At 37.2% G+C, this 60948-nt stretch overlaps 1 long non-coding RNA gene across 5 annotated transcripts; it reads left to right on the top strand.

Moving 5' to 3' along the window:
• The first annotated feature begins 14815 nt into the window (after positions 1–14815).
• Positions 14816–59407, top strand: LOC147543944 (uncharacterized). 5 transcript variants are annotated; one of them, XR_015223136.1, is made up of 12 exons: positions 54730–54947; positions 55187–55220; positions 55494–55687; positions 55860–55901; positions 56026–56076; positions 56547–56763; positions 56863–56917; positions 57024–57070; positions 57971–58070; positions 58589–58679; positions 58800–58923; positions 59169–59407. It is a non-coding gene; the product is annotated as an uncharacterized LOC147543944 (long non-coding RNA). The 5 variants fall into 5 exon arrangements; XR_015223135.1 differs by lacking the exons at positions 54730–54947; positions 55494–55687; positions 56863–56917; ... (2 more) ...; positions 58800–58923; positions 59169–59407 and adding exons at positions 14816–14900; positions 15077–15417; positions 20363–20443; positions 21359–21504; positions 57535–57608 and having other exon boundaries at positions 56547–56622; XR_015223133.1 differs by lacking the exons at positions 55494–55687; positions 56863–56917.
• Positions 59408–60948: the final 1541 nt, after the last annotated feature.

A 60948-nucleotide genomic window follows, 5' to 3' on the forward strand; every position in this document is an offset into this window, starting at 1 on the left:
ACTTAGGATTCATAATCCATTCAAGTTGGGGCGACAAGCTGCTAGCCGTCACCTGAACACAGTAAGGTGCTGACCGTATCACTTGTATAAATTATGATTGGTAATCCATCCAAGATGAGACAATAAGTTACTTGCCGACACCTAAGCGCAATAAGGCGCTAGTCGTCTTTCCTACATAAGCATAACCACTCAATTAAGGAGAAAAACAACAATAGCAAATGTATCCTTGAAGGAAGAGTCTCAAAGAAATCCAGTGGGTTCACTTGAACCATTAAAATACAAATCCAGAAGTCTAGTTAAACCAGAAGTCAACTCTACAAACAACATATATCCGACGCGTGTCGTCCGAACAAAACGGCTGAGCGCCTAACGACACACGACGACGACTACATATAGTTCGTCACTAAGGAAAAGAAATCAACAGCACACATAATATTCTAAACAAGTCAAGACAAAGGAAAACACTAATGAGGCGAACCGCCTCCAGTTGCATCATCGCCCCTCAACACCTCGTCCATATCTATCGTCATCTCTCCCGCCCGTCGCTCCGCCAAGAGCTCCTCGTAACGAACCCGCCAGGCCTCTATGTTATCATCCATATCCCATCTGTCGGGCCCATGCTCGCGGTACTCGACGAACAAGTCTGCACGAGTCCGTAACACCGCGTCAGCCGCAATCTGATCCCTCTCACGGGGAAACTCATCAACCAGTTGTTGGTTGTACGCCGCTTCTCGCTCCAGCACAGTGTACCGCCCCCGAAGATTCTCCAACTCTCTCTCCCGGGCACGCATCCTGTCACCCTGCTCTTGAAAGGAAACCACCTGGCTGTCGTAGCGAGTCTGCAACCTGGAGAATGATCCCGTCAACTCCGCAACTCGGTCAACACTCTCGCTCAACTGACGACGGGAGGAGATCGACGCCATGAGAGCCTGCCAAGACACAAAACAAAGATGAGCATGTAAATATAACAAAAAATAGTTGCAACTTGGATAAGAGGCAAATACCTGGTATTGGTGCGAAACACCATAGTCTGCACCCCCGCAGGGACCATAAGCAAGGAACTTCTGATGATCATCAGAAGAGAGCAACTGGTCCCCTCCAGTAGATAAAAAAGTGGAACCATCAAAGGGAGAAGCGGAAGGATGATGCCTCCACATAGAAGCCCCACCAGAAGGCTCAGATAAGGGTATCGCCGAGTAAACCGGCTCCGTAGCTGGGACCTCCTCGGTAATAGGAGCAGACGAAGAAGAGTGCGGAAGAGAACTCGAACCGGTACCTGCCTTGGACCTCTTCCTCTGGCCACCCTTCCGGATGTCCGCATAAGAACCAGGGATGTAGCCGGAACCCACCATTTCTGACGACGAGAAAGACTCTGTACTCGCTGCGGGAGGTGAGAATAAGATCGGCGCACTGAACACCTCTTGGGAATGACGAAGCGCACTCTGTATCTCGACAGTCGCAGCAGGAGGAGGAACTTGACCAACCAAAGTTCTACCAGGGACGAAATCCCACAGAGGAGTACTTGAAATAAGAGAATGAGACAGAAGGAAAGCGCTACTTCTCTCGGGGTCACGTCGTTCGAGCAGTTGGGAGATCCTCTCTTTCCAGCCACGAAGCTTCGCAACGTTCTGATTATTGAACGTGCAATCTGTCAAGAAGGTGATACAACATTAGGCAACAACATACATGGCATACTCAAAATAAATGGTAACATACTTACGGGCGTCTTGCCAACGGGAAGGAATTTGACCTATCCCCCAGTCACCGAACACCAGGTCACCACGTGCAAGAAAATAATTGGTTTTCCACTTTCGATCGGTATCCGGTAAACCAGTGATCAAAAGAGCACCAGGTTTGCGCGGCTTGATGCCATACCGACCCTTGTCCCTAGAGTGACTCGCCAAGTGGTAGAAGCAGAGAACATCATTCGCTGAGAGACCTACGCTTTGTAGATAGGCCAACACTTCCAGACACAACAAAAGCCTCCACGCGCCAGGCATGAGCTGTGAAGGAGCTATCTCGTAATGATCTAAGACCCCATGAACCAAGCGGGGGATGGGGAATCTAAATCCCATGGAGAAAGGAGTCGTGTACAACGCGGTCCAGCCGCCATGATCTTCGTCAATCAGCTCGTCGGGTTGAGGAAGCCTGAGCTCTATAGAGTCGGGAATGTTATACATGAACCTTACTTGCTGAAGTCCCTCCTCCGTAATAGTGGAGGCCGGGTTTTCAGATAAGCGCTTCAAGGATGCGCGTTTTTGCGCCAACATCCGTCTAAATTCAGAAGGTTCTGGCGCATGAGTCAGATCAGAGGAACTACCGTCCTGACGGTGACTCATCTCAGAAGGCAAGGTCTGTATGGAAAATGGACAAGGTTTCAGATCCTACAACGACTAAGTGAGGCTAAGGAAGTGAGCAATAGTTAGCTTGGTGTGTGCAGTCAGTTAAACGAGCTTAGTGATAACCCACTCAAGGTATCAAACCTAGCAGTAACTCACTCAAGGTATCAAGCCTAGCACTAACTCAGTCAAAGTATCGAACATAGCAACAACTCGGTCAAGGTATCTAACCTAGCAATAACTAACTCAAAGTATGAATTTCAAAAACACATGCCAACAAATAAGGAGCACCCTGGTCGCGCTCCGGGCGCCCCGCGCGCCCCCATTGCGCCCGGCGGCGCCCAAAAACGTACTGCTGGCGTCCGAAATATCTGATTTTTTCTCGTGTCACCCCCTCTTCGCGATCAATTTTCCGTCAAACGAATCTTCCCGCGATTCTGTCAGGCCAAGTATCCGAAACCTACCGGCACCTCAATAATACGAGCGGGACACTCAACCTCGAAACAACCATCGCTACGATGCAAAGTGGCACTCCCACTAGTAAAATATGATCGAGACGCGCACTCCTCCGCTGACACGGTCATACCTCACTACTCTCTAACTCCGCATCCGGACTTAGAGAGTGGGGGGCAAATTGTATGGGCAAATATCCGCCCCACGAGGTGCCCGCAGAATTTATGAACAACCGCTTCGTAAGGATAAAATCCGCGAGGCTTGATAAGGAGGCCCGGTAACGGCCCAAGACGCTAGCATGATCACCAGATCCATACCCGCTTAACACTAAGCATATCTAACACGTGTCGCGCGATAACCACCTCCAAGTACTAAGCTATCGGACGGCTAGAAGGTTATCGCGCAATCCATAACCGCATTAATGGTGAATATTCCGTATCTTCCACTTGAAGATGGACGTTACCGGCCAGTAGCTTATCGCACACGCGGTAACATCCTGACCGTCCCCCAAGAGATTCGAATACTCATCTGACGGTCGATACGTCAGATCCCCTATCTCTTAACGTACTTCCATGAGTAATGTCACAGAATAATTACATCGGTTACGAGCTGACCGTCATCAAGACGACCTTCCTCTACCACTATAAATACAAGAGGCTACAACCAGACCAAGGCATCCAATATTCGACAACAGTACTCGAGTAACCTAATCCATTCTCTCTACTCACTTGCTCTCTCATAAGCATCTCAAAGATCTTCTAATCCTCTCAAAGTCTCTGACTCATTGTCTTAGAAATCGGGAGATAGGGGTCTAATAGTCACAATTCAAACGACAACTAGCTAACCGTATCAACACCCTACGACCACCACCTTGTTGCATAAGAGCCCTCTGGTCTGGAGTATCTCCTATCCAACATTAAGGAGCTGACGGTAACACCCAGCAGTAACTAGCTGGCGGTATCACCATCCTAATACCACCACCTCCTTATCGCATCATTCATCTAGCGATAAGACGCTAGGCGTATCATCCTCATTCATCCTCACCGTCCGATCCACTTACGACCAGCACTCTATTGCGGATCCCTTTACGACCAGCACCTTATTGCAAGTCTCCTTTACGACCAGCGAGTTAACGACAATACTTCATTACCATCACCCTCTTAATTACCGTAAGTAAATCACTACCGTGGGGATCTGTTCCGACAACTTCACGAGCCGCGATACCTAAGCACTCCGACGACGGTTACCCTTCTATTGCTCACTTTGACATTCTTATTTATATTTGACCGAGTATCTGACTTGACCGTCGGAGCCCCCTTAGGCCGGCACCATCCCGGTGTCCCAGAGGCTTCACGATCTCTTCTCTCTTTTTGTGTGCAGGTTCTTTTCGACACGTAGCCGGTCCCCGAAGCATCCGACCCGACCCGACAAGACTTTGACCGTTGACCCGTTGACTGTCAGACTTTCCGACCCGTAGACATTTTACAGTCTACAAACGCTATTAAAGGTCTCAAAAAAGAAGCGGCCCCGGGACCTGACGGTTACCCCCTTTTTTCTTTCAGGCTAACTAGGACACTGTTAGTCCTGATATTCATAATCTTGTTCATCACTTTTTTCTTACCGCTACTTTACCTGAGGAAGCTAATCACACACACATATGCCTTATCCCAAAAACAGCTACTCCTCAGACTCCTGCGGACTATAGACCTATTAGTCTCCTCAATACAACCTACAAAATCATCACGAAAATCTTAGCTGATAGGTTTAAAGATACTCTTCAGGACATTATTACCCCATTTCAAGCGGCTTATATTCTGGGTAGACAAATTTCGGACAATATTATCATAGGGCAGGAGATCATTCACTCCATGAAAAAGATGAAAGGAGCGACGGGTTATTTTGGACTGAAACTAGATATGTCCAAAGCGTTTGACAGGATCGAGTGGAATTTGCTGACTGACATCATGAGGAAACTAGGATACTCTGAGCATTGGATTAAGATGATTGATAGCTGTATCTCTACCTCTTCCATGGCAGTCCTTATTAATGGTCACCCGGGGCCCATATTCCATCCGACTAGGGGTATTAGACAAGGAGATCCTCTCTCGCCTTTTCTTCTCACCTTAGCTATGGAAGGTTTGAGTAGAATGATAGTAGCAGAACGTGACTCTGAGACCTTCCTTGGGTTCCCTACTAATAACCCTGACCTCACCATTTCACACCTTCTGTTTGCTGATGATTGTATTATTTTTTGTCGCAATTCCCTGGATAACATTCACATTCTCAAGAACATTCTTAAAATTTTTTGTGCGTCATCAGGACAGATGATTAACTACAAGAAATCTAATATATTTTACTCCAAGAACTCTCACCCTAAATTCAAGCGTCTTATTATGCGCTCTCTTAAAGTCAAAAATGCGTCCACTTCAGATAAATATCTGGGGGCGCAGCTTTTCATCGGAGCTAATAAAACTAATGCGTTTAAGGATATTCTTGAACAGATCAACAACAAACTAGAGAATTGGAATCACTCATTCCTTTCTCAAGCTGGGCGCACTATCGTTATTTCGACGATAGCTGTTGCCGTACCCCGATACCAAATGCAATGCTTTGCCATTCCTAAAGGTATAAGCAAACGCATTACGACTATGCAAAAGTCGTTCTGGTGGGGTAAGTCCAGAGGTATTTGCACTAAATCTTGGTCGTCTATTTGTCTGCCCAAAGCCATGGGAGGGCTGGGTACTCATCTTCCTGATCTTGATAACAAAGCTATGCTCAGTAAGCTAGCTTGGAGGATTAAGGCAGAGCCCAATGCGATGTGGGTCCGGTTCTTGAAAGCGAAGTAGTTTCCACTTTCAGAAACACCAGGCCCAGCCAAACCTCATCACTCTTGGAACTGGCATACTATTAGGAATCAACTGTATCAAATCGAAGACTTTATGACCTGGGAGGTCCATAATGGTAATAAAATTAACATCTGGAATGATAGCTGGATTCCTGACATTAAATCTCCTCAGAATTATAGTAACGAATCTAGTATGACTACGGTAGCCCAACTTATCAATAACAATGAATGGAATGAGGAGGTTCTTTCTAGAACCTTTGATTACCAGACACAAAACTTAATTAAAGCCATTCCAATCTATGCAGCAGGTGAAGACCAGAGAATGTGGACGTTAACTAAATCGGGTAAATTTGCGGTTAAATCGATGTATAAACACCTGTCCACTAGTATGAATTCCCCTTCTCTCCTCAACCCAAACTGGAAATTCATTTGGAAGCTTCCAACTATCCCCAGAATCTAAACTTTTATCTGGGAAATTTGTACCAAATCCCTTCCAGTTAGGAAAAAAATTGGGAGATTTATTGATAATAACTTGAATTGCCCTAATTGTACGGAAATTGAATCTATAGAGCATGCTCTCCTACACTGTCCACTGGCTAAAAACATCTGGTTCTATTTTAACATCATTTCTGAAAGCATCTTAAATGTGGCTGACTGGATCTTTTCATGGGAACACACTCCTCCTTTTAGCGATCTGGCTTATCAGAATCTTTTAGCTACGATCCTGTGGATCATTTGGAAAACTAGATGTGATCATTGTTTTCAACATGAAATAAATGATCTCTCACATATTATTAATATGATTCAAAACTTCACTAGAAATGATTCCATGAATATAAGCAAGAATAAACCCGTGCATGATAGATGGATGCCTCCGAAACACTCTTGGTTGAAAATTAATGTTGATGCATCGTTTATAAATGTTCATGAAATAACAGGTACGAGTCTCATTATTCATGATTCTGAATCTAAATTCATAGAAGCTCACACATCTATAACTAGAAGCAGAAATAGTGAAGAAGGCGAGGCAATAGCAATTTTAAATGGCCTGATTTGGGCAGCTGAACATAACTACAAACAAATCATAATTGAAAGTGATAATATCAATATCATCCAGAACATCCAAAATAGCAGACATGAAGTTCAATGGCAATCTCGTATTCACATTCGGAAAATTAACGAAGTAAAACATAAGATCGAAAGGGTCAAATTCAATTACTCAAGCAGAAAATCTAATGCTCCGGCGGATAAGCTTGCGAAGAGGGCTCGTAAGAAGAATAAATCGAAAACTTGGTGTAGAATTCCTTATTTTATTCTTCAGTTGTATTGTAATGACATTTTAATTTCTTAATAATATTTATACCTTTAACAAAACAAAAGAACTGTCTGCTCACCTACCATTGATTATTAGGGTGTGCTCCCCTTGGTTTCATATGTTCTAATAACTATGGAAGAATAATATATGACTGCAAATCTATAATAGATTATAAACTTATCTTAGATTGTTTTAAAACGTGATTAGACGCGTCATACTTAGGCATGGCAATTTGGTCCGAACCGGCTGGTTTTCGTCCAAATCCACCCCTATGGGACGGGTTTTATCGACCTATTTATTTAACGATTTGCGTATGGGATGAAATTAAAATATATATAAATAATCGGGTCCGATATTAGATAGTAAACCACACCCTGACCCGACTAGTATGTTATACATTAAATATCTGTTATATTTATACGTCTGCTTCTGAAACCTTAATCCTTTATTATCAATTTAACTACTTCACCTTTTATATTATTTAATTTAGTTATAGTGTTTATGATTGATAAATTTAAATATTCTAAAATTTTGTTAACAATGATATATTACTTCTAGCTAAAATAATTTTTCGAAATAAAATACAAATTTTCTTGTTTGAACCGACCCGACCAATTTCTTATTAAACGAGACGCGTTGGTATTGGTCAAACTATTTTTAATCGGGGCGTGTATGGTAATTAAATGTCCACCCCGATTAATTATTAGAATGGTAATGGTAAAACTCGTTTACTAACAGGACGGAATTGGCAAGGAGGTGAATAACCCCAGACTCGTCTCGTTGACATTCGTAGTCGTACTTGTAATTAAATCAATGAATTTCTTCCTTTGCAGTAAATCAGAGAGTATCTATAAATGTTCATAAATTTGTATATGTAATTAGAAAACAAATGGTAAATTTTTCCTATCATACTTCTGATATGTTGTACTGATGTATTGTCACTTGGTTTGAAACATTCAAACATTAGCTTATATTTAACATTTTTATAATATTGTATAAGTATCTATATAATAAAACACAATGTTTTTTGCTTACTGGGACAAACCAATCATAAATCTCAACCGTTTAATTCGTTTTATCTCAAATCTTGGCTTTTAGATCCATTACCTACCCAAGAAAAAAAAAACGCCAGCGCTTTGGGGAAAGCTAAATAGTTTCCGGGGTGTGAAATTTTACAGGGAATATGCAAAATTTTGAAAATTTTCCGAGGAAACATATTTTATGGGGAATATTTTCTAACTTCTACACCTCATCGTCTTCACCGGCGAAGGTCGCCGACCGTCCAATTTCCGGTCGGCGACCTTCAACCATAAATTTTTTTTTCTTTCTCCTCTCTCTCTAGATCTGATCTAGAGAGAGGAGAAGGAATTTTTTTTTTTTTTTTTTTTATGGTTGAAGGTCGCCGGCCGGAAATTGGGTGAGGTGAAGACGATGAGGTGGCGAATACATGAAGTGGCAGAGAAAGAGAAGTGAGGTGGAGAGAGAGCTGAGGTGGAGAAGCTATTTTGCTTTCCCCCTAAATAAAATTGTCAAACAAAATTGACCAAGTCTTCACACCCAGGAAACTATTTTGCTTTCCCCAAAGCACTGGCCAAAAAAAATATTGTGCACCCACCCAATGCAAGAAAGTAAACGAAAAGATGAATCTGGACGGTCTATTTACACCCTCATTAAATCAAACGGTCCACATTTACACTTTTTTCCTCTTCCATTCGTTAACACCCTCTTCGGTTTTTTTTCTCCATATCCATCTGCCATATCATTCTCGCTATTGCAATTACAATGGTGTTTAACATCCAATCCTACAAATCAATTGTCCACATTTATGATGATGTATCTATCACCCTCTTAATCGTCTGTCTCTGCCATCTTTCTCTCTAACGCATGAGTTTATTAGCCAATAATAATGAAATAATGATGGAATCTGTAACCACACCTCTATTACCATTATTCTTGTTAGAAATTGACCTAAACCAAATTTTAGATTCCATTGGGCCTGGGCCTAAATTGTCTTGGTATTAATATGAAAGGGTTAGATAGAGAAAGCGGATATATATGGAGAAGAGTAGAAGAGTCCAGGTGGTTTTTTCTTTTAAGTTCTTGGTGGCTACTTTGAAGAGTGTATGCAAGTCTAGTGAGAAAAATTAATGGAACTAGTTGGTGATTCCTTTTGTGTATTTAAAGGTTAGTAGTCATTTCTTTGATATTTAACTTTCTTGTGGAAAAGAGATTTGAGTTCATATTTGAATCTAAGTTTGATGAGATTTAGTTGATTGACAATTTTAAGGTTCATTACTTGAGGTTTTTATTTGTGATTAATCTTTTATCATCAAACAACATGGTATCAGAGCCATAATGCTTTAGCATTTTAACACTTTGAGAATCTAGGGTTTGTAAAAAAATTGGGGATCTTGTAAGAAAGATGGAAGATATGGTACAATCTCAAATACCTAGATTAACAAAAGAAAACTATGGACATTGGTCTATCCAAATGAGTGTGTTGTTGGGTTCTCAAGATTTGTGGGATATTGTTCAAAATGGTTATGTAGAACCAAGTTTAGAAGAAGAGGATAGTATGAATGATTTACAAAAAAATGTTCTTAAAGATTCAAGGAAGAATGATAATAAAGCTTTGTTTCTCATATATCAAGGGATAGATAGTCCTACATTTGAAAAAGTATCCGAAGCAAAATCATCGAAAGAGGCTTGGAATATTCTCAAGAATTCTTTTAGAGGAGTTGATAAAGTAGTGAAGGCTCCTCTTCAAATTTTGCGCGGTGAATTTGAAAGGTTGAGTATGAATGAAGGAGAACTTGTTTCCGAATATGTTTCAAGAGTATTGTCTAATGTTAACGAAATGAAAAGGTGTGGTGTAAAATGTGATGATGTTCGGGTGATGGAGAAGATTTTACGGTCTTTGACACCAAAATTTGATAATGTGGTTATTGTTGTTGAAGAATCAAAAGACTTGGAATCTATGACGGTAGATGAATTGATGGAAACATTGCAAATCCATGAACAAAGGGTGAATAGAAATGTTACAAACTCTTCAAATTATTCGGTTGATCAAGTGCTTCAAGCAAAACTAACTTTAGAAGAAAAACAATGTATATCAAAAAAGGAAAAAGACTATAAGAGTTATGGAAGAGGCTATGATAATCATAGAAGGGGCATTGAAAACCAAAGAGGAAGAAATCCTTTTAATAGAGGAAGAACAAATGAATCAAGAGGAAGAGGTAGAGGAAACTTTACTAGACCTTATAATAGTCAAGGTAGAGATAAAAGGGATATTGAATGCTACAATTGTCACAAACTTGGACATTATAGTAATGAATGTTGGTATAAAAATGAAGTGAAGGAAGAATCAAATCTTGTTGAGAACGATGTAGAAATTAATGTGGATCCTACATTGTTATTTTCTTGTGATGGGTTTGATGAATCTCAAATAAATACTTGGTATTTTGATACCGGTGCAAGTAATCATATTTGTGGGAAAAGAGAATTGTTTGTTGAAGTAAATGAAAATGTAAAAAAGGAATATAAAGTTTGGCGACTCTTCAAAGATTCCGGTGCTAGGAAAAGGTAATATCCTCATTCAACTAAAAAATGGCAACCATAGTTATATTTCCGATGTTTATTATGTTCCCGATATGAAAAATAATATTTTGAGTTTGGGACAACTTTTAGAGAAGGGATATGATATTAGATTGAAGGATCTTCATCTCACATTAAGAGATAGAAGTGGAACTCTCATTGCCAAGGTGAAGATGGCGAAAAATAGATTATTCCCTTTGAACATTCAACATGGTGATGTAAAATGCTTAAACTCTATTGTGAAAGATAAATCTTGGTTGTGGCATTTGAGACTTGGGCATCTAAACTTTGATGGGATGAAGACTTTGGCAAGCAAGAATATGGTAAGGGGTTTACCATATATTGATCACCCACATAAAGTGTGTGAAGGATGTATCTTTGGTAAACATCATCAAACAAATTTTTCGAAAGAAGGAAGGTGGAGATCTTATAATCCATTGGAACTTGTGCATACCGATGTTTGTGGTCCATTGAAGCCGATGACAAATGGAGGTAATAACTATTTCTTACTTTCATTGATGATTATAGTAGAAAAACATGGGTATACTTCTTGAAAAATAAATTTGAAGTATTTGAAGCATTTAAAGAATTCAAGAATATGGTTGAAAAACAAAGTGGTTATGTGATCAAGAAATTAAGATCAGATAGAGGTGGAGAATACACTTCAAGAGATTTTGATATGTTTTTTAAAAATTATTGGATTATTCATGAACTTACTCCATCGTACACACAACAACTAAATGGAGTGTCCGAGAGGAAAAACCGCACCATATTAAATATGGCAAGAAGCATGTTAAAAGAGAAAATGTTGCCTAGAAATTTTTGGGGGGAAGCCGTGGCATGTGTCGTATATTTGTTGAATAGATGTCCCACAAAAAGTGTGTATATGAAGACACCGGAAGAGGCATGGGGCTACTACAAGCCAAGTGTGGCTCATTTAAAAGTTTTTGGGTGCATTGCTTATGCAAAGATACCGGAAGCAAGAAGAACAAAACTTGATGACAAAGGTGAAAAATGCATATTCCTTGGTTATAATGAACAAACAAAATGCTACAAGTTATTCAACCCTATTGCCAATAAAGTTCTCTTTAGTAGAGATGTTGTATTTGAAGAAGAAATGGCATGGGAGTGGAAAGGAAAAGAAATTACTCAAGTTGGACTTGAGCTTGAAGGGGAAGAACATGAAAAAGAAGAAGCACCAAGAGAAGTTCAAAGAGAGCCACAAACACCGATGTATAGAGAAGCATCATCATCGTCATCACCTTCATCCTCATCTCCATCATCCTCATCATCGGGGGGAAGTTCTAGTGAAAGACCAATGAAGACAAGAAGTTTGAGAGAAATTTATGAAGTTGTAAATAATGAAGAAGAATTGAATTTGTGTTGTTTTCTCATGGATTGTGATCCTATTAGTTATGAAGAGGCCATCCAAGAAGAAAAATGGGAAAATGCAATGAATGAAGAAATTAATGCAATTGAAAAAATTGATCCGTGGGAGTTGACAAATTTGCCAAAGGGATACTAACCTATTAGCGTGAAGTGGGTGTATAAGACAAAGAAGAATGCAAGTGGAGAAGTTCAAAGATACAAAGCAAGACTTGTAGCTAAAGGTTACAAGCAAAGAGCCGGCATTGATTATAGTGAGGTATTTGCTCCCGTTGCTCGTATGGAAACAATTAGATTGTTAATCTCTATAGCGGCTCAATATCCATAGAAGATTTATCAACTTGATGTCAAGTCGGCATTTTTAAATGGTATCCTAGAGGAAGAGATATATGCTGAACAACCTTTGGGATATGTTAGAAAGGGAAAAGAAGATAAAGTTTATAAGTTGAAGAAAGCCCTTTATGGGTTAAAGCAAGCTCCACGTGCATGGAATGCAAGAATTGATAAGTATTTTCAAGAAAATGGGTTTGAAAAGTGTCCTCATGAGCACACTTTATATATGAAAGTGAAAGAAGATGGAGGTATGTTATTTGTTTGTCTCTATGTTGATGATTTGATATTCACCGGTAATGATTCAAAACTATTTGATGAGTTCAAGAAGAGCATGATTAAGGAATTTGATATGACCGATATTGGGTTGATGGGTCATTTCCTTGGTATTGAAGTGAAGCAAATGGAAAATGACATATTTATTTCTCAAAGTGGATATGCCAAGGAAGTTCTTAAAAGGTTTAAAATGGAGTCATGTAATCCGGTAAACACCCCTCTTGAAAGTGGAGTGGTGTTGAGAAAATGCACAAGTAGAAGTGATGTCGATCCTACATATTTCAAAAGTTTGATTGGAAGTCTACGTTATCTTACATGTACAAGACCGGATATTCTCTATGGAGTTGGGCTAGTGAGTAGGTACATGGAGACCCCGGATGAATCTCACCTTAATGTTGCAAAGAGGCTCCTTCGATATGTTAAAGGTACGGTCAATGATGGTTTATTTTTCTCTTGTGAACAAGATTTTAAGCTTATCGGTTATTCCGATAGTGATTGGGGTAGAGACTTCGATGAAAGAAAGAGTACATCCGGATTTGTATTTTTCATGGGTTACACGGCATTTACTTGGTCTTCTAAGAAACAACTCATTGTGACTTTATCTACTTGTGAAGCGGAATATGTAGCCGCTAGCTCTATGGTTTGTCATGCAATTTGGTTAAGAAATATGTTGAAGCATCTTCAATGACCTCAAGTTGGTCCAACCGAAGTGTTATTTGATAACAAATCGGCTATTGCTTTAGCCAAGAATCCCGTTTGTCATGAAAGAAGCAATCACATTGATACACGCTACCATTTTATTCGTGAACATGTTAAAGAAGGTGATATTGAAGTGATGAATTGCAAGTCTCAAGATCAAATAGCGGATATATTTACGAAGCCTTTAAAGTATGATGTCTTTGAAAGATTGAAGTGGATGTTGGGTACGAGAAGTTATGGAAATTTGGTTTAAGGGGGGATGTTAGAAATTGGCCTAAGCCAAATTTTAGATTCCATTGGGCCTGGGCCTAAATTGTCTTGGTATTAATATGAAAGGGTTAGATAGAGAAAGGGGATATATATGGAGAAGGCTAGAAGAGTCCAGGTGGTTTTTTCTTTTAAGTTCTTTTTTTATTTGTTGAGTGAAAAACTAAACAAAATCCACAGAGCCTAACTAAAATACGAAAGTAAAGATTCAGGAAGATCCGATAGAGCCCGCCATATCCAGGTACCCATATTCCTGCGACTCCATTTAGCTAAAATATCAACTTTCACATTTCCTTCCCTATTGATGTGAGTGTATATAACTTTGATGAAATTTTCTTCTAGCTGACGCACTTTGTCAATGAGCTTGCCTGCTTGCCAACCAATATCTGCCTGTTCCCTGTTGACAGTTAGGACAATATTACTATTGTCACTTTCAATATGAAGATAATCAATATTCTTTGATGTCGACCATTGGAGAGCTTTGACAATTGCCCAGCATTCACATTCTTCTGCATTTTGGCCTCTATAATTACATGCCGAGGCAGCGAGAAAGTTGGCTTGGTCATCGTACATGATACATCCAATGCCAGCTATTTCCTTTCCGTCCATAAAAGAGGCGTCTATGTTGATCTTAATGTAAGGAGCTTTCGGAGGAGACCATCGGATATTTCTTTCAAGTGGTTGAGATGGAAAAGGGTGCTTGAGAAGGTTCGGTGTGCTATTTACTTGATCAATAACCATCATGGGTAGAATCTTAGCATTAGAAAAGCATCTATCACACCTCGCTTTCCAAATCTGCCAAAGTATATTTGCGAAAAGATCGCTTATCTGCTCATCAATATCTTTCCATGAAATAATCCAGTCAATAAGACTTTTAATTTTGCCTGATATAATATTAAAATGAAACCATACCACTGTAGCCAAATCACAATGTAATAGTGCGTGAATCAATGTTTCAGGAGCCCGACAGAAAACACAGTCAAAGTTATGGCCAATAAACTGCCTAATTTTACCGCGGACCGGTAAGCTGTTCGTACAACATTGCCAAAGGAATAGTTTGATTTTTGGTTGAATAGGTAGATTCCAAATGAAGATCCATTCCTTAGTCTCATAGTCATAATGTTCAGTACGTAAATAATAATAATACATGGATTTAATGGTAAATTTACCTGATTTGGTAAGCGTCCATCGTGCAATATCATCCATTTGTTTCTGTAAGTTTATGCTCAAAATAGAGTTACATATATCATCATTAAAGCATTGAGTTATTATAGTCGTATTCCAATGATTATTGATAATAAGTTGAGAAACCTTTGTGGCTACTTTGAAGAGTGTATGCAAGTCTAGTGAGAAAAATTAATGGAACTAGTTGGTGATTCCTTTTGTGTATTTAAAAGTTAGTAGTCATTTCTTTGATATTTAACTTTCTTGTGGAAAAGAGATTTGAGTTCATATTTGAATCTAAGTTTGATGAGATTTAGTTGATTGACAATTTTAGGGTTCATTACTTGAGGTTTTTATTTGTGATTAATCTTTTATCATCAAACAACAATTCTTCCTCTCTCTTTGTAGGGATGAATTATAACTGTTAAGAGCTTGATTTGAGGAAAGGACATGAATGGCAGTAAGTTCTTCTGGAGCGATTAGGGTTTCATATCTTCCTTCTCATATTTCTTCTTCTCTTTAACATAAATTGTTTAATTGTGAATTTGATTTGAAGAAAGAGCATGGTATACAAATTTCATTTTTGTGTAGTTCGGGGATTCGTATATGGCTTCTCAGATCTCTTCTTCTCTTCAACATGAATTGTTTAATTGTGAATAACTTCATTAAAAACACCAAGTAGTTGATTACTTCTTTATGGTTGTCTACCAAGCACATTGGGTGTCAAATTGGCTGATGAAGAATTTAAGGTAAAAGCTACTAATCTTTATTTTATTTTCTTCATGTTCTGATCATTTCAAAATTTCTCATGTTATTTTTGTTGGGTGCTAAGGAAGATTATGGATTTATATAACTTGAGAAAAGATATTTGATTGCTAGATAACTTAATTTTTTTCTGATTTTTCTAACTTGTTTTTTTTGCTTGATCAACAACATTACAAAACACCTCTATTTATAGTAGAGGATTTAGCACATCTAGCAAAGCCTAGAGACTTCCACATTGGAACTTACAAGTCATAGTCTAAGCTTATCTCTAGTCTAAACTTATCTCTAGTCAAACTTCTCTAGACCCATCAATCTTGAAGACCACCACAACTCATTTACTCTCCTCAAGATTTTTCTAACACACTTAGAAATTACAAATTACATTTTTTAACACCCCTTCTTAATTTGTAATTTGCATGTAGTTCTTGAACTTGAGAAATTTTTCCGTTGTAATAGCTTTTGTGAAGATGTCGGCCCATTGCTCATTGGTGTTGACAAATTGAAGTTGAATTTCTTCTTGTTGTACCAAATTGCGAATGAAATGATGACGAAGTTCAATATGCTTTGTGCGGTTGTGAAAAACCGGATTTTTCGTCATTGCTATTGCGGACATATTGTCACAATAGATAGTTGTCGGACCTTGTTCCTTTTGAAATAAATCTTCTAGAATTCTCCTTATCCAAACGACTTCACATGATGCATCGGTAGCGGCAATATACTCAGCCTCCGCTGATGATAAAGCAATAGTCTTTTGCTTTTTTGATGCCCAAGCAATAACTTTAGATCCCAACTTAAAAACATATCCGGACGTACTTTTCCTATCATCAAGAGAACCAGCCCAATCACTGTCAGTAAAACCCACTAATTTGTTTTCATCTTCAGTCACATATTTTATTCCATGGTTTTTTGTTCCTTGAATGTAGCGTAAAATACGCTTGGCAGCGGCAAAGTGAATTTTACTCGGCTCACTCATGAATCTAGAGATGAGACTGACGGGATAAACAATATCTGGCCTTGTATTTGTTAGATAAATAAGAGACCCAATCAAACTTCGATAAATTTTAGGATCGACCTTAGGTGCTCCGTCATTTAATTGCAATTTTTCATTTACACCAATAGGTGTAGCAACAGGCTTGCAATTTGACATTTGAAATCTTTTTAATAGGTCTTCAACATATTTCTCTTGGGAAATAAGGATTTCTCCTTTTGATTGACGAACTTGAATTCCGAGAAAGTATTTCATGAGACCCAAATCTGTCATCTCATATTCCTTCATCATGGATTTCTTGAATTCTTCAACCATCCTTAGATTTGTGCCTGTAAAAATTAGATCATCTACATATAAACAGACAATTAGAAAATTATTTCCTTCTTTCTTCACATATAAAGATGGTTCACTTTTGCTTTTGTGAAAATTATTTTGCTGAAAATATCTGTCAATTTTACTATTCCATGCTTGGGGGGCTTGTTTTAAGCCATATAAGGCTTTCTTTAGTCTGTATACTTTATTTTCTTCTCCTTTTATTTTGTATCCTTCCGGCTGCTCAACATAAACTTCTTCTTCCAATTCTCCATTTAAAAATGCTGATTTAACATCAAGTTGAAAAACTTGTAACTTCATTTGAGCGGCTAATGCAAGAACAATTCTGATTGTCTCCATTCTTACTACCGGAGCAAATGTTTCATTAAAGTCAATACTGGGTTGTTGAGAATAACCCTTTGCAACTAGGCGAGCCTTATGTTTTTTAATTGATCCATCTTCATCAAATTTGGTCTTGTAAATCCATTTTAATCCAACAACATCTTTTTCTTTTGGAGGATCTACAAGTTCCCAAGTTTGATTTTTTTTTTATAGTTGTCAATTCTTCATTCATGGCATTTCTCCATACTTCTTCTTTTTCTGCTTCTTTGAAATTTTGTGGTTCATAAGTGAAGAAAGAAAAACCACATGATTCGTAGATATCATTTAGAGAACGTGTCTTTCTTGGAGGTGATTCGGAATCCGAAGAATCCTCATCAAAATTTGGAGAACTTTCAACTCCTCTATTTTCAGAAATTTGTGGCATCTCAGATAAATTTGATGAAGGAGAACTTTGATCTTCTTGACAATCATTAATTTGGAAAAAATCAAATTTATTTTCAATTTGAGAAGAACTTTCTCCCCATTCCCAAGATTTCATCTCATCAAAAATAACATCTCGAGAAATTACCAATTTATTAGAGATGGGATCAAGAAGACGATAACCTTTGGATTCATTACTATAACAAATGAAGATGAATTTCTCACCCTTCTCATCAAATTTTTCTTTCCTCAAAGGAATGTGAGAATATGCTAGACAACCAAAAATTTTGAAAAAATCTACTTGAGGTTTTTTCCCATGCCAAGCTTCATATGGAGTAATATTTTGAACTGCTTTTGTCGGAGACCGATTTAATAAGAATACCGATGTATTTACTGCCTCAGCCCATAGATTATTTGGAAGCCCTTTTCCCTTCAACATGCTTCGAGCCATTTCTGCAATTGTCCGATTCTTCCTTTCGGCCACACCATTTTGTTGTGGACAATAACGAACTGTGAGCTCTCTTTTAATTCTTTTTCTTTGCAATAATTCATGAAAGGTTTATAAATGAATTCTCCACCTCGGTCAGTTCTGAGAGTCTTCAATTTTTGGCCACTTTGTCTTTCTACAAGAGCCAAAAATTCTAGAAAAAAACCAAATGCTTCTGATTTTTGCTCAAGAAAATAAATCCACATCTTTCTTGTATAATCATCAACAAATAAGAGAAAATATCTCTTATTACTAAGTGAAGGTGTTTTAGTCGGTCCAAAAATATCGGCATGTACCAATTCAAGTGGTGCAAGGGCTCTTGAAGAGACTTTTGGAAAAGGAAGCCTATGCATTTTTCCGTAAATACACCCTTCACAAATTTCATCATTTTTTGAGATGTAAGGAAGACCAACCACCATATCTTTCTCTTTTAATAATTTCAACCCTTTATAATTCAAATGACCATATCTCAAATGCCAAATATGAGCCATATCAACTTCACTTTTGAATGAAACATTCTCACATTTTGGCATAATAAGATAGAAAACATTATTTGAGGTCATTTGGACAGTGACCACAATAAGATTTGTTCTTTTATCAACAATCTCACATTCTCCATTGTCAAAATGTAGAGAGTAATTTCTCCTCATGAGTTGCCCAACACTTAAGAGATTTTGTGTTATACCGGGAACATAAAGAACATCATGAATAAATTTATCACCTTTATTTGTAGCTACTCCAATCACACCTTTTCCTCCGGCAGGTTTTAATTTTCCATCACCAAGCTTTACTTGAGTAGAAACATTTTTTTCAAGTTCTACAAATAATTCTCTATTTCCAGTCATATGATGGCTGCATCCGCTGTCCAAATACCAAATATCCGATGGTGGTGTTTCAACATTCATGCAAGAAAATAACTGTGCTTCTTGTTTTTCTTCTATAAAATTAACTTCACTTTTTCCTTTTTGAAACCAACAATCTCTTTGAGAATGATTGGGAATTTTGCATTTGGTGCATTTAAACCGACATTCCTTAGATTCATGACCAACTTTTTTGCAACAGAAACAATAAGGAGCAGAATTTCCTTGAGAATTTTTTGTGTTGACGAACTTCCCTCGATTGTGTTCTTTTCCTTGAGATTGGAAAGAACCTTGCCCTTCTTGATGCTTTTCAAAATAATTTCTTTTTTGAAAAACCTTACTTCCTTTTTTTTGTTGTTTTGAAATATTAATCTTTGATTGAAATGCTTGCTCCACGGGACTACTTTGATATCTATTGATTCGACTTTCATGAGCTTCAAGAGAACTAATTAGTTCATAAAAAGAGAGAGAAGATAAATCTTTGGATTCTTCAATTGCGGGTACAACATGATCGAATTTTTGCGGTAAACTTCGAAGAATTTTTTGCACGATTTTTTTGTCTTCGATAGTATCTCCAAGACTTCTAATTTTGTTAATAAGTTCAGTGACACGAGATGAAAAATGTTGAATATTTTCACTCTACTTCATTCCCAAATTATCAAATTCTTTCCACAATGATTGAAGCTTAATAACAATAACTTTTTCGGAACCTTGAAATTCCTTTTTCAAAATATCCCATGCAATTTTAGCTTTAGTTGCACCCATAATTCTATGAAAGATCGATTTACTAACCCCTTGTTGGATGTATTGCAATGCTTTTGCATCCTTTTTAATTAGCTCTTTCAATTGAGCTATTGTTTTGCCTTCTTCTTCATAACCTTCATCAACTAATTCCCATAAATCTTGTGATACATAAATTGTCCTCATTTGAATGCTCCAATAATCATAGTGTTCTCCATCAAAAATTGGTATGGAATTAGGTGAAAGATTGAAGGTGGAATTTGAAGATGGTGTTGTCATTTCTTTATGAGATTAAAATAGATAAAGGGGATAATTGGCTCTAGATACCAAATTTGTTGGGTGCTAAGGAAGATTATGGATTTATATAACTTGAGAAAGATATTTGATTGCTAGATAACTTAATTTTTTTCTGATTTTTCTAACTTGTTTTTTTTGCTTGATCAACAACATTACAAAACACCTCTATTTATAGTAGAGGATTTAGCACATCTAGCAAAGCCTAGAGACTTCCACATTGGAACTTACAAGTCATAGTTTAAGCTTATCTCTAGTCTAAACTTATCTCTAGTCAAACTTCTCTAGACCCATCTATCTTGAAGACCACCACAACTCATTTACTCTCCTCTAGATTTTTCTAACACACTTAGAAATTACAAATTACATTTTTTAACAATTTTAACCCTTAAACTTACATTTTGTCATCAATTGAAAAACAATATCTCTTTGTTACTGTGAAATTGAGGGTTGATTAGTTTCATCTTATTCTTGAATTCTTAAAGGTACTTTGGTTCATATTTCTAGAATATGAGAATAAAGAGTTTTTCCAATAGTTTGGCTTCATTGTTGGGATTTGATTATAGGTACAACTATTCAACTGCTGAGATTAATGTTATTTTTATGTTTCGTTCTTCGGATTTTCTAGATTTGTTGGCTAAACCCTACTATTATAATTATGGGAGAATTTGACATACACCCCCACTATTATATGAATATTAGGACTACACCCCCACTTTTTGAAAACTTTTGATATACACCCCCACCTGGACGGAAACCGTCAACTCAGAGTTAAGTTGGGTGTGTGCGAAACACACGCGCCAACCATGACGATTTTACCCTTTTGTAGTTGTTGAAATATTTTGAGCGATTTTGACATACACCCCCACTATTATATGAATTTTTGGACTACACCCCCATTTTTTGAAAAAAACAAAATTTTTCAATTTGCCCTCCAACGATCATCTTTTACCTTTTGTCTTATAAATTTATTTATTTTAGACAAGCTAAAAGGTCAAAGCGAAAGAACTATTTGAAATATCAAACTATAGAAAAGATGGGAGGAACTATTTGGGATATCCCAAATAGTTCCTCCCATCTTTTCTATAGTTTGATATTTCAAATAGTTCTTTCGCTTTGATCTTTTAGCTTGTCTAAGATAAATAAGTTTATAAGAAAAAAGGTAAAAGATGATCGTTGGAGGGCAAATTGAAAAATTTTGTTTTTTCAAAAAATGGGGGTGTAGTCCAAAAATTCATATAATAGTGGGGGTGTATGTCAAAATCGCTCAAAATATTTCAACATCTACAAAAGGGTAAAATCGTCATGGTTGGCGCGTGTGTTTCACATACACCCAACTTAACTCTGAGTTGACGGTTTCCGTCCAGGTGGGGGTGTATATCAAAAGTTTTCAAAAAGTGGGGGTGTAGTCCTAATATTCATATAATAGTGGGGGTGTATGTCAAATTCTCCCTATAATTATTCTTGCCTCATTTGTTTAGGATTTTGAATGAAAATCGAATCAATAGATGATGAAGCTTGGTATCGAAGTACGATGAAGCTTGTTCACTAGAATGTATTTCATTGTGAGGGGTAAGGAATAGATGATGTCGATGATCTATTATTGGCTATCTAAGCAGCCAAGCAGGTATTATCTTAATTGTAAAACCATTGAACACTTAACAACTTATTCATTTTTTTTAAATGTCAAGTATTGATTTTAAAATTGTTCATGTTTTTGCTTGAATCATGATTATCTTAGCTACGCGCTCTATGTACTGATAATACTTACCCATTTATCCACTTCATTTTCTACTTTAAAATTTATCGTCATATTTATTCCAAGTCTTGTTGCTCGACTTCTGTCTAATTTGTTTGTGCTTATGCTGAACCCATCCTTGCATTTACTTTTTAAAACTAAACTTTGGGTATCAAGCAAATCATATTTAATTATTTAGGGATTGTTTTTCGAGAGGATTTGTATCAGTACTCCTGAATTATTGACTCTTACATACAGGGGCGGCCCAGGCCCAAAGCAGCCAAAGCAGCTGCTTTGGGCCCCATTTGGAGAAGGGCCCCCAAAGTATACTTGTTTATAGGCACCCGGTTAAGAAAAAAAAATTGAAGGAGCTGCTCCTTTAAAGTAGTCCGTGAATCAAAGGGAACTACTCGTTTCTCAAAAAAAGGGACTGCACGTGACCTCCCCTCAGTGGACAATTGAATGAAGGGTGCTTCTAAAGGCACCTGACCAAACAGCTGTTAGCATCCAAAAATATTGTTGACTCAAGTCAATGATTTTTGACCCGAGGTCTCTATAAGCACCGGTTTTTAATGTGGGTGACGTTCACCTTCGTTTACTTCTTCCATCTTCTTCTTCCAACAAAAAAGGAATCCTAATCAATTCTTCTTCCAAAACAAAACCCTAGAAAAGAGTGCAACATTCTCCGACAACGGCGACGGCAACGTCTCCGACACCTACCGGCGACTATTCTTTTATTCGAAAAAAATCAATCCGGGTGATTTATTCATCATACAACTGTGTTACATCTAATTTATAGCTTCTTTATATCATCTTTTGAAAAGAAATTAGGAAGTTAACCATGGAAGAAGAGAGTTCTAAAAATTTAACAACTACATCGATTCCAACTCTTTCACCTATTTCCGGGCAAGGAGAAGTTTCTCATGAGGTATACAACCATTCCCCGACCCTATTTTATATGTTTTTGTACGTGTTGTGTGAGTTTTTGAAAAAACCAAAGTGAAACTTCGGTGACGCGGACGGACTGAACCAGTCCGGTACTTTTTAGTCATTAACGGATCGGTCTATCCGTTTATAAATGAAAAGTCACGGACTCAACAGTCCGTGCCCTTGTAGATTTGGACGGATAGACTGATCCGTCCTTAGCTGATAAATCCCGGACTCGTTCAGTCCGTTCCATCCTGAAGATTTTTTTTATCTTTAAGTGATTTTTATGTTTTTTTCACCTTTTGACAGATTCCTGACCTTAATATTGTTCCTATTGAAGAGGAGTACCATGCCGAAGAAGAAAATCGACCTTCAAATGATGGGTGTCAATTTATTAGTATTGATGTTGGTCAGTATTTTGTGACTGAAGATGTTTTTCAAACTAAAGAGGAGTTAATCGGTTGGGCTCAAGAAATTGGGAAAAAACATAAGTTTGTAGTATTGACCTCCAGGTCAGGTAATAGAAGAGGTGGACAGAAACCCCGGTTAGAATTATGTTGCGAAAGAAGTGGAGTATTTCGTTCACATGAGAAGAAGGATTTAGTTCCAAAATCCCATCAACCACCTATAAAGAAAAGGAAATCGAACACCAAAAAATGTCAATATCCGTTCAAGCTCAAAGGAATATCGGGGGTTAATGACACGTGGAAAGTGTCAGTTGTGTCTGGAATCCATAACCACGAGTTAGCTGAAAGTCTTCTAGGTCACGCATATGTGAATAGGTTGAAACCCGATGAAAAAGCTGTTGTGAAACATCTATTAAAAATTGGTTCGAAGCCAGCTCAAATTCTTTCTCAAATTCATGAACAATTCAAGGATAACACATCAACGTTGAAAACCATTTACAATGCACGTGCGAACATACGTATGGAAAACCAAGAAGGAAGGAGTCCGATGCAACAAGTCATTAAGTTTTTGGTGGAACACCATTACGTCTACCATTTTTCAAAGAACGAAGACACTGATGAGGTAACAAATCTATTTTGGGCACATCCTGATTGTATTCGATTATTACAGAGTTTCCATACCGTGTTATTGCTCGATTTTACGTATAAAACCAACCGATTTAACAAGCCATTGCTTGAGATTGTCGGGGTAACTTCTACGTTGAAATCTTTCACCGCGGCCTTTACATTTATGGATGGGGAGACAACTAATTAGTACACATGGGCCCTTAATCGTTTGCGGACGTTGTTTCCTCCCAACTCAATGCTAATGGTGTTTATTACCGATCGTGAACTTGCACTGATTAACGCCATTGGTGAAGTCTTTCCAAATGCTCAAAGGTTGCTATGTACTTTCCACATCGACAAGTGTGTGGTAGCCAAAGTCAAAGGTCATTTCAAACAAGAACAATTCAATGTGTTTATGACAATATTTCGAGCTATCATGTATGCTGAGACTGAAAGTGGTTATAATGAGGCGGTGGAAACTTTTGTGAAGTTTTGGTCAAATACACATCATAAAGATGTTAGTTATGTTCAAGATACCTGGTTGGGATTGAAAGAGAGATTTGTGACTGCATGGACTAACGGGGTTATTCGCATGGGAAATACTACAATAAATCGTGTGGAAGGTGCTCATTCCAAATTGAAGAGATATCTATGTAGCTCCGAAGGTAACTATGTTACGTGCTGGGAATATATGCATATCATGACGGAAACCGAGACATGTGAAATTATAACATCTTTTGAGCACAGTCATATTAAGGTGAAGGAAGGGCATCAAATCAAGTTTTTTAAAGAGCTACGTGGTTATGTCTCGCACGCGGCATTAGATCTTATGGTAGATGAGATCGACCGTGCAAATGGGATTGATATTAACGTTCAAAATTGCGGATGTGTTCTAAGGTATGTCTATGGTCTCCCTTGTGCTCATGAGATGGTATCTTTGATGAATCAAGATAAGGTATGTCCAAAGGACATCATTCACCCTTAGTGGACCAAGCTATCCATTAACCCGACTCCGCCGATTCATAATGATCTTGACGCATCACATGAGATGGAGCACCTTTATTTAATGTGGGATAAATCCAGTGATGCTGAGAGGACCGCAATACTTGAGAAGTTGAGGGAAATTTCTTTTCCGGTCATCACAAACTTGTGTGAGCCATTGCAACAAACAAAGACAAAAGGGGCTCCGAAACAAAGAAGAATTCGCAAAAAAGAAAAAGAAGCTGCAAAATCTACTAAGAGGAACCCATCTGCTTTCGAATATGCAAAGTGTGTTGATGAATGTGTTCCCTCCACTCAGACAGTACGTAAAGTTAACAAAGTAACCAAAGCACCGAAAGCAACCATACCCAATTTTGAAAGATACAAAGGACAGATTCCACCAGTTATGGATCCATTCTTGGATGACATTATAGATGTGCCAGGCGATGGTCATTGTGGGTTTCATGCCGTTGGTAAAGGACTTGGGTTTTCACTAGAAGATGGTTGGAAACAAGTTCGCGAAAATGTCATAAAAGAACTTGAGGATCAATACACACTCTACAAAGAAATGTTTGGAATAAGAGATTACACTCAAACATTAAGTGCCGCGAACAACTTCAATTTTACATGTCCGGAAGATTGGTTCTACATTCACCCGTACACTAGTATAGTTTGAAGGAGTTGAAGGAGATGTCCTTCGACCAAGGTGACAATGCGAAAAATTTGTCGGATAGGACAATTGATGTGGAAGATCATCAAGTCCGATTCATTTAGGGATCGTAGAGTTGTAGCTAGAGACCAACTACGATCGTCGAATTACGAAGTAATTCGCGGCTAACTTCGATCGGATCCTACAACGGGTTACACATAAGAGTGACAAATTGATCTAGGATATGACTAGTGGGAGTGAGATATAATCATGGGAGTGTCCCATAAACATATCTCATAGGCCTAAAAAGGAATTAGGCAAAGATAGTACAAAAAGGCCAAAAACAGGGTTTTTGGGCCTTGGCCGATTCGGGCACTTTTAGGGTTCGGATTGGGCTGAATTTTGGAGGGACGTTTCCTTATGTTATGAACATTAAATCTGCCAATTTTGGCTGGGTTTGGACGTCATCTCCTTAGGGAATTGAGAAAATACCAATAGTTGCTATTTTCGACTATTTCCCTAAATGTTATTCTAAAGGGTGTTTTGGGAAACCTAAAAGGAGGTGGATTCTTATTAGGGTTCTATATAAACACTCTTAGGGCAGAGAATAAGGTGTGGAATTTCTCTCTAAGCTTTCTTACTCTACCACATCAAGTAGAGAGGAGAAAGTGAGCTAATTCCCAAGCTATCTTCTAGTCAAGCAAGAAGAAGGTCTTCTTATTATCCAACCACCATTGGTGTGCTAGATATACAACAAGGTGGGAGATCAAATTGATTGCTCGTGTCCCAAGTAGAGGAGCTACACTTGAAGCTCTTGGTCTTCTTCAATCAATTCAACTAGTTCGAGGGAAAAGCGATTAAGGTAATCTACTATCTCCGTTAGTTTAATTACTAGTTTTGCATGTGATCCTGGGAATACTAGTGTAGACATTAGATGTCTTATTTCCGCTATAAACACTAGTATAAGGGTATAAATCCCTACAGTGGCGTCAGAGCCTCTTGCAATGAACTAGTTTTTGCTAAGAATTGAACTAGTTCATATTGGATATGATTGATAGTTTAATAAATTGAGTTTATAAAAGTATTTTAAAAGTGTTTTAAAATTATTTAAACTCACAATTTGATGTTATTGAATGGGATTCAATGAATTTCAAATTGAGAATCAAATTGATGATTGAAAGTGTTTTAAAAACTCAATTTGATTGAATTTCGGACTAATCCATGCTTGATTAAGTTGATAATTATGTTTAAAAGAGTTTTAAACATAAAAATTTGATTAATTTTGAATTGGATTCAAAGATTTTTCAAATTGATTTCAAAATTGTTATTTGAAAAAATTTCAAAAACCTAGATTTTGATCCAAAATTGGTTTGATTGAGAGTTGTTTTTAAGTTTTGGAAACTTTTGAAAAACAAAAATTTGGAATTTTAGAAGTGTTCTAAAAGGAGTGTTTTGAGTTTAGGAAACTCCCAAAACAAATTTGGAAAATTTTAAAAGTTTCTAAAAGTTTTGAAAAATTTTAGAAGTGTTCTAAAAGGAATTTCAAAATTTTAGAAAAGCTATAAAATTGGAAAATAGCAACTTAGAGTTGCATAAGAAATTTTTTTTTTGGAAACTAGGGTTTTTGGAGAAACCCTAGTGTCCGGCCGGTCAGAAGCTCCTGGATGCGTCCTCTGGACGCGTCCAGAGCAGCTGCTGAGACGCGTCTAGGACGCGACCAGCAGCTGCAACAGAAGCTTCTGGACGCGTCTTGGAGACGCGTCCAGAGCAGCTGTTGGGACGCGTCTTGGAGACGCGTCCAGAGCAGCTGTTGGGACGCGTCTTGGAGACGCGTCCAAGTCGCGTCTAGGACACGACCAGCAGCTGCGGAGGGAGCTTCCTGGACGCGTCTAGGACGCGTCCAGAGCACTCGACCAGACGCGTCTTGGAGACGCGTCTGGGAGGTTCTGGGTGTCTCGGACTAGTCCGAGACACCTAGTGTTGGTCCGGTCCAGCACCAGACACGTCTAGGACGCGTCTGGTACATGGACTAGCGTCCTGGCTCCGGCCCGGACGAGACCAGGCCTTGATAGGCCTCGGCCAGGACATGCCGGCCCTATGGGCCGTGCTATGTCCGGACCTTGTCCGAGCCCTTTTTAGGCTTGGGCTGGGGACTTGTCTAGGACTTGTCCCGGGCTTTTTCGAGGCTTTTCGGACCACGAAAAGGGACCATCATTCGAGTGGGAGTTTTTGCCAAAATTTCTTCCGATTCCAACCAAATAATTCCAAAATCAATCCGGGCCATCCAAGGGCCCAAGACGGATTTCTCTTTAAATTGATTTATGAAATCATTAAGAAGAATCGAACCAATATTTTTTCCGAAATTGACCCGGGCTTTCTCAAGCCCAAAACGGAGTTTTTCTTAAAGTTGATTTTAGAAATCATAAGAGATAAAACGAGAACGCACCATTAGTCGAATTCTTCGAATTTAGACTTAAGGTAGGTCATGTGACATGTGATGTCAACAAAAGTATCTCCCAAGATAATCATGCATATATAATTCTTAGCCTTGATATATTATATGATTGCATGTGTTGTGAATGCGGGAAACTAGTATGGCCATAGATTTATATCTTTATTCTTGTTTTAAGCACGGATGGGTGCATGCTTTGTAATTAATTTTAATTTCAAGTTTATACGATCTGCGAATCGTTAGAGTCTTGTAATTAGAGTTTAGGGTCAATGAGTCCATTGAAGAAAACTCAAGGATGGAATCCAAAGGCGAGTGGGAGAAATCAATGGAGGTTCAAAGATGGAGATCTAGACGAACCAAAAGGCGAAACAAGAAGAAAACCAAAGGAGATTAGATCTTCTAGGTTAGGGGCCATACTAGGATCCATATCTGCCTGATTTACTTTCTCGCGCGCATTTACTTACTTTTTACGCTTTATGTCGTGCGTGTTAGTTAGGCTAAATAGTTCACTATAACAAACGCCAGACTAGCGTAAAAGTCCCCAAAACGTAATCTTGAGTAATCGCCTATCCAGATTAAGACACTCGTTGCGCCCTTGTTCGAGCAAGGTGGGTCGGCCTTCGCAGAGTACCTCCTCTACCTTGGGACAATGCGGGTAGGTCTATAGAAGAGGCCTACACGTCTAAATGGTTCTACTCAACGAGATCAGCAAGAGAGTCTTGGATACTCGAGACAAAAGGATAGATTAATAATTCATTAATGAAATCTATCAACTAAGAGTCATAAGGTATGATCAGTGAAGTAGTTCACTCACCCGGAACGACGGAGTCAAAGGGTAGGGCCTTCGTCCGCTTTACTCCGAAGAACTAGGGTCTTGGAATCACTTATTCAATCGGGGACGATTTTATTGAATAATGTGGGAAAACTAAGTTTTTTCAAAAACGATAACGAGTTTTAAAACTTTGCCATTTCTTTTATGTAGTTCAAAGATGACAAAAGATATTTTCAACTTCCGCTCACTTCTCGACAAGGAGAAGCTAAATGAGCACAACTTCCTTGACTGGGAGAGCAACCTGGGAATAGTTCTCAGGATGGAAGGAAAGCAACATCTACTAGAAACTCCAATTCCTATATTGGATGATAATTCGACTAAAGAAGAGATAGATGAAGAAAGGAGTGTGCGGAAAAAGGCAGAGCCTGTAACTTGCTTAATGCTAGCAACCATGGAACCGACTCTGCAAGAGCAGTTCATAGACATGGATGCTTACTCCATGATGCGACAACTTCGGGAAATGTTCCAGAAACAGTCGAGATTGGAGAGGTTTGAAACCTCCAAAGCAATTATGGACATGCGCCTTGAAAAGGGAAAACCAGTTGGGCCTCATGTTTGTCAAATGATCAGGCTCATGGGCAAGCTGGCTAAACTAGGTTTCCCTTATAGCCAACAGACGGCTACCGACACTATCCTTCACTCCCTCCATAGTGGTTTTAATCAGTTTAAGATGAACTACAACATGAATGGATGGGATAAAACGTTGGAGGAGCTTCATTCTACGCTTCTAACAGCCGAAAAGGACGTCGCTATAAAGGAGACTAAGAAGGACGTTCTTATGGTACAAAAGGACAAAGGGTTCAAGAAAGGTGGAAAACAGAAGAAGAAAACCGCGTCAAAAGGTAAAGGCAAACGAGTTGCCAAACCTAAAGACAAAGGTCCTCCTCCTGACACCATATGTTTCTACTGTGATGGCAAGGGCCACTGGAAAAGAAACTGCCCTAAGTTCTTGGGGGACAAGAAGAATGGAACAGTGGCTTCCAATTCAAGTATAAACAGTTAACTTATCAAATGCTGTAAAATTCCCAAACCTTGGTATATGATACCTAAAATTGCCCTATCATTGTGAATGTACAGGCGCAGCTGGGAACTGAGTATTTGGCTAAGGAAGACAAGATCCAAGAGGGAGCAGAAGCCTCGACTGCTAAGGATGCTGAAAGGGATCGAAGTCTACTTTAGGCACTATTCTAGATTAATCGTTTTTCTACTTTTTTAACATCATCTCTGTACTAAGTATTATGGAGAATCAATAAAGAACTTTATTTCTAGATTGAGATGTTAATAAGTGCTAAATTTAACAAACTATACCAAAAGATTCTAAAACTTGGTCAAAAACCTATAAGATAGGTTCATCCCAATCGGAAAGGGATGAGGACAACAAGTCCACTATAACCAAAACATGAATCAAACTGACAAGAAAGAAAGCCTTGAGTCGGAAACAGAGATTGATCTTCAAACGCACTTCTAACCTATCCATATTTGGAGTGTCCAAATGGATTAAGATGAAGAACACGAATCAAACTCTATCCTCCAAATCCATTAGTCTAGACACAGCTTCTCACAAAACTACCAAAATTCCGTCTAAAGCTAAATCTGTAAAAGCGTTACAAAACTAGCTAATATCTGACGCAATTTCTTTTGAAAGAAATTTGGGCTTCTTCCATAACCAATCAAGAGAACAAAGTGTTTGTTGCTCATGATAGTATTCTTCTAATAATTAGCACTAATTATTACAAGAATAAGTGGGAGAAAAGTACAAGTCAATTTAATTTGGTCATGAGAAGAATCATGAAGAGTCATGAAGAACAACCATGAAACTTGTACAAGACGATTAAATTCGACCAAGAGCAACAAACCGCGGCTCCTCGGAAAAGGAAAGGTTAAAGATATGATCTTATAAACCCACCGCACAAAAGCGAATGTCATTCGCCGGAGAACTCTCAAAACAAGTGAAAGTGTCTCTAAAGGAATATCTCAAAGTAGTTGAAAAAATTCCAAATTGTTGTTCAAAAGCCCTGAAAGGTCAAATCTCAAAGACTCAGAAAATAAAGGTTATTTCTGAAAAGATAAAAGACCTGCGCAGAAACGGATACTGACTCTAGTTTTTGGCCAGAAGCCAAAATCATCATGGAATCCATATCTCGTCAAGACATGAAGCTTGATAATTTAAGTCAACGGAAGACCTAAATTGGTTTTCCAAAGTAGAAAACTGAGAAGGATGGAAACATTCATGTTTCCCGAAACGAGACAAGAAGAATAAAGATTCTTCCAATCAAGTTATGTCCACATGCATGCTTCAAAAATCTATCAACGGATTAAAAGCACGCAAGAGTTAGAATCTTCGATTCAAAAGGTAATCAAAGAAGTTTGATTCCTGAGGAATGAAGAAAATCTTGAATCACGAGTTTCAAGAAGGTAAGTGGGAGAAACAAACCTTCCAGGTCCGTATGCAGAGTACATACAAAAGATTGAGTACGACATAAGGTGTTGTATAACAGTAACGAACTGACTCAATAAAGGACCACACACAAAAGGATAAAATGCCATTTTGGGCATCTGAAGATCTATAAGCATAGATCAAAAGGATGATAGGATTAGAGAGACTCAGTACGCTGAGATGCTTGAGATCCGAAACAGAAAATCTAAGACTCGAAAAGTCTAAAAGATTTCGACCCAAAAACTCATGACAGAAGGCGTTGCAAAACTCGGAGTCTGAAAAGACACTGATGAGCTAGCACGCATGAGAGAGACATTTATGTTCGAAAACATAAAGTCAATCATGTTGGACATGATTAGCATCTAAACATCCGAATTCGGATTGGAAAACCGAAACACTACTTAGTACATCCTAGAAGGCTAAAGGATGAAGTAGTACAACAGTTGAACATGTCATCGAAGCAAACTTCCAGACATGGAAGGAAAGTAGGCTAAAAGTGTTTTAAGCCGGGAACTGTTGTAAATACTACATAAAGAATTAAAAGCCTTAACTCTAGTAAAAGTTACTAGATATTATCAAGGTTGAAGTTAGCAATCTTCAAATTAATTGATAATAAGCAAAGTTTAAAACCGACTACCACGGTAGTCAAACTAAACTGTCACCTAAGACATAGTATGAGATTCATACACAGTCTGAGGCATGAGGTATAATTTTAAACCTCGACAAGTAAAATTGAGTGGGTAAAAGGAGTTTTACGGAAGAGGCTCAGATTTACAACTCTCGTTATCAGAAATAATAGAGTTATTTCACAAGTCGTCTAAATTTGGTTTAGTATTTAAACGACAGTCCATTGATGATAAAACATTCCGAATAGGTTTGTCAGATACGTGATCTGATGAATGAAACCCTATTAAGTGAACTTGGAATATTTATTATCGAATCCCTGGTCCAGGTCATTGCATGGACAACAATGACTCACGAAGACTAGCACGGGAGTCGATGGGATAGCGTAGTTTCATGGGCTATAGGAATAGTATATTCTATTCGACTACGTGGGTGTGTAAAAGGTTTATACACTGGATAACCCTCAAAATGAGAAGTACATCACTCGTGATGAACGTCAATACTTCTCATAAAGACAATTGGAGAGATTCCTCAAAACATGAGTGCTCCACTCATCTTATGTAAGGAATGCCCGACTTTGGTTCCGTTAAACGCCGCGCCGTAAAAGGAGGTTATAAAGGCGGATACTGGGAAGGACAGGATAGACATGAAGTTAAGTGGGAGTGCAAGAATGGATTGTGTCACCCTAATCACATTAGGTACAAAGTGTCTCAAGGCCACTTGATGAGTTATGTCTCGCACGCGGTTATGCCTCGCACTCGGCATTAGATCTTATGGTAGATGAGATCGACCGTGCAAATGGGATTGATATTAACGTTCAAAATTGCGGATGTGTTCTAAGGTATGTCTATGGTCTCCCTTGTGCTCATGAGATGGTATCTTTGATGAATCAAGATAAGGTATGTCCAAAGGACATCATTCACCCTCAGTGGACCAAGCTATCCATTAACCCGACTCCGCCGATTCATAATGATCTTGACGCATCACATGAGATGGAGCACCTTTATTTAATGTGGGATAAATCCAGTGATGCTGAGAGGACCGCAATACTTGAGAAGTTGAGGGACATTTCTTTTCCGGTCATCACAAACTTGTGTGAGCCATTGCAACAAATAAAGACAAAAGGGGCTCCGAAACAAAGAAGAATGAGCAAAAAAGAAAAAGAAGCTGCAAAATCTACTAAGAGGAACCCATCTGCTTTCGAATATGCAAAGTGTGTTGATGAATGTGTTCCCTCCACTCAGACAGTACGTAAAGTTAACAAAGTAACCAAAGCACCGAAAGCAACCATACCCAATTTTGAAAGATACAAAGGACAGATTCCGCCAGTTATGGATCCATTCTTGGATGACATTATAGATGTGCCAGGCGATGGTCATTGTGGGTTTCATGCCGTTGGTAAAGGACTTGGGTTTTCACTAGAAGATGGTTGGAAACAAGTTCGCGAAAATGTCATAAAAGAACTTGAGGATCAATACACACTCTACAAAGAGATGTTTGGAATAAGAGATTACACTCAAACATTAAGTGCCGCGAACAACTTCAATTTTACATGTCCGGAAGATTGGTTCTACATTCACCCGTACACTAGTATAGTTTGAAGGAGTTGAAGGAGATGTCCTTCGACCAAGGTGACAATGCGAAAAATTTGTCGGATAGGACAATTGATGTGGAAGATCATCAAGTCCGATTCATTTAGGGATCGTAGAGTTGTAGCTAGAGACCAACTACGATCGTCGAATTACGAAGTAATTCGCGGCTAACTTCGATCGGATCCTACAACGGGTTACACATAAGAGTGACAAATTGATCTAGGATATGACTAGTGGGAGTGAGATATAATCATGGGAGTGTCCCATAAACATATCTCATAGGCCTAAAAAGGAATTAGGCAAAGATAGTACAAAAAGGCCAAAAACAGGGTTTTTGGGCCTTGGCCGATTCGGGCACTTTTAGGGTTCGGATTGGGCTGAATTTTGGAGGGACGTTTCCTTATGTTATGAACATTAAATCTGCCAATTTTGGCTGGGTTTGGACGTCATCTCCTTAGGGAATTGAGAAAATACCAATAGTTGCTATTTTCGACTATTTCCCTAAATGTTATTCTAAAGGGTGTTTTGGGAAACCTAAAAGGAGGTGGATTCTTATTAGGGTTCTATATAAACACTCTTAGGGCAGAGAATAAGGTGTGGAATTTCTCTCTAAGCTTTCTTACTCTACCACATCAAGTAGAGAGGAGAAAGTGAGCTAATTCCCAAGCTATCTTCTAGTCAAGCAAGAAGAAGGTCTTCTTATTATCCAACCACCATTGGTGTGCTAGCTATACAACAAGGTGGGAGATCAAATTGATTGCTCGTGTCCCAAGTAGAGGAGCTACACTTGAAGCTCTTGGTCTTCTTCAATCAATTCAACTAGTTCGAGGGAAAAGCGATTAAGGTAATCTACTATCTCCGTTAGTTTAATTACTAGTTTTGCATGTGATCCTGGGAATACTAGTGTAGACATTAGATGTCTTATTTCCGCTATAAACACTAGTATAAGGGTATAAATCCCTACATAGTTGTGGCGAGTAGCTTCAATTGCATATTAGTACATTTGTCTATAGGTTGTTCGACAACTTTCTTACCCTTACTTAGTGGTCCACCTTCTGAGGGTTATAAAATTGCATGCATTACATATAGTGGTGGTCACTTTATGAACGTTAAACTCAAAAAAGATTCTATACTCCCTCCCATTGCACCGCAATGGTCTAGGTATGCATCGCTAGAGGCAACGGGTTGGCTTGAACTTGTTAGAGATAGAATCGAGGATGGAAAGAAATTTTATTCTCATGATAATTCGAATGAGCCAAGTAGTAGTGTGATAAATTTAATTGATGATTAAGGTGTACTGAAATATCGAGTTACAAAGTTTTTGATTTAATATTTGAATAAATTTAGATGATTAATTGTCTTCGTTACTTAACTTTTTTTTTCTTTGGGGTTATAATCGAAGCGAAAGAGAAAAACATGAATTTCATACAGGTCATGGATCCCTGAATCCGTTTCTGTTCAAAAAGAGACGGATCCAGAGATCCGTCAACCTCTAACAGGAACCCCTGTTAGAAAGAAACGGATCTATGAATCTGTTTCCTATAACAAAGACACGGATCCAGAGATCCGTTACTTTCTAACAGGGGTACTGTTTTCCTGTTAGAAAGAAACGGATCTATGGTTCCGTTTCTTGTAACAACGTCACGGATCCATAGATCCGTGACATGAGAAGGGAAGGCACGGATTAGCTGATCCGTACGGTTTTTTTTTTCCAAACAATGGTACTTAAGGTGGCGTTTTCTAAACCTTCTGTTCGGTAGATCTTAGAGTCGTTACAGTTTGGTAGATATTAAAACTTGTTAAAAAAACAAGAATAACGATCAAAATGTACGGTAGATATTAAAACTTGTTAAAACAAGAGTAACGATGTTCAAACATAGATCAAATTGTACGATACACATCGTTCACAAAAGAAGTTAAAAAAAAGTAACCGTTGTTCACAAAAGCAATTCAAAATAACGAGACTACCCTTGAGATTCTAAACCATAATATATGGGATAATATATTACTTCATTCTCTTTGTGATTTCCTCGATTTCTTCACCGTAGTTTTTCTAGACGATCTTCTTGGTTCGGGTTCTGGTTGAGGTTGATGAGGACATTCGGGAAGCGGCATTTCAGCCCTCGCATTAGTTAGGATTTCAAGCCCTAACGGAACGTCAGACGCTTGAATCGCTACAATGGCACGATCAATTCCATCTCTCTAAAAAAACAACAATGGATTAATAACAAATTAGGTAACAAATTATAGCTACAAATTCAAAAGTAAAAAAACAAAAGAATGATAAATCGAATACTCACGTAGTACGATACCAAACCTATATACTGTTCTGGTCTATTGGATTTGTACAAAGCTGGGTTTTGTACAAACGGGTGAGATACTCTCTTGAACCAATTGTTATACTGAGCGCTTGCCTCCCACGGAGCCAAAGATACCTCCTTCGGTCTATCACTCATGTTTAGTAGGTGATCTTCCCAACGCCCCCAATAAGAAGCCACATTACCAAAGTTTTTAGAATCTCCATCCTTCGACACCTTTTTTGGTCGAATCGGTTCTTTAGGGATGACTTGAACCAACCCAAGTTGCCTTAACACCCTATCAGGGTGATAGGGCTCGGCAATACCGTTAACCGCGATGCAACCAGTGTAAAAAGAGTATTCAGGAAGTGGTAGTGCATCACCAGACAATAAGGGACGATATGGGTCCCAAATGACCTACATGATACAGACGTTTAACGAGTGATTCCTATAGCATACGTCAGGTATTATAGAACACAGGAAAAAATTAATAAATAAAATACATACATCTCTCTCGGTCAGACCGTCCAATTGCTCACGAGTGCTTCCTAGAGCACATGCCTTGTTGCCTTTCAAAACGTGTTCCTCCCATCTATACATCCGGGGCACGTTAGATGTAGGATCATATTTTGGGTTGGGAACAGACACCCCAAGTTTGAAGTGTTCATCGATCCACGCCTACAAATGTAATGTTAAATACACATTTATTATTCGCTACTCTAACATAATAAAGAAATAATTGAGAGACAAAAATAAATATGAAATTACCTGAAATAAAGTAAGATATATAACCAGCCAATTGATTTCTTCCCCTCGAAGCAAATCCAATCTGCCGATAAAGATAGGCAAGCGCCGCTGTTCCCCACGAGTAACTCGAAATATCATCTAAGTTCTTCAGATAACGTAAATAGACAAAAGGAACCTTAGTTGCACTCTTATGAGCAAAAAGAGTACAACCAAAAAGATGCAAGAGGTATGCCCGTGCAACAGCATCTTTGACAAGGTCGGTGTCATCCTCTTTCGACCCACTGCATTGCTCCCTCAACCACTTAAGCTCCACAGACTTAGATTTACCTAAGTGCAGTTTTACACCTTCGTAATCTAATTGCAAATAACGAGAGACTAGTAATGCATCTGGATCTTTTGTATCATCGTCATCGTCATCGTCATCGTTCAAATCTTCATCATCCGTCTTGGACAGAACAACGGGTTTACCTTCAATTGGAAGACCACATATGCGATACACATCCTCTAACGTGATCGTCATCTCCCCGAACGGCATGTGGAAAGTATTTGTGTCCTCGTACCACCGCTCTGTAAATGTCGAGATTAGAACACGATCTAGCTTGGTGTATGAATATTTGGCGATGTGGGCCGATCCCTTGTTCCGGACTCTCTCTCGAACACTTTGACACTCAGTTTCCAGGTCCCACCCATTCGTCTTCTTCAAAGCAGTACCCACAACTACGGCAGACGCATGGTTGGTAACTTCAGCACCGGCCTCTCCTGAAAATAAAAAAGATATTGTTTTAGATTGATGATTAACAAAATTTTATCATAACTACTAAAATTAGAAAATAATATTTGCTTACTGGTTTGTTCCAAATCGTATAAGCAACATGATTCTTGAAACAAGGTAGAAGCGCACGATCTATCGGACCTCCAGAGTACGGGTCTGAAAATGAAGATGACCCCCCTACTTCTGTTTCTGCTGTCGAAATAGGAGGCTCTGTTTCGTTCTCATCTCCTTGCGTTCGTCGTTGCTTACGTGGTGCCATAATAACTTTTGAATAATACGCGGATATGTGATGCACAAACAATAAATAATCAAAATATGTTTTCCTACTCTAAATTAATGAAGGAAAAATTAGACGTATCGCTACAAAAAAGGTCATTCGAATAATAACTTTTTATAGGCACGTATCGCTACAAAAAAGGTCATTCAAATAATGAAGGAAAAATGATGAGAAAAATAAAGAAAGAAAAATATGAAAGATTAAAAAAAAAAAAAACCCCAGGTCCCGGATCAGGTAATCCGGGCCCTTTAAGTCCGGAACGGATTACCCAGTCCGTCACGGACTGGAAAGGGAGTCTGTTTCTTTGTACTAACCCACGGATTAGCTGATCCGTGACTAGGAAGACACGGACGGACTGGACCAGTCCGTCCGAGTCGTTCCAGCAGCTTCATAGATCTAGGGCAGTTTGTTTGGGCATCAAATATTCACAGAAAATGCTCTAAATATATTCGAAATTGAAGAATACAACATTCTAAACATGTTGCAACACACTATTAACATCCCCAATCAATCAAACAACAAATTTACTCAAAAAAATTATAAAAGTTAGGGTTTTTGAACCAACCTTGAAGGAGCAATTCTAGCTTGATTTCAACTTCGTCTCCACCAAATGATTCTTGATTCTAAGACTTAGAGAGTCGAATGACTTATTCTCAGCAAAATTTGAGGGAGATTAGTGAGATTATGAGCGATTTGATGAGGTTTAAATTCGGTTTTTTAAGAGCTTAGAGAGAGAAAGTTTAAAATTCCCAATTTTGGATGGATTTTGTGAGAGATGGATGGAGGGGTTAGGGTCAACAGATAATAGACCGGTGCCTACATACTTGAGTGGTGCCAACAGAGAATAGAGCGGTTGGGCCTGGTGCTAACAGAGATGGATGCTAACAGCTGTTTGGTCAGGTGCCTTTAGAAGCACCCTTGAATGAAACCCAGTAACTACTAGCCTACCAAATAACTTAAGGCCGCGGCTTTGGGGAATAAAGAAAATTCTCCGGGGAATAAATTCTCGAGGAATCGAAATTTTTTTGAAAACTCTCCGGGGAATAAATTTTTATGTGGAATACAGAATACTACCTCCGTCCCAAATTAAGAGTCCACTATTCCTTTTTTGGATGTCCCAAATTAAGAGTCTCATTCCTAATATATCATATAAAATCCCTTACTTTTCCATGAATACCCTTTCTATGATATCTTTAATATATGGTGCATTAATTAAGTTAATTAAGATATTTGACATTTCCAATACAAAAGTTAGTTTTTCTTTGTAATCTTTCAATTACTTCAAGAAAAAGTTAATTACTTCAAGCAAAGTTACATGTATTTCTTGAATGGAAATTATAGTCCTTAAATTACTTCAAGAAAAGTATTCAAATAAATAAGGGTAAATTTGGAAAAAGAAAAAAAAATGAAAATAAGTTGGATTACCGATATGGGACTCTTAATTTGGGACGGAGGGAGTACATTTTTTTGAAAGTTCTCCTCCATCTCATCTGTTCTCTCTGCCACTTCATCTTCTTGACACCTCATCATCTTTTCCGGTGAAAGTCGCCGGCCGGCCAATTTTCCTACCGGCGACCTTCAAACATAAAAAATAAAAATAAAAATAAATTTATCTATCCTCTCCTCTCCTCTCCTCTCTCTCTCTCTACTTTTTTTTTCTTTTCTCTCTCTCTCTCTAGAACAGATGTAGAGAGAGCACGAACAGTCCATCAATCCCCCCCCCCCTCATAGAGAAATAGAAGGAAGTAAAGAAGAAAGAAAAGAGTACAACAAGACAACCCCATCTAATCTCTGATAGAAAAGAGAAAAAAGGACTTACAATAATTAAACCCAACTTTTACAGTAATGATGAACGATTGAAATATACCCATTGCCCAAATCATCCACCTGATACAGAAATTAATCAAAACCCATCTACCCAACCTCATATTTCAATCAATCACCACATCCAAATGGACCAAATCCTAAACTTAATTAAAAAAAAAACTCATCCATGAGAAGATGAAAAATGTTGTGGAGCAGGAAGAACATGTTGTTGATGTTCAAGTTGTGGGAGATGAAGTTGGTGATGAATTTGATTCAAAACCTGATTCTCATTTTGAACATGACCTTGATTCTTAACTTGATGATTTTGTTGAGTAATAAATGGATGAAGTAATAATTTATCAGAAGTCCATCTTTTAGAAGGTTCTCTCTGTAAACAACAACCTAAAAAACTCTTAAATTCTTTTGAAGAAGAAGAAGGAGCTTCAGGTGGTGGTGAAATACAAATTGCAGTCATTAAACTAGCCCAATCAGCTCCTCTACTAACATTAAATGGAAATCTACCCATATAAAATTCTAAAATACTAACCCCAAAATTCCATATATCTCGTGAGAAAAGACCTTCTCTCTCTCTAGATCTGTTCTAGAGAGAGAGAAAAGGGAAAAAAAATTTAGAGAGAAAGAGAGGAGAGAGAAAATTAAATTTTTTTTTTAATGTTTGAAGGTCGCCGGCCGGAAAATTGGCCGGCCGGCGACGTTCGCCGGAAAAGATGATGAGGTGTCGAGAAGATGAAGTGGCAGAGAGAGGTGATGAGATGGAGGAACCTTTTTTTATAGCATCTTCTAAAATTGGAAGCCCCTTAGCAATAAAAAGAAACATAAAAAGTCAATCTTATTTGACTAGTTTTAAGAAAAGTCTTTATTCCCCGGAGAATTTTCTTTATTCCCCAAAGACGCTTACAAATGAAAAAGGAAACCTAGTTAAAAAAGGAAACCTAATTGAAAAAGGAAACCACATTCACCCAATTTCTATTTAACCTATCTCTAAGCAAACCCTAATCATAATTCATACTCAATTACTCTCTCTCTCTCTCAAGTCTCAAGGTACTCTCTCATCTTTTCTATCACATATTTGTTTAATTACTGGTATGATTAATTTGTTTGTCTTGTTTTCTCTCCTTTTTTCTATTCCTCTCCTTTTCACTTGCTTTATTTTTTATTCTATCTTTCTAAATTTAAAATTTATTGTTCTTATTGGTCTCCACAGTGCACTCCTCCTACATTGGATATATATTAGGATCTTTACTAACTACAAGTCTACAAGGTATGTAATTCTTAATGAGATATTTAATGTTATTTTTTTATGCAATAAATATGTTACGGTAATTTTTTTTACTGTTAGTGTACAAGGGCCCCGAAATTTTACTTCGCTTTAGGCCCCCAAATTACTTGGGCCGCCCCTGCTTACATACTACAAGTATATATATGATAGAGTTGACAAATGGAAGTTATACTTTAAGCCTTTGTGCCTTTTGAGATTCGGGAATAGGGTTTCCTATTTGGAAACTCGACATGTATGTTGTAGTTGGTGCCATCAACCCAAAAAGAGTTGTTTTCCTCTCTCTATATATCCCTCCTCTCTCTCTCTCTCTCTCTCTGAACTATACACAAGTCCTAAAAATGCATAATATGAAGGTAAAAATGTTGGCAATTTGAACCATTGTCTTGGTTGAACAATTGCCTTGGTTGAATTAAAATTAAAAGAGACACATCCCTAAGATCATGTCTCTCCATATAGATGTCTCTCCATATAGTCACAATCATCTCTATATATACATAATCCAGATTTCATCTTAGATATAGAAAAATCAATTAGTTTTCTGAGTTTAGAGTTTGCATTAGAAGTCTAAGAAGTTAAGAGAGTTCTCTACTTATTTGGTTCGAAGTTTCTTGAAGAAAGAAGTGCTGCGCTTCAAGAAGATAAGACTGTTTTATCCTGGGAGACGATTCGTATATACAACCCGGCTTAGCACCATTGCGGGACGAATAACGTCTTAAGGAGAGAGTATCCAATACTCGACTCGGTCATAAAACTATTACTTATTCTTTTTGTTGGTCATAATAGGTTAATTCATACCTTTGTGCGGAAGCGGTTGATCGTCCAATTGCCGCTAATCTGCCCATGATCGTCGCCGACTTGCTACAATGTATGTGTCTGAATCACTACTAGAGCAATCGGAATATCCACCCCTTAAATCCTTGTCTATCGATGGTTAGACCATGTAATACTAGAGTATGTTGAATGAGATTATTAGTGTAGTTTTTGTGTGTCTCTCAAGAACACAAATGAGACCTATTTATATAGTTTCTCATAGCTACAATTAATCACAAAGATTAATAGCCAGCAATTAATCCATTGTAACCGCTATACTAAATAGCGAGTTAATTACGACCGTTTCATTCCCATGAATGTGGCCGTTACAAAACGGTTTCATTCCCATGAATGTGACCGTTACAAAACGGTTTCATTCCCATGAATGTGACCGTTACAACATGATTAATAACTCCCACTCGGCCACACAGGCCATACACATTAACTCGATCACAAAGACCGTACTCATTCATGGTCATACAGACCATACTCATTCAATCTATACAAGAACGTATCACATATTTCATACAGGAAATAAGGCGTGCGACCACAAAGTAACAAGCAATGTTACGTTAAGCAACCATCTAACTAACATAACACTTTCATGCTTTTTGATACCCCGAATTATCCAACTATCACCGATTGCATACACAGTCCCTTTACGCAATATTGTTTCATTTAGTTATACACACAGTATAACCCCTGGCCAGGTCATGGTGGTGATATAGGAATCATTCTCCCTTAGGCACTCATGTTAATCCATCTTAGCTTGACTGCTTTCCTAACATGTGCCGCTGGATCGACACTTCGTAACCCTTTGGAAACATGTTAAAGTAGCATCATCGAACCTTAACTTCAAAACATAGTTCTAAGTCAACGGGCATCGTCCAGTATAGGTTTCACACAGTGACAAAGTAGGGATTCTTTTGTTACTCCCTATTGGTCGTCATAAAGCACATACAGTATGATATGTATGCCATAACATAGCTCCCACTTAGATGGCCATGTCACTCTTCTATGTTATGCGAATATTAAGTCTAGATACTACACAAGTGTCTAACCTGAGCCACTCGATCTACATACACAATGTGCGATCTGACACTCAATTATTCGGCTTTAAGGTTTAATGTGAAAGCGGGAAATTTCACATTCGACTCCCACTGAGTCTCATCTTAGACATACTAAGGCGACTATCAATTCTACAACACATGTATGATGGTAGTCCATATTGCACACATACAATGCCAATATGACTAAGTCTCATCCTGCACACTACACAAGTGTCAGGGCGATCACCTGTGTGAATAGGTCGATCATAAAACCTGGTGACATTTTCAAGTGCCTAATTAAACAATTGAACATTTCCAAGAAACAAACAAATTTATTTCATTGATGCTCAACACATGTCCATTACAAATATATTCCCTTAATAAACAACGACTACAACCTACGCAATCCTAAGTTCTTCACATGGGCTACAAAAGCACTCTTAGGAATTGGCTTAGTCAAGGGATCCGCAACCATCATGCTAGTGGGTATATAATTAATGACAACATCTTTCTTTCTGATAGCCTCTCTAACAAAATGAAAGCGTCTCCTAATATGTTTGGATTTTTTATGAAACTTTGGATCTTTAGCGAACTGTATAGCAGTAGTATTATCACAGTGCATGTCTACAGGTTCATCAACCTTAGGAGTGACGTTGAGATCATGTAGAAAACTCTTCAACCAAATAGCTTCTTGCACAGCTAGGCAACATGCAACGTATTCTGCTTCCATTGTAGATAAAGCAACACAATCTTGCTTCTTACTACACCATGATATAGCACCTCCACCAAGGATAAAAGCATACCCGGAAGTCGATTTAGACTCATCCAAATCGCCGCTGAAATCCGCATCTGAGTATCCTTGTAACCTCATATTTCCACCTTGGAAACATAAAACAAGATCACTTGTACCACGAAGATAACGCAAGATTCTCTTGACTGCTTGCCAATGAGCAGGTCCTGGGTTACTTTGGTAACGACTTACCAAGCCAACCGCAAAACAAATATCTGGCCTTGTACATAACATGGCATACATTAAGCTCCCTATTGCACTAGCATAAGGAACTTTTCTCATTTCTTTTCTTTCTTCATCTGTTTTTGGACACTGATCAAGACTCAAAATTAGACCCTTCTCGACAGGAGTATCAACAGGTTTGGAGTTATGCATTCGAAATCGTTCCAAGACATTCCCAATGTAAGACTTTTGAGATAACCCAAGAAGTCTCTTAGAACGGTTTCTTATAATTTCCACGCCAAGGACATACCTTGCTTCACCCAAGTCCTTCATCTCAAAGACAGAGGACAACCACACTTTAGTGGTGTTGATCATCTCCATGTTATTTCCAGCCAACAGTATGTCATCAACATACAAAGAAAGAAATGTGATTCCTTCTGATGTTTTCTGAACATACACACAATGATCTTCATCAACCATCATGAAACCAAAAGAAGTAATGGCTTCATGGAATCTGAAGTACCATTGCCTGGATGACTGCTTAAGACCATATATAGATCGTTTAAGTCGACACACTTTGTCTTCCTGACCTTTCTAGACAAACCCAATAGGTTGATCCATATATATTTCTTCCTCAAGTGTACCATTAAGGAAAGCAGTTTTTACGTCCATTTGGACCAACTCTAAGTCCAAGTGAGCAACCAAAGCTAGAAGCAGACGAATAGAGGCAAATCTCACCACAGGAGAAAATGTCTCATCAAAGTCTAAACCAGCAATCTGGGTAAAACCTTTCGCCACTAATCGAGCCTTAAACTTATCAACTGATCCATCAGCTTTTCTCTTGATCTTGTAAACCCACTTGCTTCCAATAGATTTACGATGAGTAGGGAGTTGAACTAGTTCCCAGACATGGTTCTTTTCCATCGAGGTCATTTCTTCTCTCATGGCATCCATCCATTCTTTATGATTTGGTGAATCTAAAGCCTCAGTAAAAGAAGTGGGCTCCTCAACATCCAAAGGAGTGCAAACGAATTCTCCCTCTTCGATCTGAAAATATCGACGAGGTACTTTTCCACGTTCACTTCTTCGTACTATAGGATCTTGACTGACTATCTGACTGCTGGACTGATCTCTCCCACTATCACTAAGATTAGTAGGTTCAGGAACTTGAGGACACACCTCTTGTTCTACCTGAGATACGGGGACTACCTCGATCTCTGGTTGATCACCTAAAGCAGACAGACGTCCCTCATCCGAAATTATAGGACTACTCCTAATATTTCGGTCATTTGGTGGAACATCACTATCCTTGGTGCCTTGGTTAGAACCTAATTTCTCCCACTCACCAAGAGATAGTTCCAAGTCATTTTGTAACTCATACAACTCAAGATCCTTTTTAATTTCACCAATACTTGGGAACTCATCCTCAAGAAAATCAACGTTACGGGTGTCAACTTCTGTCAAGCCACTGTTTGGTTGTTCACCGAACATTACATAACCTTTAGAATGCTCAGGATACCTTATGAACACCATCTTAGTCGCTCGTGGACCAAATTTACCAAACTTGTGGTTTTGGTTGTGCACATAGCCAGCTGAACCCCAAGGTCGTAAATGATCCAAGGAAGGCACTCTTCCATTCCATAACTCATATGGAGTGGTAGACACGCTCTTACTTGGCACACGGTTAAGAATATAAGTTGATGTAAGCAAAGCATCTCCCCAAAACCTGATAGGAAGATTGGCTTGCGCCATCATTGACCTAACCATATCCAGTAACGTACGGTTTATCCTCTCCGCTACAACGTTTTGTTGCGGAGTATAAGGAATCATGAGTTGTCTTTGAATACCTTTTTCCTCACAAAACCCTTTGAACATATCAGAAAGGTATTCACGACCACGATCAGTTCGAAGTGTCTTTACTTTTCGATCTAATTTGGTCTCTACTTCCGCTACAAAACGCTTAAACATATTAAGGGCTTCGTGGCGATGCGATAATAGGTACACATACCCATATCGTGAGTAGTCATCTATAAAAGTGAGAAAATAAACAGCGCCATGACGTGCCTTAACATTAACAGGCCCACAAATATCGGAATGAATTAACTCAAGAGGAACCGACACCCTCATTGCCTTGCCAAAAGGTTTCTTAGTAGCTTTACCAGCTAAGCAAGGCTCACACCTAGGTAGCTCAACCTTAGTGAGCTGGTCTAAGAGACCACCTTTTGCAAGTCTACTCATCCTATCTTGCCCAATATGACCAAGTCTAGCATGCCATTTAACAGATTCAGAATGAATATCAAAGTTAGATACAACCGCAAGCATAGAATTATTATCAGAATCATAATCCAAATCAAGTACAAAGAAACTGTCTTTCATGCACCCACGGCCGAACAAATCGCCATGATACATAATATCCAAAATGTTTAGTTGAAAATAAAAGGAAAAACCAAGTTTTAACAAAGCAACAACAGAAACTAAGCAACATTTCACCCCAGGTGCGTAGAGAGTATCATGAAGAAGTAACGTTTTGCCTCCTCGTAACTTGAGCTTGTATGTACCAATACCAAGAACATCTTGTTTGGTTCCGTTGCCCAACATAACAGTCTGTGAACCCACGGGCACACGGTGGTATTCCACAAACCCAGCTCGATCATGAACTACATGCTTGCTGGCTCCCGTATCTACAATCCAATTAGGAAGGTGATTAGCAACTAATGCGTGGGAACAAACATAAGTTTCATGAGTAACAATATGGTAAGGTACCTTTTTCGGCTCCGAGCAGTCTCGAGCGAAATGACCTTTATTTCCACAGTTGAAGCACTTCACAAGTGCAATTTTAACCTCTTTACGGCCTTTTGCCTTTGGTTGCTTAGCCACACCACCTTCAGGTCCATGGTTTTGAGAAAAACGAGCCTTCTTAGATCGCTTAGATCGATGTTTCGCCTTTTTCGACTCGCGTCCAAGAGCTACAAAAGCAACATGTGAAGGCGCAATTGCCTTCTGACGCTCCACCTCCATCTCAAGGTGTCTAGCAATCTCAGAAAATGTCTTGACATGCTCACTATGAGCCATGAGGAGTTTAAAATTAGCCCAGCTAACAGGTTCATCAGGAAGTGAACGGATCACATTGAGAACCTGCTCCTCATCGTCAACTTCTCGCCCAGCAGCTTTCAGGTCACGAATCATAGCACTCATGATTCGAAGATGTTCAGCCACACTATGACTTGTATCCATAGTGTATCTCATCCATTTCAAAGTCAAGGCACGAAGCCTGGTAGCAGATGTTTGACCGAACTTGACCTTAAGCTTATCCCACATGTCCTTAGCCGTGAGACAATTCTCAAATTCCCCAATCAGATCGTTGTGCATGCAGTACAACATAGTATAGCGCGCCGAACGATCCTTTTTGGACCATTCTTGGTATGCTGTTAATTCTTGGTTATACCGATCACTTTCGGTATCCTTAGGTTCAACCATAACAATGGATAAGTTGTCTAAAACCTCGCGTTCATTAAGGAGATATTGAATCTTCCTATGCCAGATGTCATAGTTAGTATCATCTAGTTTTTCATTCGTGGACAAGTCTCCAATCATACTCTTAGTTGTCATCTACAATTATGCACAATGTAATGGATATTAATTAGGCACTATTTTTATTTCTAACTAAATTATCGAGATTTCATCATTTGTATCAATCACTCGAAAAATTCGCTAAGCTCATTATCATCATTCATGATATAAACTAGAAATTCCATAATTTAATTACTTCATAGAACACATCTATGGGACCATTTGATTTCACAAATCATATTCGTAAAAAATTAATTAATAAATTATATAGGTCACACAGACATATATAAATCATATAGACATGAACTCTCATAGTTATATCATGATTAAATATGCTACACATGCATATTAAACAAATACACACATGTATTAACTCATTTGAAATAATAACATCCCATCCAATCCAAAACAAATTCGGAAACGAGTTACAACAGGATCACATAGATCTTGGTCGTTTGTTATTATTTGGGTTGGGTTACTCTTTAAAAAAAATTGCCTATAGTAACCTAATCCCAGTAGCCAAAATTTAATTTGGTTACCCAAATTGAATTATTTGATATGTCAACCAAAAAACAAATGTGTCCATACACAATAATATGTCCTAACAGTAGAGACCCTTAATTTAATATCTTCTGTATTCATGTATGGGGATGGAAATAAGAGAGACATAGTTGATTATGGACTCTACGAATAACTTTTTTCTTTGAGTCCCAATCAAATCATATTATTATCTGGCTAATGACACTACCCGACAGATTTAATCATAAGTTTACATTCACATTTCAAGTGATTTCCAATTTCAATTTTTCTTTATATAAATAAAATGAAATTGTAATTGGAAACTCCATTATCGACGAGCAAGAGGCAGGAGCGAACAATTTCGGCTCTGATACCACTGTTGGTCATAATAGGTTAATTCATACCTTTGTGCGGAAGCGGTTGATCGTCCAATTGCCGCTAATCTGCCCATGATCGTCGCCGACTTGCTACAATGTATGTGTCTGAATCACTACTAGAGCAATCGGAATATCCACCCCTTAAATCCTTGTCTATCGATGGTTAGACCATGTAATACTAGAGTATGTTGAATGAGATTATTAGTGTAGTTTTTGTGTGTCTCTCAAGAACACAAATGAGACCTATTTATATAGTTTCTCATAGCTACAATTAATCACAAAGATTAATAGCCAGCAATTAATCCATTGTAACCGCTATACTAAATAGCGAGTTAATTACGACCGTTTCATTCCCATGAATGTGGCCGTTACAAAACGGTTTCATTCCCATGAATGTGACCGTTACAACATGATTAATACTTTTACTTATTTGCTTCTATAATTTGTCGAGCGGAATCATTATCGAATTGTGTATTCGAGAAGGACAATTAAAACTAATTAGTCCAACAATCTTAAGACGTTATTCTGTGTGTCGGATTTCGCTCGTCAAGTAGTTTATTTGATCCAAGTTATTGTTTTCTTTTAGTTACTGTTGAATAACAGAGTCAGACCTTATCAATTATCTCTCTTTGTGGGTCTCTGTTAAAACGAGAGCAAACCTTTATAAACACTCTGTCCATTTTTGCCTTTGCACTGGAATTAATTGTGCACCTTCTTTGCATGAGAATTAGTGTGTCTGGGTTAGTTTATTTATTTAACAGTCAGTAGAAATTTGTTGGCTATTGGAAGATTTCAGATATTTTAGAGAATAGAGTGGCCAGTTTTAATATAGATATATCTGAGTTGTGACGGTCTGGTGAATTCGGTTCTCTTATGACAATTTTTATCAAGTCAGATTTGCCTGGTCATGATCTAATTGTTCCTTAGTAAATAAGGTTTAATTCTCTTATTCTATTTGTCTTTGTTGGAACTAATATATATGTTTGACTCTCATAATACTGGGATAACAGAAAGCATGACTAACTGACCTTCTGGAAACTTGAATAAGGTTTTAAATCTTCTTAATTTTATGGCTATAATCTATTCTGGATTATTAGATTAAGTTATATTCCTATATTAAATTATATAGGATAGATTGAATAGAAACATTATCTTGCTTATGTTAAACTCATAATCTATCCTGGAACATAAAACATTTTGTTGTTTTTCGAATCATCTAAGTATTGTCCGTCGTATACGTATTACATTGATTTGGTTTCTGCTAATGTTTGTGACTGCCTTCGATTTTGAATCTATTATTTATCATCGAAACGGTATACAATCAAGAAAGGTATACAGTTTATTACCAAATTCTAATTAGTCTATGAATTGTGTATTCAGAAGACAAATGGCAAGTATTACTGGAAACAATGCTCCTGTCCCTCCAACTCATGTTTCTCATGGAGAAAAACCTGAGAAGTTTACTGGCGTCGATTTTAAGAGATGGCAATAGAAGATGTTGTTCTATTTGACCACTCTTAACCTTGCTAGGCTTTTATACGAAGAAGCCCCCACTCTCAAAGAAGTTGGGTCGGATTTTGAAAATGTGGCAGCAGTGGACGCTTGGAAGCATTCTGATTTCCTTTGCAAAAATTACATTCTTAATGGTCTCGATAATTCTTTATACAACGTTTATAGTCCAATAAAAACGGCAAAAGAATTATAGGAATCATTAGAGAATAAGTATAAGTCTGAAACTGCCGGAGTGAAAAAATTCATCATAGGAAGGTTCTTGGATTTCAAGATGACAGACCTTAAAACTGTCATTAGCCAAGTTCAAGAATTCCAATTAATTTTACAAGAATTAAAGGCAGAAAAATTGGTGATTAGTGAATCATTTCAAGTGGGAGCAATCATTGAAAAATTGCCACCATCTTGGAAAGATTTTAAAAATTACCTTAAGCATAAACGCAAGGAAATGGACTTGGAAGACTTGATTTTAAAATTGAGAGTTGAAGAAGATAGTCGTCTTGCCGAGAAAAAGAATGAGAAGCCTTCTGAAATCTCAAAAGTGAATGTGGTTGAAGGGGGGCTGAAAAAGAAAAGGAAATTTTCCGGTAAAGAAAAATATCATGGGAACTCTAAGAAGTTCAAAGGTACTTGTTACAATTGCAACAAGAAAGGACATCTTGCCAAAGATTGTCGCTCCAAAACTTGGAAGAAAAATTTCAAGAAAAGAAAGATGGAAGCTAAAGTGATAGATAACTTGTCTGATGGTGTCAAAGAAGTTAATTTATGTGCCGTTATTTCTGAAGTCAACTTGGTAAATAATCCAAGAGAATGGTGGGTAGACACTGGTGCTACTCGTCATATTTGTTCAGATAAGGGAGTATTCTCATCTTATAAAAAGGTAGAAAACGCTGAACCTTTATTTATGGGAAATTCGGCAACATCCAAAGTTGAAGGCACCGGGACAGTCATACTTAAATTCACATCTGGAAAGGAAGTAACTCTGAAAATGTGCTTCATGTACCCGACATCCGAAAGAATTTAGTTTCTGGTTCTTTATTAAGTAAGAATGGTTTTAAACTTGTATTTGAATCTGATAATTTTATTCTTACTAAGAATGGGATGTACGTGGGAAAGGGGTATTTAAGTGAAGGTCTGTTCAAGATGAATGTAATGACCATTATTCCTAAGATTAATAAAATTAATGATTCTGCTTATATTGTTGATTCGTGTATGAAATGGCATGAGAGGTTAGGACATGTTAATAATGATTCTTTAAGAAGATTAATTAACATGGACCTTATACCTAAATTTGATTTAAATCCCAATCATAAATGTGAAGTTTGTGTCGAATAAAAAATGACTAAGTCGTCTTTCTGTTCAGTTGAAAGAGACACAGAACCGTTAGAACTAATACATAGTGATATATGTGTCTTAAAAACGGTTCAGACAAGAGGTGGGAAAAAAAAACTTCATCACGTTTATAGATAATAGTACCCGGTCAAGAAAAGAAAGTTTGTAAATTAGTGAGGTCACTGTATGGGCTGAAACAAGCACCAAAACAGTGGCATGAGAAATTCGACAAAGCCATGTTGTCAAATGGTTTTAGTATTAACGAGTGTGATAAATGTGTCTACACTAAATCTACTACCAACGGAGTTATAATTCTATGCTTGTATGTAGACGATATGTTAATAATGGGTAGCAATTTAGATATGATCAAATCTACGAAGGAAATGCTATCAAAAGTATTTGATATGAAAGATTTAGGTCAAGCAGACTTAATTCTTGGAATCAAGATATGTCGAACTTCTAATGGAATAGTTTTATCTCAATCACATTATATTGAGAAAATTTTAGAGAAATTCAACAAAAATGATAATCAAGTTGTAAAAACTCCAGTAGACCTTAGTCTACATCTAACTAAGAATACGGGTCATAGTACTAACCAATTAGAATATTCTCGGATAATTGGTAGTTTGATGTATCTAATGAACTGTACACGACCTGATATTGCATACTCAGTAAGTAAATTGAGTAGGTTTACGAGCAATCCAAATACAAGTCATTGGAGTGCTCTTATAAGAGTTCTTAGATATTTAAGATATACTAAGGAGTATGGGATACATTTTACCAAATACCCTGCAGTTTTTGAAGGGTATACTGATGCAAATTGGATTTCAGATACAAACGATTCTAAATCCACAAGCGGTTATGTTTTTTACTATAGGTGGTGCATCAGTTTCATGGAAGTCCTCAAAACAAACTTGCATAGCAAGATCAACCATGGGGTCAGAGTTTATTGCTTTAGACCTGGAGAAGAAGCTTAATGGCTTCGTAATTTTCTAGAGGATATTCCCATTTGGCCAAAACCGGTGTCTGCTATTAAAATACATTGCGATAGTAAATCGGCAATTGGCAAGGCACATAATAAAATGTATAACGGAAAATCTCGACACATACGTCGAAGACATAATACCGTTAAACATTTGCTCTCAAGTGGAATTATAAAAATTGATTATATAAAATCAAAAGATAACCTAGCGGATCCGTTTACAAAGGGGTTATCGAAAGAGCAAATGTACAAGTTATCAAGGGGAATGGGCTTAAAGCCTAAAGTAAATGGGTAGATCGCAATAGAAACCCAACCTAGTTGACTGGAGATCCCAAGATCTAGGTTCAAAAGGGACAACATAAATGTGAAATACTCGCTAGTAACACTGGAAGAGTCATTCTCTTACCCATTCCTAAGTATCAGTGTTGCCTGTCAGGTGATAGGATAAGCGATGCTTTTAATGATGCCTATATTCTTGTGTAAACAAGTGGGGTACGTCAGGGTACTCTTCATAGGACATCACCTATGTGAGTGTAGAACTGATGCCGGTTCTATGAGAATGTCTTAAGGCGGAATTCTCTAAAGCACTCATGAATCCAGGAGCTGTCCAGGGCCGAAAAGGACACAACCAAAGAATCAAATATGTACGGAAGAAATTGTGTGTTGGCTATTGTATCGACTTACTGCGAAAATTGAATAGTTCAAGACATCATGTTCACTAATCAATTAGTAAGTCCGGTAGTCATACAATAAGGAAGGTTCAAAGCCAAAAGCTACCTCTCCTGATGCAACAACTTCCATATGAACTCTCTTAGTCTGTATGCATTGTCAGTTTGCATAGTCTTCATATAGAATAAATTTTAATTCATGTGGGGGATTGTTGGCAATTTGAACCATTGTCTTGGTTGAACAATTGCCTTGGTTGAATTAAAATTAAAAGAGACACCTCCCTAAGATCATGTCTCTCCATATAGATGTCTCTCCATATAGTCACAATCATCTCTATATATACATAATCCAGATTCATCTTAGATATAGAAAAATCAATTAGTTTTCTGAGTTAAGAGTTTGCATTAGAAGTCTAAGAAGTTAAGAGAGTTCTCTACTTATTTGGTTCGAAGTTTCTTGAAGAAAGAAGTGCTGCGCTTCAAGAAGGTAAGACTGTTTTATCCTGGGAGACGATTCGTATATACAACCCGGCTTAGCACCATTGCGGGACGAATAACGTCTTAAGGAGAGAGTATCCAATACTCGACTCGGTCATAAAACTATTACTTATTCTTTTACTTATTTGCTTCTATAATTTGTCGAGCGGAATCATTATCGAATTGTGTATTCGAGAAGGACAATTAAAACTAATTAGTCCAACAAAAAATACTATCCATGATCGCGTTCTTGGTAAAGCTATCTCGGCCTACACAGTATCCACCTGAGTGTCATGTATGCACCAAGAGTAGTAACACTTTATGATCTTATTGTGTTAATCAGAACGTGATGTATTTGCTGATGGTTGTTACATCTAAAGGTTGTCTGGTTCTTACTTCTAGATTTTCAGTATCTAGATACTATATATATTTGTGTGTAGTTGGTTCAGAGCATGATGTATTTGCTGATGGTTGTTACATCCAAAGGTTGTCTGGTTCTTACTTTTAGATTTTCAGCATCCAGATACTATATATATTTGTGTGTGTAGTTGGTTCCATATTTCCATGTTTCAGATCAGTGACATTTCTTTTCTGTCCTTTTGTTTAACATTTTTTTTGTTGTTGAAAGGTTCTTTTGTTTAACATAGCTATCTCCGTTTCTCTTTGCATGTCTGAAGAATACTTCATTTCATGCTTGACGTGGGAACTAGCAATCAAACGCCTTATGTGTGCGCGAACTCCCATCCACACACACATTTTGAGGCAAAATAGCCAGTTTGTTCTGCATTCCCCAACTACAAGACTTTTTTATATAGTTCAATATAAGTCTTGGACATCTTGGCTCTTACAGATTGTTCTTTTAGGACATTAGAATTTTACTTCAAGTTGCTTCTTATTTGGTCCTTCAAAATAACCTCTTTTCACTTTATGTTGTTAACTTTGCATATTTAGGACTGCGTCAACCAAGGTTAGAAGGAGAAGAATATTTATCAAGTTTTGATGGGTCCATGGAAGTTGTTTACAGACGATGGGCAAACGCTATTGTACGAATATATTTATATGAGATACTCTAAATATGGCATGAAGTCGCCTTCTATAACATGATTTATTTGATGAACTCGTGAGTTTTAGGATTTTCAAATGAAATGACCTTTTGAAACTCTACAGAGACAATGATAATACATATAAATGATCATACATATAAATGGGATCGCTTCAATGGTTTGACTAATTTTAAGGATATGTACAAATGAATTGTTTGAGTGGCTTGCTGTGGTTGTATAGACAAAAAATTTGCAAAACAAGAGATCGTTGTTATTGGAGATATGAGTCTCGAGGATGGTGGGAAGCGATGAGATATAAACAAACAAATCCATTCAACCTAAGATATGATACCGTGTTAGAATCTATTAGGCCTAACTCTCTTTTAAAATCGTCTTATAAAGAGAGAATATCCAAGACTTATTTACTTCACAAATTCTAATGCCGAATGATATAATATTATGCTAATTGAGCCATTTAAGATGTGCATGAAGAATTTCTCCTATAGCTAATTACTGAAGCCGATAGAAATTCCATAACAGCTTTTGTTCATTGCCTCTTTCTCTCATGTGTCATCGGCAAAGGGATGGTGGCTTTTGTTCATTGCCTCTTTCTCTCATGTGTCATCAGCAAAGGAATGGTGGTAGTGGGGAGAAAAAGACATGTGAGACGGACTAGATGACGGAAGAAAAGATGGTGATTGGTGACAAGTGATGATTAAGTTGAATATCTTCATTTCCTTTTCACCAAGAAACAGGAAGATACAACTTTGATGTGAAATTGCATAACATGACATAAAAACTACATAAATGATGTGAAATTGCAAATTTTGTTAGAAAGGAAGGAAATAAACACAATGCGGTTAATTCTTCTAACTTGTATTTAACTTTGATCTTTATCGTGCCGTAGGCACGGATTATACCTAGTCTATATAACAAAACACAATGTTTTGTGCTGAATGAGACAAACCAAAAGACATGTCTGACCATTCGTTGGATTTTTTATAGCATCTTAACCCTTTGATCTATTACCTTCTTAAGAATATGAATATTCCATCACCCACTCGTGTATAAAGCACAAAGACCCCCGCATTTTATTTTAATCTCGTTGAACTGAACGGATGATCGAGACCAATTTCCAGTTTTTAACAGGAAAGAAGAGATAAAAAAATTTCCCACTTTCACGTCTTCTCCCTCTTCCGGATACCCTAACGCCTCCTACCCCATCTTTAATTCTTCCTTTACCCTCTTCATTAGCTATCCATCTTTAATTCTTCAGTTGCATCTCCTTAGTATATGCCCACGAACTACCAGTTTTAACATCAAAAACCTAAGTTTCCGGTAATGGTTACTTTTTTAGGTTTTATTGTTGTTCTTCAACAGTTTGTAGAACGAGTTTGTTAGTAATTTGAAGATAACATTGAGTTTCTTCAATATTTTGGCCAAAAAGAACTTAAGTTTTATTGTTGTTCTTCACTATTTTGCTGATTTGAAGATATTATTGAGTTTATTGATGGAAAATTTAGGTTTTGTTAATTCGATTGATGGTAAATTTAGATTTTTTTTCTCTTGATTTGCAGATGAGTACGAGTTTGTAGAAGATCTTTCACACGAGTAAGTAAATTATAAATTTATGAAGTAAATTATAAATTTATGAAGTAAATTATAAATTTATGAAGTAAATTATAAATTTATGAAGTAAATTACAAATTTGATATTTTAAGGTTATTTTTTTTTTTTTTAACTCAACATTCTGTTTCTCTAATGACTTCACCTTCATTCATCTACTGCCCATGATGATGAAGATGATTCTTTATCACATCCACATCATTTGTCATGGCTTTCTCAATTTTGAGTCTTTCACTATTAATTTTTTTGTTTCTCCAGTATACATGTAATCAGATTAATGAATTGATCTGGTTTGATCTTCTGGTACATTGGCCTTCAAGTTTCAATTTTTTGCGTTTGGCTTACATTATTTGTTGATGGACTAGAGGGAATCGTTCACTTTGTTATTTATAAATGTGATTGTTATAGTAGCATTTTTCCGGGTCCGGATACTGTAGTTTCCAATTTCCCAGGTACAGATACTGGGTTTTCCATTTTTTTTCTTCATATATTGATCATTTCCATTTATGTCTTTTCAATTTGATATGTTTTCTTAAACCCTTGATCTTAGTTTAAATATTTCTGGAATTTTAGAAAGAAGATTTTCTTCTAATACACTGACTTCATTGTTTGATTTGATTATAGGTGAGAGGTTTGGTGAAGCTAGATTCAGAGTCGCTTGATTAAGTAATTTAATTCTCCATTTACATGATTTTATTATTTTTTTCTACGTTTGTTCTATATGTATGAATTGTATTCTCCATTTACATGAATTTTAAGGTGAGAGATATACTTTTTTGGTTTGTTTTAGGTTCACGGAATCATCTCGGAAATGCTTTGTGTTATGGCTGCTCATAGTAGGGTAAGTTAGAAAAACCCTAATTTCCGGACCTTTCTTCAGAAATTTTGCTTTTTCTCCATGGGCTATTTATATTTGATGGGTTATTAGTTAATTCTTCATGGTTTCTTTATATTTGATGAATTGCAAATTGGGATAATCTTGCTGGACCAAACATGAGGTGTCACTCACTATTGTATCGTAATCTAACTACCAAATAGGATTCAATGTGTTTTGCTAAAGTAGGGATATAAAATTTTCTTAAGCATAAATTAGATTAGATTTTGTATATTTTTCAGTGATATTATCATCAAAAATTTGATTTCTCTTTTATTTTATTTTATTTTATTTTCTTTGTTTCTTTCAAATATTTTATTTTTATCTATTGAAGTCAATGTGAGTAATTTGAACTTCTAGGGTTGTATTCAAGTAATAAGTTGATAGCTTTATTAGGTTTTTTTGTTAAAGAATTCACTTTTGTGTCTATTGTATAGGATTTTTACGAGGATTTGCTAGAGAATATGAGCAAGTGAGAGCCTCAATATGCGTGACAATATAACTGATAACATGGTAACAAAGATTCCTTCCCTGACTTGGTTCAACAAAATTTGATTGAATGGAGAGAAGTACTATGAGCAACAACACCATCAATGAAGAAGATATTATAACTGATCTGATAGATGACGTTTTCCTTTGATGAATTGCAACATGGTCAGCAAAGTCTTTTTCCCTCTTTAGTCGCTCTCCAGAAGCTTCCCTAAAATTTATTAACCTATTATTTTCTTCTCTATTTTCTTAATAATTTTTCAGATTTCCTTTAGAGTTTTAAGTTAATGTCGAAGTTTGAAGCCCGAAGTCATTTACAGTTATGTATATCGGAAGATAGATTTCAACATACTTTTTTTGTTTGTCTTCCCAGTAAACCTATCTATCGTCGTGGTTTCTTAAGTAATTTTCACAAATTTGTGCAGGTTCAAGTATCTTATGACATTTAGGCATCAAATTGATTTATGTAAGGGTAAGTAAATAATCCTTTCATCTTAATTTATTTGTCTGCACATTCTTCTTCACAAGTTTGTTATAATTTGGTTCTCTTTTACAAAAATAGTATATTCTTCATTTAGGCATACTTTTTATTTTATGTCGATATGATCCACTCATAGAAAGTAAATAATCAATAGGATTTCCCAAATTTGTGTCATATATCATCAGGGCACATGATAAAATGTAAATGTTTAAGATTCAATTATCATAATGCTTCGTGAATGGATTGTAAAACTCTCTCTTTTGTCTATCTCTCTCTCTCTCTGCCGGCAATGAATATCTAGAAGTCAAATGTTTATTTGAGTCCAATTCTCATGGAGGTGAGAAGGAAATTTTGAATTCTTTGAACTTTAATAGAATCTAGACTTCGATCATCACTTTTTTTATTGATATTTTTGTTTAAGTCGTTTACTTGAATTACGATCTCTGTTGGATTAGAGAATATCGATATATATTACTTGTATATCAAGATCGCTGAGACGAAACACACAAAAATGAAGAGAAAAAGTTCGATAGACTTAACATTATCAAGATTTGGTGAATGATTCCTTTCTCTTCCAATGTCATATTCTATGAGCGGAATGTGGAGCTTCTCTACGGTAATTAAGCTTCAATTCTCATAGTTCTTTCTAAATTTAATTGTCAAATGATGTTACTTGATTACTTGTACTAATTCAAATATGAAATGTTAAATTTTGTTCTTAGTTAATGAACTTTTTTTTTTTTACCTTATGAGACACCGGAAGTGACCAAGAGTTTTAACGCTTTTACTTAGGGTCTTTAAAGTCTTGTATTATTAATTTCGTATTCTTTTCATTGATGCCCATACTTTTTCCAATACCTTTCTTTCTTCTAACCCATATATTTGAATCAGAAGTTCGATTTGCTGAAGTTCAGAAAAAATTGGGTGTTTTAGACTTCGGTTTCAGGGAACTATACCAACTTATTTCATCTACACAGTAGAATCAAACTTAGTAAGTTTCCGCTTTCTATGTTTCCAAGACATGTTGGCGATAAAATATTAGCATTAATTTAGCAAAGAAGGTAACAAACTTTACTCGGATTTTCAGTGATCTTATATATTTTAATTACTGCGTCTAATATGTCCTGTTATTCCAATGTTTAGAGATGTCCTTTAGGACAACTAATTTTTCAGCATTTACCATACTAGCTGTAGAATTAATCAACTATGTCGAAATTGATAAGTTATATTATTCTTGTGGTGATTAAAGTTTCATTGAAACGTCTCCATGACCTTTAGTTGAGCATTTTTTGCACCAATGGCATTTTCAAAATTCATAAGTACTTGAAAATAACAACTTTAGAACTTCGGTTTACTTCAATTTCCTAGCAGTGAAATGCAACAGTTGTATATGTAACCCGTTGTTGAATTTCTTAGCAGTGTAGCATGTGTAAACCCTTGTGTTCTTTATCCATCTATATTTCTTTTCGTAAATACTTTGAATTACTAAATTAGTGAATTGTTTTTCAGTAGTAACTTAAAGTAGCTTTGAACACTCGTGGATATACTTTGTTCCATATACTCTCAAGAACCTAAAATGATTGATACAGTGATCTTTAAGGTACCTGCAATCCTACAAATAAATTTATGCTGTATTTTATGAACTAATGCACAATATAATTAGGTTTATGTCGATGACCTTTACGTTAAACAAACGGTTCTATTTTCTGCATGAAATTAGGTTCACTTCAGCTGAAGTGTTTATCAAAAGAATCCTAGCTTTCGAAGGAGCAACTGTTGAGGAAGCTATCTTGCCCAAATTTAGAACCGCTTCGCTTCATTCTTGTTTCTTTTCTCTTATTTTCGTAAGTGTCTTTGTCTGACATGCCTCATAATATGCACTTGATTGCTTGTAATAGATTCACAACAGGTGCCTGTCTGTCTACGGAGTCATCCAAGATAAATTATACATTTTAGGGTCAAATTTTATGAAATTCATGTATATGTATTGCTTTTCCCTTTTTCATTTGGTTCCTGGTTGATTATCTTAGAGCTCTATAAAATCTTGATTACTTTACTAACCATTGATGGGCTTCTTTTGTTTATGCAGTGGGTAACCAAGGGTTATATGTTTGTGTTGGGCGACAACCGAAACAACAACTGTGACGTCTGTAAATGGTGAAGTCCAAAAACCTGGAAACTCCAAATGTCGTAGAAGTTTCAGTACATCAGTAAAACGAAAATGACCTAGGTCCCCTCTTAAAAAAGGGTCGAGATGTCCAGTTCTTTGAGTTATTAATGTATCAAGTTTGAAAATTTCAATATAATTAATGAACATGTTTTATTTCAGAGGTCCGTTACTCATTAAAAACATCGTAGGCAGTTCAGTCTTTTGATATCGACTTCTATCGAGTTTTCCTACACTATTTATGGAGCTTGTAGAAGGAAAAGCATTGTAGTGGTTTCTTCAACTAATCTATGCTATTTCTGTTCTATAATGAATGATGAGGAAATGAAAATTTCACTCACTCGGGTGACATTAGCTTCAAAAAATTTTGCTACTATTTGTTTCTTTTGTATTCTTCTCCTACGTTGGTTGGTTGTAAGTACAATGACATCTTTATCGTGTGGCCATTACTAGGATATGCTTATATAGATTTAATCCTTCGTACATATGCTCAATTAAAGTGTCCGTGTCGGAGGCACGGGTCATACGTAGTTTAATCTAAAGTATAAAGTGTATCTTACGGTTTCACAAAGTTAAAAAAAATCAGCCTTTTTCAAAGAAGAAACCAATACTGAATTAGGGTTTCACAAAGGTGTTATTTTTGTTCTTTAAGAGAGTCTGGCTAAAAGTAGCCTTCTGTAGATAATAGCAAAAGAGATGGCTAAAATGAGATGTTCACTGTTAAGTAATGAAAAATGTGTGTTATTTCTGTTCATCAAGAGACTAATGTTTCCCCATTAGAGTGAAATCATGGTATTACATCTTATTAGAAATGCTGAAATCAATCACTAAACTAATGTTTTAGTGCTCAATATGTCCAACTAAGGATTTGTTTTTACTCCAGGAGGATATATTTTTGTATTGCTTTCATGATTGTTATGGAGATCACTATATTTTTGTTGGTTTTGTAGTTTGTATTCTTGTGTTGTTGTTTTAAGTTAATATGTCTATCCTTTTCTATTCACATTCCAATGCCTCAAACTCATGCATAATGATACTTGAGTCCCACAAAAATTTAGACTATCTTCTTCATTAATCTCCTAAAATTTCGTTTATTGTTTACTGATTTATATTTTTGTGATATTCCTATTACAACATATAATGACATTGTAATTATTTTAATGTAAGCAATAAAGCAAGTGTGGTTGATGATGTGGTGATTAATTGGAATAACGTATTTGTCGAGGTAGAAGATGATTATCATAGTGAAGATGTAGTGGTGGAGATGATTTTTGGAAAATTAAATTTTCGAAACAAATGAGGATAATGTGTACGAGTCGGGAGTAGATGAGGTGATATAATTAACACCTAACGTAGAGGTTGAATTTGGTGAGTTTGTTGACGAGGCTTGCGAGTTATACAAAGAATTAGATCATATCGAAGTAGAACCTCTTACTTTAACTGTTGGAAAGGATTTTCAAATGCTGAAGGATTTAGACATCGTGTAAGAACATTTGCCGATTGTTCAGAAATTTGATTTAAAGGAAGAGAGAATGAATGTTATAGATTCAGAGTAAGATGTAACGAACAAGGTTGCTCATGGATGATATATGCTAGAGAGATTAAGGGGCCACCTACTTGGGCAATTAAGCAACTTGTCAACGAACATACATGTCAACTTTCTTGTAATTCCTACAATAAGCTTGCTGACTATAACTAGGTA

Source organism: Eschscholzia californica, unplaced genomic scaffold, assembly GCF_041429995.1.
Source record: "Eschscholzia californica isolate CP2 unplaced genomic scaffold, dmEscCali1.0.p SCAF_4, whole genome shotgun sequence".
Taxonomy (NCBI): Eukaryota; Viridiplantae; Streptophyta; class Magnoliopsida; order Ranunculales; family Papaveraceae; genus Eschscholzia; species Eschscholzia californica.